Here is a 56,007-nt window from a genome sequence, read left to right as displayed (position 1 = left end):
TATAACTGAAGACAATTTAACTTAAATTCCTATTAAGTACCTCTGAAACAAACAGCCATCAACAGCCCAAGACAATCCATCCCTATATAATGGAAGGTGAAGATAACGAACAATGATCAACCTCATAACTCCTAAAAGGAATACAAAATAGAGAGTTGTGCAAAAACGGACTCCTGGATATACCTGGGGTGAGATCATGTTACTAGAAGGAGTAAGCGCCTCCTGTCGATCGGTCACATCCGCCATGAACCCTATATCTTGTTCAAGTAAACAGAGTAATTCGTAGTCAAAATCAGTGAGCCAAGAACGGCCTAACAATCGGTATGAAACACGTAGGACAACATCTGACCCAATGATTAGGTGGTATGGGCAAACTTGATCATTATAACGACCCAGAATTTGCGAAATGCTTACTTTAAACTAAACCGTAAAAAATCCTGTAACATCAACTTGTTCAAGTTGTCAGTAGTCTGCCTCGATTTAAAAACCGATCATGCGCAGGACAAGTTCTTGCATATCGAATCATTTCTGTATTTTTATCTGTATGGTTACACTGTGATGTCGCGGTGGGTGTGAAAGCGCAAATCTTAATCGCGCGATTCGAGGGGTGACTTGAATCCCTCGATCGAATCACATGACACAGTTGAATCTCTGAGATTGTTCCAGCCAACAGTGGTCCTTATAAAGAAGGGATTTTTGTACTGATAAGTCCTGCTGAGTCTTACACTGAATCCCCTGCTGTTGCAGACTGAACGTTCTATGTACCAATGTTTGTGACATAATGAGTCTGAGTATGATTTGGCACAAATAGTCCTGCCTAGCTTACGAAGTGCGAGGTATTCCTAAGGCAGTATGGCTGGCATCAACCCTTCAACAACTCGGTAATAATACGCAAGTCTGATGTTGCGGCGCCTGACCTGAAGAGGTGGTAGTTCAAGGTCGTGTAGCTGGTTGTGATGCAGCCTGGGTCCTTGGTGGTAGATATTCTCCTGATATGAATCCAGCAGCGCGGTGTTGTATTCGCTCGATGGTATTCTTGTCCTTGATGTAGTAGAGGTCCCATACAACTGAGCCATATCCTAGGATTGGTCTGATGAGCAACGAGTATGCGGTGCGTCTGCTTGGCTCGGGGCAACTGCGCAAGTTCCGACGCGAGAAGCATAAGGTCAAATTGGCTTTCTTGGTGATGTTACCAATATGGTTTCCCCACTTGAGGTCCTCTGAGATTGTAATTCCGAGGTATGGGTTCCCCACCAATTTAATTAAAATCAGATTTCTTAGATCCGCGCCGTATACTCTGCGTTGTGAGCGTATCTTAGGATCTGATTTTAATTAGATTGGGTTCCCCACCTGAGAGGAAGGTCATCAATGTGGCACAAGAGTAGGATGGGGTTGAAGTTGAGAGATATAAAAACCATATGCAGGTAATAATAGAATGTATTGCTACATGAATACTAGTATGGGAAGTTGACGATGGAGAAGTTGAAATCACCCCGTTTGTCATCAAGTTGAGTTGTTAGTTTGCCGTTAGCAACTATTTTCAATAGAATACCTGAGTAACGAAGCAGATGTGGAAGACTCTATGGTGTCTTTTATTTCGAGTTCACTGGGATATATCAAATCGACATATGAATGAAAATTATCAATGTTTATAAATAAAACCTCGTCGATAAATCTAAAAGTTGAGTTGAGGCCACAGCAAGATACTTTTTTTCCCCTCATGTTGAAGCTTTTGAATAATTTCAAATCATGCCATGATATTCTATATTGTGCGTCCAAAAATACCTACTAATTCTCGTGTTGCTATGTATCCATACAAGTTTTTTCAGTTTAAATCAAGACTCGGGTACAGTTATCTGAATCTGCATACATGTATATTCCGAAAATATTTGCCACTTTGCACATCATGTGTCATGTAGTCCTGAGGTATTGAAAGTACGAAACATTTTCTCTGAAAAGGCATCTCGCTTTTTTTTCTTTTCTTTTTACTTTTTTATTATCTCAAAATGAATGGTTATCTTTTAATCACAAGCTCTAATGAAATATCAAACCAAGATGTTACCTGTACTGTAGTCCGACAGCGCGCGAGCTTCCAGGCTAGCAGTTTAGGCTCACGCAAGTCGCATCAACCTATCGGGATCGGGATCCAATATCAAATATGGCGACCTGTAACAAGGCAGCCACAAGAATCCCACAACATCTCAGATATACCTATCTGTCGCATGGACAAAGGGTATTAAGATACTACAAAAGGGCATGTCGAAACTTTGAAGCAAATGCAGGTCATCCGTAAGTCATCGTAAACTGAAGGAGATGGGTGCTGTGTTCGCTTAACCTTAATGTGTATCTGCATGACATTGAACAGGTTGGGAACACTTCCCCTATAGCGAGATATTCTCGCTAAAACGCGATTATCCCTCTCTAGCGAGAATAAATATATCGCGTACAACAGAGAAAAACACCCGCGGAGTACATCTTTTCATGATTCACGTGAAAAGAAGAAAAAGTGCTAAAATGTTTATGAATCAAAACAAAAACACTCACGATGTGTATTGGATTTCAGACTGCTTCCCTCTTACGCAGCAACTTTGATATGCAATTTCATGACTATGTTGTCAATTTCATAGAAACAATTCGTATCATGTTGAGTGCGTGTCGCACTTATTCAGCATTGCACGGGATTTGCCATTATTTTCAATAAAGACGCCAAAACTCCTGTTTATGGTAATGTTTATTTCTCGCTAAAGAGGGATAATCGCGTTTTAGCAAGAACATCTCGCTATAGGGGAAGTGTTCCCAACCTATAGACGTTTAATTCATTTCACATTCCACTTACTGGTAAATGATATTAATATAAGTGCATTCCATTGACCTGATGATAATTATGAAAGAATTTTAGTTAAAATGTCCAATGAATAAATACTCTCCATTTCAAAACAAAATCTCTTGGTTAGACCTTCACCATTTTAATATTGGTGACGCTATTAAGCATAATTATGATGGGGTTTTGGAGTGAATATTGAATGAAACTATCTGACCACCTTACTCAGTGACATGCAGACCACATTTTATACTATCCTAAAGATTGTGTACTTACAGTAATGTCTTGTCATTCGGGTCACCTTTGCAGGGCTCACACTGGACCAAAATTTTGTGTCGCAACCTGGCGCGCGTGCATCGACTCATACACATTTACTGTAGATCTATATTTCATGTATAATATTCAAGAGGCATATACAACATATCATATATCTGATTATTCTTACACAATTTATACAACATAGCTTTGTTTAGCTTTTATCACAAATCACTATAATTATTAGGATATTGTGAAAATCGATTGTATTTCAGCAGATTGCTTTTTAGTCAGTCTGATGACATTGCAGCACAATCATGGTTTTATTTCTAAATATTGTTTTTGGCTATTAAGTTGACTCAATTCTATTTCATACCAGAAAAAAATAGGAGTATTTCATAGCATATAAACTGGCTATATTAAATAAAGACAAGAAATGAGTTTCTAAATGTTTATTAATCATTTTAGTAGTGTAAATGACATATTACTCATTAAATTTGCAGTCTAGAAAAAGTCACTGATGACAAAGTTACTGAAAATTGATTACTGTAATACATAACACATGATCATAGTTTCACATCACATTTTCACTGAATAATCCTGTTTTCATCTTGAAATCCAGAATGACAAAGTGGTCGTTTGGTGAATCTCATCATGTAGAGGAGAAGGGACTTCATGAAGTCTGAAACAAATTTTAAATGGCTTAAGATGATGTGAAGTCAAAAGATGACAGGATAGCAATTTCAGAAGCACCTACTGTTTTGTGTTTCCTCATGGCCATTTTCTAAATAGATCAAACTAAAGAATAATGCAATTTCCCAACATTCCTCTATTTATACACTATACTAACGTCAAATGGATTAGAAAATATAACTGAACATTCTAGTTTACCTTTCTAGATGAAATCGCTTTTGTACTGTGATGAACCGACAAATTAAATTTTAAATATTTTTATTAACACGGAAGTATCTTCCATTGACTAGCTTGTGTGCACAATCACACACTTTTTATTCCATCCAGTACAAAACAGGTAGCTCCCCAGTAATGACTCGGGGTATCTCTATAATTACGATATGTACTGTAGGCAACTGGCACGCGCAAAGTTCATTTCATTCACACCTACCTGCACATAGAGGATCAACCCTTTGTTTTGTGTAAACTGCTAAATAAACAAGACGCCCCTAAGTCTTATTGTTCCCATGCGACAGGGTATCCACATTCTGCACAGGTAAAACAGCCATGAGGCTGTTTGGATGCCAACAGCTGAAATTCAAAATGGCGCACGAATACTAAAATACGAAATGTCCGTGTCGCATTTCCGGAATTTCTGTCGCATATTTTTCTGAAAAATCGCAAAATGCGACAAATGCGATGGGCAGCGCGAGCCCTGCTTTGTTCAGAGCAGAATCATTCAGGTAAATGTATCGTCTACAGAACTTAATTGCATCTGTTAGATCTTGATACACTGTACATGTATAAGCAACCAATACATTTACTTCATTGCTTTTAATATGTATACGGTGTGACCGTTGAGACGAGCGAAGACCCATGACATCTTACAACACGACTTTTGGCATTTCATTTAACGCGGGAAATATAACGCGGTTGAAGTAAACAGTGCATTGTGACATCATCATTAGCTGCGATATTTTTTTCTTTCAAACCAATCAATTATCCACAACAAAACGTACGGAGGTATGGGAAAGCTTCTTTGGAATTTAAAATCATTTGTGGTACTTTCCAAACTATTTATTTGTTTTATCTACGGGGTTGTCAATGAAGTATACTGCAGTGACGACGACATTTTTCCGGAGGCATTATGGGTAGTCCCCATCATTTTTCATCTGATGAAGAGCAAACCATGTGACTCAATTGCATAATCATTGGAGCGAGCTCGTCACTTCGCGATGGGAGCTTTGCTCGCTAATAATATTTTACATGTATAATTAATTGCAAAATACTAAAAGTGAACCATGCTTCAGTGCAGTACTTGTGTTTATTCAGTCTACCTGTACCTTAATACATGTATATCCATTTATTGAATGACAGATAAGATAAGTTTATTCCAATTTTGGACCCAGAGGGCATAACAGTAAGACAGTTTATAAAGAAGGAAATTCAAAAAAGAAAGAAAGTTTACAACATTAACTACAGGTTACATAGACTGCAAACTGCATGTGGATGCAGCATGTTGGGGAAGCAAGTGTACATACATATATGAATTGCTAATCATGTATATATACAAGTAAATGGACAGTATCAGTATTATACCAATATATGAATAATAAACTACAATCATTTTTGTAGTTTTAAAGCATCACTTTTTTTTTCTGAAAGTTTTCACTAAATATTCACTCAATTTGACAATTACTGGTTTGTCTTCATTAATCATTAACCAAGTAAATTTGTCCTTATTTGTTAGATAGATAAAAATTTTGTTGAGCTTGTATATACCATTAAAAAACATATTTCTCTCTTCAACATAGAATGGACAATCAGTAAGGAAATGAAATTCATCTTCTACACAATTAAGGTTACATAATTCACATATTCTTTTGTTTCTTTCTAAAGAAATCTTCTGGCCAGAATTGGTTTTTGTAAATTCATATCTTCCTCATTCAATTCGAAGGTCATGTGCACTAATTCGAAATCTACATAGAGTTTTTCTTAATTCTAGGGATTCTAAAAATATATAACTTTCCATAGTAAAGTTTTCTTTATACGAAAAATATGTTGTGAGTTTTCCTGATTTCTGACCCTCATCACGTCGTTTTGACCATTAAAGTAAAAATTGTTTCCGTACCTGATTCTTCATTTGTTTTTGAAAAATGAGAATTTAAGATTTTTACAATTGGGTACCAAAATGCCCATTTTTCCCTTAAAATAACTAATGTTTTTGTACCAACAATTTATATTATTTGAATTCAGATTGATATTCTCTGTATAAGGACTGTATAACAGGGATGATTCTGGGCAATTCTCAAGTCTATGCTAATATAGTAAAATACTTTCGATTATAGAGCAGAACATAGGATATCTACCCAATTCAGAGATTATTGCAATATTAGTACTTCTTTTACCGGCACCCAGTAGATGTTTACAAAACTTAATATTCAGGTTTTTTACCTCCCAATTTTTAAAGATATCATATAAATCTCTGTCTTTTTCCAGCATGCGTGCTGAAAGTGTTCCCCATATCTCGCAGCCATACAAGGCGATGGGTTTTACCATATGGTCAAAAAGATGCAAAAATGTTTTAATTGGTGGATCGATAGATTTGATGTCTTTATAAAGTTTGAATGAGGCCTTAAGAGCTTTATTGTATAGATCAGATTTTGCTTACTTGAATAAACCACAGGAGGATAATATTACTCCTAGATATTTATATTTGTTAGTACATTCAATACATATGTTACCAAACACAAAGTTTTCTTTAATTAGGTGTCCGCATTTATTAAAAATGACTACTTTTGTCTTATTGGTATTAATTTCTAAGCACCAATCGTTGCAATATTTTTCAAGTAAGTTTAGTTTGTTTTGTAGTCCATTACATTAGCTGACCGTATCTGTATGACAGAATATTGTCCCAATTAAGTTATCATCATAAACTTCTACCTCTTTGGTCAATCACCACTATCGTGTAACTACGCTATGATAATTTTCACTTACCGGTATGTCTATTTATACACACCAGTGTTCGAAATTAACCATAGACCGATAGACCGAGTCTATGTCAAATGACACCGGTTTATGCCAATTGTAATTGGGGTAGACCAAATTGTCTATGCCAATTTTCTAGATTTAAAGCATAAGAGTTATCCCAAAAGTCGACGTCTGATAAACGTTATGAGGAAAGGAGGACATTGTTATGGAAATGGAAAGAAAATATGCTTTCTAAGTATACATTAGAAGTAAATAATAATGTTTTGAATTTGTGTTATTTGTTTTCAATGTTGCGGTCTATGCCAATTCAGTGAGGTCTATGTCATCTTGTTTTGGCAATAGACCTGTGGTCTATACCAAGTTTTGAACCGATTTCGAACACTGTTACACACAGAAAATCATTGGTGTCCAGATTAACAAGAGTCTTCTGTATGCATCTGCTCCTGATAGAGCAATAAGTTTGAATTATATGTAATGTACTTCTAACATGATCAAGCCTTTCAATTTATCAGGAGCAGATGCACCAGTCACATGTCTATAATTATGAATACGACATCCTTAAAACTTGTAAACATTCATTACCAAAATATTATCACTATTAATTATGTATTAGTCGTATAAACACTTACTAGATGAATACAATGTAATAGTGTATATGAACTCTGCGGAACAACTTTCATTATAGTTAAATGTTGATGATTAATATTAGGCCTCTTTCTCTCATATTTCTTTTTCATCCATAGTCTTGATGCAAGGATGTCCAAAGTTGAATTAAGAGCGAAGATCGATGCAAATAAATATGAGGCTGATTATGTTAAAGCTGCCAAAATGTTAGAGGAAGCAGAAGCGGATATACTCACAAAATGGGTATTCCCTGCCAGTAAGTACACATATTCTTACACTTTGTGCTTAAAGGTTAAGTGTAATAAAAATAGATTTGAAAATAAAGTTTATAATTCATTAAAACCCGTTTTGTAAAGTTTATTGATGTGTTTATTTTTTTTTAAAATCCAGGTAAATGCGCAAAATACCTATTCCAAAATCGTTGTTTATAGAAACGAATGAAGGGATTGTCACCCTTTCTTATGACGTCATCTGAGACAATTGTAGTTGTTTACGCTTGTATATCATCGTTTTAATTTCTGTGAGAAATTGCCAGTTTTAGCAACACCGTGGATAGTGACGATGAAATACCGTAGATACAATTGAGTTTAGGGATTCAACCTTTATAATGTTTGTACCTACACCCGTTTCGAAACCATCAGATAGTAATATTTATATGATATATACATTTATATGTTCGACAAATATCTCATTGGAATCTCATTTAGAAATTATTTAACGGGCCAGTCCATAGAAAATTGGGAATAATATTGGAAAAAAATGTTCTATCAAAAGATAACCTTTGTATTTTACACAATCGAGGCTAATCAAAATCAGACTTCATAGATACTAGCCATATACTCTATTGTAGCGATTGTGAGCGTATTTAACTAGATTGACTCTCACGTTTGTATTTTTTTTATTATGGGATTTATTTGTATGAGATTGATCAGATTCAAATTAAAATGTGTTTAGCTAGATATATATTTAACTGAAAAATGCCTTTTTGAAAAAAGAACAACAAAAGACAAAAGAAAAAAACTTATTGTGCACAACGTTATTTGTACCCCCCCCCCCCCCCCCCCCCCCCCCCCCCCCCCCCCGCCCCCTTTTTAAAAAAAAACAAAAAACCATTTACATGTAGATACAATATCATAAAATGTAAATTAGGCCTATTAGTACATGTAATTTCTTCACAACACACGTCAAATGCGAAATTGATATATTACGGCACAAAGTTAACGAATTGTAGCATTTTGAGGTGTGAAATGTTGCCTTAATGATTCATGATATATATGTAGCACATTAGGAATGTAGCATATTAGGAAAAGGAAAAACTTGTACTTGTTTTCATAATGAACTTGAAAAAAAAAAAGCTTTGGAAATTGGACTGACCTCGCAATAAATAAGGTTTTATCAAAATGGGTTTTTAAAATTAAATTCATTTCCATTTTTACTATATTTTATTTTTTCAATATATATATAGTGAAGAAATGAAATGATGACGATGAGTCCCTTATAAATATAGTATGAGTACGACAATATTCGAAAGATATTTCATTTAATAAAAGAAATAAAATCAATTCGAACTAGGTAATGGGTGACATTAATTTTTATGTGCAATCGCAAACCTATTGAATACAATGTCGCATTAAAACATTCAGTGGTGGATGTAGAGAGGGGTGGATTGCGTGCATCCCCCCTTTTTGGGTTGAACTTTTTATATAATTAAAATACATCCCTCCACTTGTTTTGTAGGATGTCCAGTTAATCATCACTTTGCACTTTGTTTGGATGATGCGTCAGGGTTGATGGAAACCTGATCCTCGTTAATTAAAGTGTCACTCACTGATCCTCGTGGCTTGTCACAAATCTCAGTGTCTCTTTTCAGTTTCAGTATCCAAATTCTTCGAAGTTTAGTATCTTTTGGGAAAAGAAATATACTTAATCCCTGTCCCGATTTCACATTGCAGTTCAAAGCAGCGCATTGTACCATAAATACAGGACTTTTCTATGTAAACACTATAAAACCCTATCAATGCAGTGGAAAGTTGTCTCAGATGACGTAATAAGCTACGAGCGATAACTCACGTCACAACACATTTATCGATCGCTTAGGTAAAAGTTTTATAGCGCCGTGTAATTCACGCCAAGTGATTTTTATCAAAATTGCCATGAAAATTAATCCATAAGTGTACGACAAACATTTTTCTGTATAAAACTCAAGTTTTAGGAAAATCACCGTACTTGACCTTTAAATGACTCATCCTATAAGAATTATTTATATACTGCACACATTACATATAATTAGTACATGTACTAAAAATCTGTTATGTAATTCTTCAGTTGTAATTCTAAAGAAGATTATCATACAATTTAAAATATGATAAATGTATAATGCATGAAAAACTATGTCAAGTCTGACATGCTTTTCTTATGTAAATCATAAAAAATGAAATTTTTCAATAATTGATTGCAATTTTATTTCTTGGAATTATTAACAAATTCTTAATATGTAGCATAAACATTTTTGTATTCAGAGATATTCATTTTATACTAACTCAAAAGTCTAAACAAAATCTTGCCTTGTCCTAATTAGTAATTACATGTAGGTGAAAAACATAGTTAGAATGGCAAAATGAAGTGTGCATTAATCTGAAAACCTACTATTTATAAGATACAGTGAAACTGGGTCAATATGTTCAGAAAAATGCTATTTTGAAGAAAACAAATTGCCCCCCCCCCCCCCCCCCCCCCAAGAAAAAACAACCCACCACACAACCAAAAATTGACAGAATAATTTTTGTATGTCTCTGTACATTGTGCACAAAATTGCATGTTCATTATACAGGTATTCAAAGTGTTGATATAAGTCTACTTAAAATCAATAGATTTTAAATATTTTGTGGTTCAATAAATGTGTATCATTATAATTTAAGTTACTGTCAATTTTCCTTTTTCAGAAAATTGGTCTCCTGGTGGAACATGTTATGGAAGATACATTTATTTCCCAGACTATGTAAGTTGTGAATTCTACAATATGGTTCTGGTTAAAGAATTACAAGGATATGTTGCTGATAGTTAGAAGAAAAAAATTGCAAATACAGTAAAACATGGTTACAGCAAAACCGCTTATAACAAATTCACACTTAACAGTGAAGTGACTTTTATTCCCTGTATTTTTTAAACATATTATGAACTTACTGGTTTTACCAAATTAACTTGATAACAAATTGAAATTGTGTTGGTCCTCAGGACTTCGCTATAAGTGTGTTTTACTGTTTTGATGAACTATAATGTACTTTTCAGTTTGTTGACTACTGGCATCCTCTGGAAAAGGCCCAGTACCCAAAATACTTTGCTACTCGGGAAATCCGGAAAATGGAGTATATCATGTGGTGGCAAAAGAAATACGGAACGGGGGCAGGGGAGGAGACTGAAAAAAGAGAACCAGCACATTAGTGGCTGGAATCTGTAGACAACAATTACTCTTAATATTTCAGATTTTCATGGACACTCTTGTTTGTACATAGTTTTTCAAAGCAGACTCCCAGCATGCATTCTGAAGAGAGAACTGACATTAAACCGTGAATTTATAGATTGTTATTTTGCAATACTTTTTGCAAAAGTAAATTGGTCCAGACATGACTATGATTTACTTGTTATTTAAAAATCCATCTCTGAAGGAAATTGGTTGGTTGACTAGTTGTGTTATATGACCATCATCAGAAGAAATCAATAACAGATTACTAAAATGGAATGGAAGGTAAATGCAGTTACACATCTGTAATGAACCTGTTCCACTTCAGTGATCAGAGCCATTTAGGAAAACGTGTCAATCACCCAATAAATATCGCAGCATTTTCATTGATGTTGGATTTCAGTATTTTATACCACTAGTTGAACTGCGACACAGAACTTTATAAATATCTTAGGAATCCACCATTGGTAAGGCTCTGCGATAAGTGGTGCCTTATTATCATCAGTAAAAAGTTTATTGATTATTTATTCAAAAGAACAAATGTGATTCAATGAGGATTTGCTTTACTTTATTCATACATTAAATACTGATTGAAAATAGAATACTGGTATACACTTTATAGTATAGTGGATCTCCTAGCACGACCTCCAATAAGTTTTCCTGATGATTTTAAACTCCATTTTAAGTACCATGTCATATACAGCGCTGATAAACTGGTACATACACTTACATGAAAAGGTTCAGAAAATCCAGTTCTATATGGAGGTGAATTTGATTGGCTTTTTGAGTCACCTGAGTAAACTCAGGTGACCTATTGCAATCGGTTGTCATGCGTTAACAATTGAACATTTTTAACTTCTTGATAACTACCTGTCCAATTCTTTTCAAATTTGGTATGAAGCATCTTTTGGACAAGGGGGACATAAATTGTTAATTTCAGGTCTCTAGCACCCCTGGGGCCTTAGGGGCGGGACCAAAATTGACCAATTTTCAAAAATCTTCTCAACAACCGCACGTGTAAGAAAAACTAAATGCATGGTGATGGAAAGCAGGAAGGCCTCTACCCAAATTGTAAACTTCATGACCCCCAGGGTAGGGGTTCTGACCCCAGGGCGGGGCCAAACTTTGTATTATATAGTGTTTATGTGTAAAACACTTAAATAACATCTTCTTTAGTGTTTTTGATACTATATTGAAACTAAATGAATATTTAGAAAGAGCAGGTAGTCCTTTACCAAAATTGTAAATTAGATGATCCCAGGGGTAGGGATTTTGGTATCAGGGTGGGGCCAAAATGGTCAGTTATTAAATGTGTGAACAATAGACATTTTTAACTTATTGATAACTATCATTCCAATTCTTTTCATATTTGGTATGAAGCATGTTTGGAACAATGGGGACATAAATTGTAAATTTCAGGATTCCTGCACCCCTGGGGCTTTAGGAGCGGGGTAAAAACTGCCCAAAATTGACCAATTTTAAAAAAATCTTCCCCTCTAGAACCGCACACGTGTAAGAAAAACTAAATGCATGGTGATGGAGAGCAGGAAGGCCTCTACCAAAGTTGTAAATTTCATGATCCCCGGGGTGACTTACTTGACTTAATTCCTTCTCTCCTCGTGGAGAATAAGGCCATGAACAAGTCCTCTCCATTTACTTCTATCCTGGGCTGATCTTGCTGCCTCTGTCCATGACCCAAAACCTAGTTCTTTCCTCTCTCTTTCTATTGTTCTTCTCCACGTTTCCTTCGGTCTTCCTCTCTTTCTTTTTCCTTCTGGTGTCCAACTAAGGGCTACATATGGGTGTGTTCTTTTATCCATCCGTAGCACATGTCCAATCCACTGCCATCTGCGTGTTTTTATCAGTGCTGATCTTTGCTACTCCTGCTATCTCTAACTGCTACATTTGATATTTTCATTGACCAGTAGATCTTTAAGATTTTCCTTAGACATTTGTGCTGGAAGGTATCTACAAGTTTTTCATCCCCTTTTGTTATTTTCCAGGTCTCGCTGCCATACAATAACACAGCTATTACATTTATTGCTCCAGATCTTGCGTAGCTTATGGAATGCTACTCTTGCATGGCCAATTTAGCTTAGATACTCAGAACAGGAAATTTTTTCCTAGGTTTCATAGCCCATGGAAGTAGTGATACTTTTTCACTAGTATTCAGGTGACCGATAAGGCCTGTGGGCCTCTTGTTTGAAATTCAAAATGTCCATGCAGTATAGGCTGTAACAATAGTGAGAGTAAGTGAAATTAAACTAAAACTTGATCTATAGGTCTTCAATGTAAAACAAAATACATCTGTACATCTATTCAACCCAATATCTGCAACTATAATGCGTAAAAAAAAAATTGGTTTAGATATGATTTTTAATTCATCGACATACAGCAACACACCAAATATCCACTCAGAAGTTTAAAAGCATAGGAAACATTTGTAAAAATCAGGAGAACAGTAAGTTGTGATGGACAGATGGACACAGAATCGGTATGTTGTAGTCATTTTATGGTGGGGGGTAACAATGTAGATCTATGAACAGATGGACACAGCAACACTATGCTGTAGTCATTTTATGGTGGGGGATAACAATGTTGATCTATGAACAGATGGACACAGCAACACTATGCTGTAGTCATTTTATGGTGGGGGGTAACATTGTAGATCTATGAACAGATGGACACAGCAACACTATGCTGTAGACATTTTATGGTGGGGGATAACAATGTTGATCTATGAACAGATGGACACAGCAACACTATGCTGTAGTCATTTTATGGTGGGGGGTAACATTGTAGATCTATGAACAGATGGACACAGCAACACTATGCTGTAGACATTTTATGGTGGGGGATAACAATGTTGATCTATGAACAGATGGACACAGAATCAGTATCCAGTGTGAACTATACCCATCCATACACATAATGTTGGTATTATAATGTAACAGAGGAAGAGAAGATGCAACAGACCAGAAAATTCAGGTCCTGAACCTGATGCTTTGCAATCCGAGCTATCCAGCCACTCACAGTCCAATCTGAGCTATCCAGCCACTCACAGTCCAATCCGAGCTATCCAGCCACTCACAGTCCAATCCAAGCTATTCAGCCACTCACAGTCCAATCCGAGCTATCCAACCACTCACAGTCCAATCCGAGCTATCCAGCCACTCACAGTCCAATCCAAGCTATCCAGCCACTCACAGTCCAATCCAGCTGAAGAACGAGATATTGAGATGCCTCTAGTTGGTAGTCAAGAAAACGTGTAGAAGAGCTACATATCGAGTTTAATGTAGTTCCACCCTCCTGTGACGTCATAAGATTTTGCAATTCAATGATTTAATAAGATTTATGCTTTTTGTTGGAGTCTTTTTCTATAGCTATTATAAAAAATATTGTTAGCCATAAAATATTTCCAATTCTAAGTTGTATATGAAAACTCAATCATGTGTTTCAAAATATTGAATCCAAGGGCAATAACTCTGTTTTCTTTAAATTATTTATCAAGTCCATTATGTGATAGATTTTCTATATTTTTCGCAAAAATTTTGTATATTTTTAAAGAAACAGTTTCATGAAATTGTTATGAGTACTATTATACATGTATTGTTATAACCAGTTTTTGTGCAATCCTCTAACGTCACTTGAAAACGGGTGTATGTGTGCTAATTGATAAAATCTTTTATTTATACCACAACAAACTTATTTTATCATTTGTATTTGTTACTAAGATGTATCATTTGAAGAATCATCGGTCAAATATCAGATTGAACCCAAAATTCTAGAGGGGTGGAATTACCTAAATATTGATTGGCATACTTAATAAGAATTTTGGCTCTTCACAATTTGAATTTCATGAGACTTTATTCTGAATTTTCCCCCTTTATGGCTACAGAAATGTATTTATTGTAGTTATAGTTACCCGTGTGTATATCGAACACGTGTTTTGTTTATATATTTACCGGAAACCAAATTTCATTGGTTTCTATTTAAGTTTCTGTTACCTGTTATACAGGTATTTAAATTAAAAAAGCACGGCTTCTCGTGATTTTGCAAGTAAGGAATTGGTCCCATTCGAAGGCTCTCTTCCTGTGCGTTTTGACATGGCACCCACTCACAAAGCATTTATAACTTGTTTTATTACTGATCTTATTTTCTCATTGTAGAGAACAGAAGATGTATTTTTTCTAAGAAGATGTTATTATATATAATATTTGATTTTTGATGTCAATAAACTGCACTCTTGAGAGCGCTGCTATACCTACACACTGTGTTTATTTATAGTATAAATTATATATGTTCGGTTGAGTGTAACAAATTAGAACATACATGCAAGTTCACTTTTGGTCATTATCCGCAAGAAATGAGTTAAAGATTTCATTCCTATTGACATACCACAGACAATTGTTTCTGTAAATAAGTTACGACGTCTGTATACTACCACTAATAATGTTATTAGTAAACAGAGGCAAGAACTTATTTACAGAAACAAGTGCCTGTTTGACATATCTTAAGTAGAGTTACGACCCTTTGACTTTGAAATATAACTTCACATCTCTGGATTTGTATTAACATGGACATATGAAGTACTCACAGGAAGGCTATGGAATTTCTGAACTGTAAATGATGAAACTCTACTTCTGTTCCAAATGAGATGATTTTACTAGATGGGGCATATTGCTTTGTTCGTCAATAGACAAACTGTCCAATTATATTTAATGTTCAACGATCATTAAATTTCACAGGCAGATTTGTCAAGATTAGGTTATGCTAGAGAGCCCCATGACCATTAGGTCATCTCCTAGCCTTGTCCAACATGCCTATGCAGATTGATATTGTTGGTGAAAGGCTCATTATCAGAAAACTATTGCTGCATGCATACTAGAAAGCCTTGGGACCTTCACCCTTTGACCTGAAAGGGGTTGGCAACTACTCTTGATCAAATATGAAGTTTGCTGAAGACTCAATTTTCTCAACTGATTGGTTGGAAAATTGTATGGATGGCATAAAATCCCATTAACTTTTTACACACATATCAACAGGAATCGTCTCGGAAATGACCAACCCACCAAAGAAGTTTGCAGCGACTAATTTTCGCAATGGAGATGCATGTAATTTTAAATTAGAGAAACAGTAAAGACTGCAGCAAGAAATGTTTGTGATGACGAGGTTCTTGTAAACTTTGCAAAATTTCTCAAATGCTAATAGAAGTTGGTTTACAGTAATAGGCCCCTCTTCAAAGGGGGTATACTGGATGAAATTGGGTTCAATGTCACAACAGACTTTGGCATGATAAAAACCCTCACTGATGCAGCTCCAATTGCCCTACCTAAGTCTGAATGTGTGGCACTTCACCTATAGCTGGCGACATCTCTAAACGAGAGAATAATTCTCAAGGGGACGTAACACAAACAACCCACATCATATATTGTATCGAAATTTAAGCCTGGTCTCCAGACCTGGAAGATTTGATATTACGTGTAACAACAACAACATTTTTTTCTACATAAATGGTTTAATGAATTTCATTCCATATTAATGCTGTTCAACACCAGCAAACAAAATTTTAAAAAAATACACACAAGTTCCTAAAAAAATATTTGTGACTTGAAACTCCATACAAATGGTGAGGCTATCAAAATCCTTTATCCAGTCTTAAAACGATCACGCAATAGCAGAATTAAAATAGAAGAAGAGAGACAGTTTTCGAGGATTTGATTTGAAACATTGCTTTGAGACTACTCTTATATCCATGTCCTACAACACTAACAGGAGACTCTAATGAATACTAGAGTTATTGACCCTACACCAAACTAAAACAATTCTTCAATATTGTCATCTTGTATCAAATAAATATGGAAGTTAGACGATTTAATGCAATGAATCTTGCATGAGCAGAATAGTTGGAATGATAGAAAACTAACATTATGAACAAAGGAATGCATGGTTTTCAAAAAAAAGGAGATTGAAAGTGGTCACCGTAAACATCCATTTATACAAAATAATGTACAAAATTCAACATAAAAAGAAATCGTAACAATAAATAAATATTCTGACTAAAACAACAGATCTGCCAAGAGACTAGGTGTTTTCTTTGCACTCGTACTTTTAAGACTCACAAAAACGCGCAGAAACACTTGCAGTGGGGGTGGGGTGCCATCTTATATACCTCCTAAAAAAAAGGTGGATTGTCAACAATCAAACTAGACAAAATAATTCCTCTCAGAGCAATCATATAAAAACAGGAAGTAATATATACACATATTACGATATTGGAATGTATATAAATATATGTACAATTCAATGTGCCTTTGGTCCTCTTCTTTGGGAATTCACATCCATACAATTGGTGTACCTTTCTTCCCTATGGACAAATCATTCCAATTTTCTCCTACATTGTATGAAATAAAAATGAACACAGTGCAAAATCAACAAAATAATAGTTTGGAATGTTTCACATATCGTATCCCTGAAACATGGTTCCTGTAAAACAAATGGAAAACATGACTAAGTGGTGCTTGGATACTATCCCAGTGATTCCACTGGTTAACATTTGAATTCACAAAGACTCTGACAAACACACAAGTAAAAATTTTATCATAAAATCCCATCAGTTTATATTCTTAGTTTCACACGCAGGGGGTTCTCATCTTTCTGAATACTGTACTATAAAATCATACACACTCTGTATTTTACAAGCATGATAGCATCCAATTTTGGCAAAATGCGAGTTCAATGCTAGAATTTCATTCTACTGAGAGACATTCATTCATTAGCAGTTTTCATGTAAATTAATCATTAATCCAACAATTAAAAATCCAAGTTGTATACACTGTACAACTGCAGCACACTCTACACATTCTCTATTTCCACACCGATCTTCAAACGCCCAATAATTTGGCGGCGTTGTCAGCAGAATCCAGCATCTGGTCAATGGATCCCACATCGACCCCCAGCAAGTTGTGGAGGATGTCGGCACTGTTGTCCTTGCTATCGGACTCCATGGTGATGGTGGTGGTTTTGGTTCGCTGTGGCGTTGCGGAGGAAGTAACCGTGATGAATTGGGGGCGATTCTCCTGCTGATACAGAACGAACATATCAGAATACAACGCAAATTCAAATTCATAACGTATTCGTTTCTTAGAACAGAAAGAACATGTTTACTTACGACGACTTTCGGAGATTCGGTCATGACAGTCACAGGAATGACTGGAATAGCAGTGGGCATTCTGGGTAATATTGGTCGATGGTGCGTAACCAGTTTGCTCACGCCTGGTTCATCATGATTGTTGTTGTTATCTTCATCGTCACTTGGGCTCAGTGAACCGGAGTCCAGGTGCTTCTTGCGATGTCGCATCATGCTGTGCTTCAGGGTGAAACGCTTGTGGCAGATATCACACTCAAACGGCCTCTCTCCTACAATAAATTACGACATTAAATTCATTGGTAAAGAAGCAATGTTTGCTTGTTACTTCAAATACATTTTCTTCATGAGAGTTTAAAACTATTGGTTGGTCAATATTTACCTGTGTGGGACCTCATGTGGCGCCGGAGATCCTGCAAGGACCAGAAACGCTTGGGACAGAGTGAGCAGTAGACTTTACGCTGCATGTAGTCAGCAGATACCACCTCCATTTTCGGGTCGTCTGCATTCTGGCCCGGGATCTCTAGAACTGCCCCCTGGTCCACTTTGTTACAATTATTCTCCACCACCTTGTCCATATGTTTAGCAAACTTGTCGACATTATCCACCTTGTTCTTCTCCTTCAGGATCTTCCAGTCGGACGAGTGGGCACTCTCCTGATGGTCCAGGCACGACTTGCGCGTCTCGAACGAAGCATCACACAGGTAGCACTTAAAAGGGAGATCAATATTGTGCTCCTTCAAGTGACGCACTAACAGCTTACGAGAGACGAACTTCTCGCTGCACTTCCAGCAGCTGGTGATCTTGTCCACATTGTAGTTGTCTCTCTCCGGATTGATCTGGCGTTCTCCGGATCCTGTAAATTCTACGACAGGTGTCGGTTTGGGGGAAGACTCCTCTATGGAGTTGTCAATGCTCAGCGGAATGATGTCATCATCGTCGTCATCATCATCTGATTTCAGATCGTCAGGAACTATAAATGTGGTGATGGCAGTTGGAGTGTCAGAAACCTGTGGAGATAAGATAGCAATGTTAGTTTTTGCAATCACACAAGTCCTAGAAATTTTTCAGTCAGCAACACCATATCTGTATCATTGGTTGTATTAAAATGTTCAATTTTAAACTTAAGTATCGCGTGCAAGATTTTTTAGTAAAATGAAACAAAATCATAGAATTACACTTAAGAGGAAAAACAATAACAAGACTTTCTGTGAAATGAAACAAAATCATAAGATTACACTTGAGAGGAAAAACGGTGGGAAGATTTTTTGTGAGATCTGTACCTTTAGACAGGACTGCTCATCCTGACTATTGAGCTGATTGTCCAGGTTGTAACTCTCAATACTGTACATGCCTCGCTCGTGGGGGGGAATTGTGGTGCTGAGGCCCTTAGTGACTGCTCGGTCCAAGTCGGCCAAGGTGTCAGGTAAATCACAGCCAACGTGTCTTTCTTTGTAATGCTTCAACAAGTTACCTATAATCCCCAAAAGATGCTATCAAATACCGATGGAAAGTAGTCCAAATGTACTACAAGTTTTCTCAAAATTTCATGAAATAATTTAGAATCCTTATTCTACACAATAAATATTGTATAAATTCACAAATAGCCTCCCGTGAAATTAAGAATCTCTTTTATCTATTGATCACTAACTAAATATTGTATAAATTCACAAATAGCCTCCTGTGAAATTAAGAATCTCTTTTATTTATTGATCACTAACTTATGCCATCTGATTATTGCACTACAATTTCATGTTCTCAAAAACTGATGCTGAACACTGATTACACAAAATCAAGTACTTGTGTAATGTACGGAAAGTACAACAGAGATGGTGAAGATTTTGGATTTTGAAATATGTGTACCTTGAGTTGAGAATGAGCTGAACACACAGAGGTGACACTTGTAGGGACGATCCATGGTTTGTCGAGACAGAGGGTCCATCATGTTAACTCCATGTTTCCTGATGAGGTGACGTTCACGGTTAGACTTGGTGGAGAATGTGACTGGACAGCGAGGACATTTAAATGGCTTCTGTCCAGTGTGGGTCAAGAGGTGACGGGTCAGAGAACTGACCCAGGGAAAGGTCCTGGTGCAGTAAGGACACTGCAGCTTGTGCGGAGAATCAGCATAAGAGTTTCTCTTCTTCTTTACCAGTAGTTTGTCTGCAGGTTCCATTACGGTCTTTGGTATCTTTGGTGTATTAATGAACTATCAAGAAAAAAAAAGCATTCGTTTAAAATAATGCAACAGGATATATAACCAGACATATCATAATTTCTTATTCTGTATAGAAATGATTTAATTTACAGGGTGGACAAAATATTGACACCACAGTGTATAAAACTGACACTACAGCACAGGAATGAAATTCTGATTACCATTTTAGCAAACTGCTCTGGGCTTTCAGCGATCTCGGGCATGTCCTGATCGCTTTGCATGCTGGAGTTGTCCCCCTTGTTCCTAGGACTAAGAACAGGAGGTTCCTCAAGATCTTTACTTTTTCCTTCTTCATCCATAGAATAATCCATGGAGTCCTCGCCAGACTTGCCAGAAAGGTTAGAGCTATCAATGGGGAATGATCTAAATGGTTGAATGGCAGCATCCAAAATTCTTTTGACTGAGGCAAGATCCGAGGCGGAATCTAAACCTGTGAGAGAAAGAATCTCCAATAATAGGGGCATAAAAAAAGACATTGAAAAAAAAAAACAAAAAAAAACCTCCAGTATTCATCTACAGAATTTATGTTCAGTGGTACACTATTCTATGATTTCTTAGCAGTATTACTTTTAACAAGAATTAATATAATGCATCGTGAGAAATAAGACTTCAAAATATCGTTTGTCTTCAACAGCTGGCATCAAACATTCAGTAATTAAAAGTCATAAAGAAATAAAAGCAATGAATGAATCTAAATCCACTAAATTTTAACCATTCAAAATTCCAACTAAAGAATTATGTTGGAACAACAACAACGAAAAAAAAAAAGAATAAAAAGAAAAGAAAGATTATTTTTAAAATAAGCACACCATTCAGTTCCATATATTAAACACTACTCAAAATCATGTAACTCTCAACATAGGAAAACTGAAATGCACTTATAAAAAGTAAAAAAACATGACCAACACTATGGATATACTTACACATCCTAATATGAGAACACTTTCAGAAGCAAAAAGATTTTTGTTAGTAAAGAAAGCCATTTTTTTCTAGTCAACGTATCATTTTGGTTTATGAAAATTTCAAATTCTACGTGTACAAAATATGATATATTCCCGGTGATGATTCCTACCATGATTAAGTTTGGAGTCAGGTTTGGTAATCCTATCCTTTAGACTCCTAGCATTGTTGACAGTCTTGGGAAGCCGCATCAGGATTTTTACCCTGTTCTCACTGCCCTGACTTGCAGAGAGTTTGGATGCTGGCAGTTCCGGTGACGTAACATCCTTCAGGGCCTGCTGCTCCATTCTCTCCAGTAAATGGCGGTGGTCCTGCAACAAGTGGCGCTCCAACATTTTCTGACTGGAGATTCCCAGGGGACAGAACTGGCACTGGTACACATTGGTGTCATATACAACAGAGCGGGAATTCTGGAAAACGTCAGATTCACTTAGAATTTGAATTGGCCATTTCTATTCAATTTTTCATTGTATCGTTAATTCGTTTAACACTCCCATTAATCTCAGAGATTAATAGGAAATGAAGGTTCTAATCTATGGTTTGCATTGATATAGGAAAACTCATTTATTCATCAATATTTACATTACCATTTTTTTTGCCTTTGAAATCTTTACAAATTATAATGATACACAAAATGAGAAACAAAATATTGTCAAAGTTACTCATGAGGATCTCTGAACTCACAGATGAACATACCGGTGAGGGAGATTCAGAGCCGTCCCTTCCTTTCACTGACAAATCTATCGGTAACTCGTCCACTTTGGGTTTGATATCGGGCATTGATGTTGAACTCTTGTTTACGCTGAAATCAAGAGGCAAGTCTTCTGTGTCCATTGGTTCCTGCTTGATTGTCATAGCTTCAGGTTTCCCACCTGTTACAGGTGACTGAGTACGGCTCTCTGTTGCCAGGAGAGACTTGGTGGAGGAGTGTGCAGCTGGTGGAATTCCACCATAAGAGTCCATTGTGTCGGCCATCTGACTGTCATCAGACAACCCCTCCCCAAATGATTTCTCTCCATCTTCCAGGAGCGAGGGTTCATTGACATGGATGAACTGCTCGATCTGGTACTGCGACACCTCAGGATGCTGCTTCTGAAGATGTCTGACACAGTTAGCCTTGGTGGAGAAGCCAATGTCGCAGCGCATACATAGGAATGGTTTCTGCGGACAGCTGCTGTGCGATCGCAGGTGGTGCTTCAGGGCACGGAAAAACTTGAAGTCTTCTCCGCAGTATTTACACACGGTGTCAGGGGACTGGAAATTCTCCGCTGTGCTGGAGGACTCCGCTACATACTTATTGTATCCTATGGCAGAATCCACTTCCTCTTTCATATACTTGCCATGCTTCTTTCTGTAAAATAAGTAAATAAATGCAGGGTTTTTTTATGATTCAGAATGAAATTACAAATCAAACATCAACTTCTATACATAAACAGTTACTGAAAACCAATTTTTATTCACTTGCAAGAAATTTTCATGAGAAACTCATCATCGCAAATATTTCTCACTATGAACCAATCCTATATTGTCTCTCATATTTGATCTTATCATGAAAATTAGTCACTGAGAACCAGTTCATCACTGGAGAATAACAAAATAATGTCATGGAGAATAACAGTTGGTTTACAGTACCAACTTCTGCTTTTGTCAAAATGTTTTTCGAAGTTTTGTAAATCCTTACTTGACATGCCTCTCACAGTTTGCCTTAGTGGTGAAGGCAAAATCACAGATCCTGCACTGGAATGGCCGCTCTCCATTGTGAGTTCGGAGATGACGAATTAGCGTGCTCTTATCAGCACTGGAGTAATTACATAGGTTACATTTATATGGAGACAGACCAAGATGAGTGCGAGTGTGACCTGCAAACAAAAATAAAAATATTCCCAATAACCATCAATTTGTTTTACAAACAATTATTCATTAAATGTCAGCAATTAATTTTCAATTTCAGTTTATCTTGGCACAAGGTTTGCTTGGTTAATCTTAATTTATCAAAACTCATTTTTTTAAAAATTGGTTGATCATACTTGGAGGAGATTGTCTCCCTTTAACCATGATGCACAGGTAAGACATAGCTATCACAGTTACTACTGAGATTAACGGACTCAACTAAATACACGAAAGGACCACACAAAACTCAAATGAAAATGAATATTATTAAACTCGCATAACTAAAAAAAAAAAATCATTTTAAAGTCATGCTTTGCATCAGTTTAAAATATCTTAAAAACAAACAACAAATATATATAAGTCAGAGGAAACCAAGAAATAAAACTTTTTAAGCTTTTTTTTTTTTAAAGAAACACATCCCATGCCTTATTGCCATCTGTTCAGTTCTGGTTAATTTTTTTTTTTACTTTAAATAGACAATTTAATCCTAATAATCTAAAAAAAAAACCCAAACTAAATCTGTTTTTAACAACAGTTTAAACACATCAAGACGAGATTTCATTAAGATACAAATTAGCATGATTTTTCTCTCTTTTTTATTCTTTAATTACACAGTAATTATCTTGTTAATTATCATTTGTCACTTCCATTCAAAGCGCATAACTAAAAAATTAAAACTGGCCATAAATAAGTTATTCTAATGCTTCTGTGTAGTTTTCTTTGCCTATCAAAGCCTTTTTTAATATTAAAACCGTAATTAACATTTATGTATTTGAGATCATGCATTATGCAAATAGGACTTGCAGGAAATAAAATGAATACATATACACAACAATTGAACATTGGTACAATATGAACAAGTTGATACAGTAACCTGGTATCGCTTTAATTGCTGAACAAAATCAGCGCTATCAAAAAGAAAGTAAGGCCGTATTACATCAATATTAAAAAAATCACAAAGAATCAAATATTGCTGAATTTTGAAGAAAACTGAAAAAATATCAGCCACATAAAAATTCAGAATTTCTAATGGGTCTTTTTATTAATAATGTATTTGCTATGCAAATTATTTAATTGAATGTCAGCTATTCTCTTGAATCTTCAAATTAACACGTTCCCTGTCCTCAGTGATTGAGGCGCTGTCAATGAACCAATAATTTAGCATAACAAGGGACAACACACCATCATCAATTCTGCCGATTCTTTTGAACATGTGTGACGTACAAGTGCAGTTTAGAGAGCCTCAAATAAATCACTTTCTCACCAAGAAAATAACCAAGGAACCCAGCAAAATTGGTTAACCAATCAATCTATACACTTTTTTAAACAATTATATGAGAAAGATATATATTTTGAACATAAAATATATAATAATTACATCTTGAATTCAAACTCTGAAATAATATCACTAATAACAGAGTTGTCTTACCTTTCATGGTTCTATAATTTGTGAACACAAGATCGCAGTATTTGCATTGGAATACACCATTCTTGTTAGGGTACTTGTCCGACATTTCTCCAGAGGAGCCACTCTCACTGCTGGGAGGTGGAGTAGGAAGAGGACTGGACAGGTTCTGTCCCCCCATCATAGTGGACAGCATGGATGGACTGGTCATGGCTGCCAGAGTGGTCAGCTGGCTCAGAGACACAGCACTGTTGGATTTAGATACACCCAGGGGAAATAGAGAGGGCATAAAGGCCTTCAGCTGTGATGCACTAAGACCAGACATTTGTTCCATGCCTTGGAAAATCTGAGGCATGGCCATGGCTGCCTGGACAAATTTCTGGGCTTCGATGTAAGCCTTAGCCTGCTCTTCGGGAGACAGTTGGGCAAATTTGGCGGCAATAAGGGAATTAACAGGAGCAATATCAGAAGAGAAAACTTGGCCAAGCCTCGCAAAATAGTCGTTGTTTTCTTTCTTATCCATACTTGAATTTGATTCTAATTTCAATTCCTTTTCTCTTTTCTGCAGAAGTTCAGCTTCACTGACAGTGGTCAGACCAAAAGATGCAAGGAAATCGTGTTTTCCAATTTTATCAGGTTTTGGTGATTTCAGGACTTTTTCGGACTTGGTCTTTTGCATAACATCATTGAAAGCTTTGTCAGAGAGATGTTTGACCATGTGAAGGTGAAGTTCATTGGTATCCAGAAAGTCACATTCACACAGTGGGCATTGTGAGGTTTTTTCTGGGCTGTGTGTGTACTCATGTAGAAGAAGAGAAGCCCGGGATGGGAAGGCTTTAGCACACTCGCTACAATGATAATTGTGGTAAATACTGCTGGATAATCTCACGTTTTCTTCACAGTAAGACTTAGCAACCAAAGGAAACTTTTTGACAGAGAAGTCCATAAAGCCAAGATCATAAAATCCAACAACTGCTGGTGGAGAGGTCTTCACTTCTAGCTTGTTTTCAGTATCTTCCAGAGGTTTCTCCTTACTGTGCACCATCAATTTGTGCATGTTCAGCCCCCGTGGGGTGGGAAACGACATGTGACATATTCCACATTTCATAGAATACTCCGGATGGGTGTCAAGGTGGGTCTCTAATCCATATTTACACAGGAAACCCTTGTTACAGACTGGGCAATGAAGCTGGTCTCCTTCCTTTTCCTCTCCGTTTCCAGACTGAAAAATAAATTTAAAAACCTTTTTATTACTTTAATAAAACCACAAAAATAATTAAATCAAATCAAAATCATAATTAAAATACTTCACCCACACTTTTAAAAATTAGAAATTGCTACAAAATTTTAAATATCTTTTCACAAATAATTGATTATTAAAATCATGATGAGTCTCTGCTTCACCTGTTTGAGTCCAGCAATGACGAGACAATGTTTATGAATACACTGAAACTCTTGAGATATTAGCACACGTTAAGCTTGATGACAGGTGCTAAGTGATAAGCGGGTTGTCAAGTTAACTCTAATTAATCATGCAGAAAATTAAGCTATTTTGTCTATACTGATACATATTTTCTAATATGATAAATATATTCCCAAGCCATTTTATATGTTAATATAATCATGCAAATATTTTTAGCAGTATAATCGAGACAGATCACAAGATATCACAAAAGCTGTCCGTTTTCTCTACCTCCGAGGGACCTTTCCTGTCATGGTGGGCGGAGTTGGTGAAGGTTTTGATTTCCGTGCGGGAGTCCTTTGGTTTTTTGGTAATACTGGTTGGAACTGATGCTTGTGTGACTAGGATTGGGGTTTTTTCGATAACAACCTGATTGGATGACACAGGTGCTACGCTGATTTTCTTTGCAGGACTGGACAACTGGGGAGAATACTCTATGAAGTTGTATGCTCTCTTCTGACCGGCCGAAACTGGTTCACTCGGAGTCAAAACTTGTGTCACTGGTTTGGCCTCCAGTATGGATAATTTTGGCATATTGTTGAGAAGTTCAGCAGACAGCAGAGAGGTCCCTGGGGGGATGACCAGTGATGTTGCAGGGGTGCTGGTGTTTGGCATCACGGGTCGAGATTTCCAGGTGGGAGTCTTGGGCTTTGGACGGATGGGTTTAATTCCTGACGATCCACTGAGATCATTTTCTTTGGCATGAATGCGTGAATGGCGATGCATATTTCCATTCGTTGTAAATGACATTTTACAGATTTTACACTTAAATGGTCTTTCTCCTGAAAAAGAGTTTCCATAAAAAGAATTGAGACAACAGAACATTTTGACAAGTCCATAAAACTAAAGGTTAACTAACAAGGTTTTTTTAATGTGTGAAAGCCACATAAAATGAATACAAATTGACCACATGAAATATCATAATTTTCTTTTTTCTTTTCATTTTCTTTCTCTTCATTTGAATTTTTCATAGTTATGTGTAATCATTTGATGTTAGCAGGAGACGTTGGTTACCTGAATGTACGAGCATGTGCCGATCGAGTGAACTCTGAGAACTAAGCACTTTTCCACAGATGGTGCAGGTATTGGCCTGCGATGAGTTGTTGTGGGTGTTGTGCGACCTGATGTGTACAGTTAACTCGTGAGACGAGGCAACAATGGTTTTACATATAGGACAGGCGTACTTTGCATCCTCACCCTCTGCATTAGTAATGGGTAAAATCTGTGGGAGGAAAAGGTTTTCTACTTAACCACTACACAATGAAAATCAACCCACATTTCTCCAATACTTCACATGCACTACATGAACATGCTAAATATTTATTAATTTACTTATTCCATTTTGTCATTTAATTAACAGTGAACATATATGATAACCTGCACCTAAATTAGGACATCAAATCTACTTCTCTATATTATCATCATTAAAGGTAAGTATAAGATTCTTATTCTAAAATAAGAAATTTATTCCTCATCAAGATTATCAAGGATAAAGATTATTTATAATCCATCTTAATCCACTGGATGTTTGCATTATCAGACTCTGATTCAAGTCAGAATTCTTTAATCTTGATAATCTCCTTAATAAAAGAATAATCATCAAATTACATACAAGAATTCCCATTGAATGTTGAAAAAAAAAACCTGTATTAGCATCAACTTGAGGTATCAGAAGGGATTAAAAGAAAAATAGGTAAAGATAAGTACTGTAATTATGTATATTTTACAAGTAACAAAAGATTTCCGGCAGCTGAAATGGAAAGCTTTTTAACACTGAAAAAGCAATATCTTGGGTACACAATGAAAGTTCAGAAACATGAAGAAAGACTGCACCAAAGAAAGAAACTTAAATATTCATTAAGCAAATATTTAAGGCTTAATTCACTGTCATTTATCTACAAATTTTTTTTTTTTTTTTTTACATGAAACACTAAGGAGTAATAATTTTCAAGTTAATAATAAAAGACATGATTTCACTTCATTTCTTTGGTGCACTGGAATTAATAAGAGTAAAGAAAGAAAAATGCACATACATCATATACATACATACTCACAAAAACAAAATTATCAACAAAAGATTTTCTTCACAATTATATTCATACAGCATGTCAGCAGAAGACAACCAAGAAATATACAAATATTTTTCAAGAGTTGAATATCAAAATAAAGAGATGTTATTATTTTGTAACATAGATTATATGCACATGCCATGAAACCATTGCACCTTCACCAGAGTGTGTAAACTAATCATGCAAGGCATGCTGGGAGATTGTAGCTTGAGGGAATTCTGGGACTGATGTTGCTATAGGTACTAGTCATGAATAACCAGTATTGCTGCAGGTGACAATATAACTGCCATGTAATACCTTAGAATCTGACTCCTCACACTCTACATTTACATCAGGCTCTTTTTCTGCTTGATTAGACGGGGTCTGAAATTTGATCGTCTCATTTATAAACATGTGTTTTACTAGCCCTATCTTACATAATTTCTCTTTTTTTTTGGGCTGATAAGTAAAATTCATACAAAACTAGCACATCATAAAAATATCTTTATCAAAATTATCTTTTCAAATTTTTGGGTTTATCATTGAATAAATTTTGAAGCATGAAATTTTTTTTTGTGACAACCCTCCCCCTCCCAAAAGGTATGTTAATAAAATTTTGGGGAAAATCTCCTTCATTTTTCTTGCATGACAGCCTTTCTTGTCATTTTGGAAAGACTTCTTGAAAGAAAAGATCCACTCAAAGTATAAAGTACAGATATGTTAAAAGGAAGTTCACCCACAAAATGCAGAGGAAATTGTTACACAGATACAGCACACAGAAACTTTAAGAATAAGAATTCTTCACATTGGGAAAAAACATTTTCATTAAATCTAATAAAATCACTCTCCAAATATAAAAATAACACAGAAGCTAGAAATATATATTGTCTTTTTTACCTTTTTTCCTCGGCGATGAACTTTGGATGCAGATATATTTGAGCTGAGTCCACCTGGACTAAGTTGATCAGAGAGACTAGAAATGGAGGGAGTTCGAGAAGACTGGTTTGACACAGGGTTGGGTTCCCCACTATCGATGAACAACTGGTCTTGTTCTGAGGAACAATTACTCAGTTGATCCTGGTTGTTTAAGGATGGTGAAGTGAACACAAAGCCAGTGGGATTGAAGTTTGTTCCGTCCTCTGTATTTTTCAGTAATGTGGTGGCACTCCCGGCTAACACTGTCTGTGATGTATAGCTGCTGGCTTCTGATGGTGACTCCTGAATATTATTACTGGTTATCAAATCATCTTGATCATCAATGTCTTCTGTTTGCCTGGAGGTGTCCACGACTAGCGGAGCATAATCGTCGTAATCGAGATCCTAAAGAAACAATCAAAGAAATGTTGTAATCACAGGTTTATGAGATGGGTTGGCTAATATAGTCCGTCCTGTTCCTGCAAATGGTCAATCACAAGTTTTCACTGATCGATAAACTAAAGGGGATAAAAAAAATCTCTGTGAGCTGAAGAGACCACTGAAGACAAAAGGTGGAGTGATTCACTCTCCATTCATCATACTTTGGTAGAGATGAAACAATGCATTTTGTCAGACCGAGCAGAACATGGTCCCTGGTAACAGAAAATGCTGTGCCCCGCAGGCAGAGTGATGTTACTGCCAAAGATTATTGAGAGACAAAGTATGTAGGTACAGTTATATCAGGCTACAATGCCCCCGAGACAATAGCAATTAACGACAATTATGAGCTTGGTGTAAACAAATGACACTGCATTCGGAGAGTGAAGAAACTGATTAGCAGGAAATAAACGTGGTACCGTCACACCTGAATGTTGTGGTCAGGTAACATGGCTATTTTTTTTATACTGTTGACATAATTTTTTCAGGACCCAACAAGAATATTTGTTGGTTTATTCTGGGATGACATCATGGTCTGATGCCGGATTTTGACTGCATTCACTCCTAATTTGACAATTACATCAGCAAAAAACAAATCCCCTATACAAGGTCTACTCCCTGTTTAATTGGATTTCTAATCTATCAAAAAATTACTGAACAGTATCAATGAAACTTTGTCTTAATAGAAGAAATGATATTGATTCTGAACATTTACAGTAAAATGATCATTTGTTAATTTACATCTTTTGACCCAGTAACATTAAGTTTGTTTATTTTGTTCTCAAATCTTATAAACAGCTGCAATAAATATGTAAATATTTCTAAACACCTGAGGTAGAGGATAAAATTGATTTCAATTTCAAAATAAATCTTGTGAAATAATCTTTTAATATTGAATATATTTTTTATGCATACAAATTTTGGCATAAATTGTTTATAAATAACGTTATCAATATCATACAATTAATCCCCTACAAATGAAGTTATTAATTTTCCATGGAATTAAGTTGATATTGCTGGAATTTCACAAATATGCTAAATTTATTATCATACAACTAAAAAATTATCATAATTGTAATTATTATTCAAACTTGTTACCCTGATTTTTCTCTTCCTCCTCACAATTCGGAATGTAAAAATGTACTTATTCTAATATGAACGATAGATGTCAAAGCCGTTTTTGACAGCAAACCTTTACAAGCATCAGATTGTTTTATTCATGAGCGTGTTAACACGTGGAACCCTCCATCCCATCACCAAACTGTGCAGCCATAAAATAAATCATTAAAAATTAATGAAAAATTCAACAGAAAATAAGTCTCAAGTACACGGACCTCCTAGAAAAGCAAATTAATTGATGACTCGCAAAAAATTATCTAACTCCCTCCATCCCATAGTATGTAAGACCTATATTTATGATACATATAATTCTAAGTCGATAATTTATCTAATTCCACATTAACACAACAGAATGGTAAGACCAACGTTTCAAATATTTTATTAATGACCATAAATCAGACATCATATTGAACTCTCTCCCTAAACTTGATCGAACTTAAGGAAAGAAAGAAACATTATAATTCATGGAATTTGTAATTTTTTGACAAAATGTTAATATTGGTACAACAGATCTGCTTACTATCTAAGTCAATGTATGAGTAACCTTCACAATCTAAGCATTGATTGGTTTTAAGTTCACAAAATTTTTCCTGACGTCAAAGATGTCTAAGAATCACAAAGGTCCTTTTTAATTGATTTTTTTTGCCCCCAGAGATAGAGAGCCCTGGCCGAAAATAAGGACATTTGACATCTCAATTTTTATTTCACAAGATACAGAAAAAGACTTCTTCCTCCAATGGTTACACGTGGTAAACATTTTCATATTTCTTGTGTTTTATGAGTTGACAGTTGCCAAACTGCCTAGGACAATGTCCCTTAAGATTCCCTTGAACATGATGTGTGTAAGATTTATTATAGGAATTTTAATGAAAATCTTCAGATTGTTAATTCAGAGAAAATCCATAATTTTGGCTCCTATTAAAAGTGACCATAAAGAAATCTGTCAGACTCTTTTTTCTAAAATAGATTTGATTTATGATATCATCTTGCATTGAAGACAGACTTCTCCCCCACAAAAATATTACAACTGAACATTTTATCTGGAGTCATCTAACTGCAATTGAGAAATCATCTAGATAATATTTTAATACATTGAATCAGAGAGCCGTGTACCCATATCCCCTTACAATCCATGACAAATTACAATCAGTTCCTGCTAATTATGAAGGGGTGGCCTTGGCTCGGAGTTAGTTTCCAAATGAAAGAAATATTAGTTTCAAGCTCTTCACTAAGTATCATAAGTATCTTCTGTAAATTACCCGGGTATTGAAAACAGCAATTAGAATGCCCCTTATCTCATGAAGGCCCAAACAAAAATATCTACATGCAATTATCATAATGACGGCAATTTCTTCTGAAGCTTTGTGAAATGGAGAGAGAAAAAATCCAAATGGAGTGAGAATGCAAACTAAAGACGCGAAGTTATAGAGTCTGGTTAATGCCTGATACTTCTATTTACATAGTTTAAAGCAATTGTGACGTAGTCACCATTCATCACACAGTTTATCTGAAATGCTGAATAAGAGTCAAATTATCCCTGATTTTCAATATCCTTCACGAAAATTGATGCCGATCTCAGCCCATAGATATGTATAGAAATGGCTGAATCAATATCAGGGTTTGCTATTTACCCAGTAACAAACGAGAGTTCGACCATGAGAGGAGAGTTATGAATGTTTGTCAATTTGAGTAGCACGCACCAAGCTCCTCTCAAGTTTTCAATTCAATGACACATGTAACCCTAGAAAAATAAACGCTTTGAAAATTTCGAAAAAATGAAAATGGGATGGGAGTACACAATCCCCGTGTCTTTAATTCATTCTTTATCAATGCTTCCACGGTAAACCGTATACAGCAGCGTTTTGTGTGCCAGAAACATCTAACGGGACCACATCATTAATTACGACAGCCATTCAAAAAAGCGTCGTCATAAAAAATAAATTTCATAACGACAATTTTTTCTCTGAGGTGCATCCTACAGGGGGATGGGAACAATGTACAGGTTGTCATTTTAATTGTATCAAGAAACACTGATATCAATAAGCAATCAGTCAGCTCCTGTAGTCGATGCCAGCAGACAATGAGGATTAAAATATGCCCAGAAATATCTCCGCTAGCCTCCTAACCTTTACATCAATACAACATACTTAAGGTATAGAATTCATATTCGCTACATGTTATTTGATAAAATATCGCCCTATTCAGGAGTCAATAAAGATGATGTTTAATGTGATAAAAAGCTGCTTCAGAACAAGCATTGCAGCCAGACCAAGATCACCTGAAGGAATCTGCATGGTTCAGCAGATCAGGCTATTCGTGCAATTATCCTCATTATGTGCTGCCGATTACCAGTTCAATTAAACGGTGATTCATAAGTAGTCGTTATCTCTCTATCGTCTCTTCCAATCTGAATCTTTAACTCAACTTGAATTCAATATCGGGATATCATCTCTTAACATCGATTACGGGTGCATCAACGTTTATGTATCAATTTAAATGTGCTTTTGTGCCTTAGGAGACAAAAAAAAAAACCTGTTCTAGTGTTGGATAAGAAAATTGGCATAGACTGCTGGTACTCAACAGTACTTTGTCTCTATATATTTTGTCCTGTTAAAAGATGCTCTGTGCGACAACCAAAGAATTTATTTCTTTATTAATATTCTCACATCCTTAACTCCACAATGAATGTCATTAAAGATTAAGAATAAGCATGGCGTGATTATTTTATAGGGAAGAATTCCCTTTTGATATATTGATTGGTTTTTTAAATATTTTTCACAGAAAATATTTCTTCCTTATCTTTAACTTCCTACACATCAATTTTCTTTCTGGAAACATCAACTATAAACTGTTTCCTTCTTGGCAGCCAAGTGAGAAGTTCCAAACAGTCAGGTAACCCAGTACAAAGTCTTCAATAGACCATTTCTTCCATATCAGCTAAGTCCTAACCTGCTAATGCTGCCTGCTATCAGCCAACCCCAAACCTACTAAAGCTGTCCACTAACAGCTAAGCCCCAATCTGCTGAACCTGCCCGCTATCAGCTAACCCCAAATCTGCTGAACCTGCCCGCTATCAGCCAACCCCAAATCTGCTGAAACTGCCCACTACCAGCTAACTCCCAATCTGCTAAACCTGCCCACTATCAGCTAATTTCCAATATGCTAAACCTGCCCGCTATCAGCTAATTTCCAATCTGCTGCCTGTTTGCTATCTGTTGCGACTTGGGTACATTTCTGCTACTGAGTTGCCACCTGCAATTCAACAGTTGAAAAGGCAGCATTTACCTGATCAGAATCCTGCTCATTCAGCTCCTCGTCACTAGGCACCATTGTGTAGCATGGTTCCTTGGCAACCTTTGCAGCATGGTTTTCTTCTTGGTCTACAAAATAAATAAGGTGTTCACTAAGCCAAGGTCAATTACTGATGCCTGACATTCATTTTTTAAAAGGATAAGAGAAGACCCCCATCTCAAGTCTAGATGGGGCTTCAAAATCGTTTAACCATCAAAAGCTGTATAAATCACCAATTCAAGAGTATTTCATCAAAGGAGAAATAAATTCTGCAATAAAACTACTTATTACAAGAAAGCTATATTTATTTTGTTAGGAGTGCTACTGCTTGTAGGTACATTCACACAGAACACTTTGATCTTGGTTTCTGAATCCAAATGTTCTCTATAAAGCTTCCAGCGGATTCTGACCATTGTAAGCAGGTGAATTACCCTAGTCTGCTTCACATCTCAAGACTGTTCCCTGGTCTGTTTTCTCTTTATACACTGTGCAAATAACTTGTAAAACTTTATTTGTATAAGACTATTCACTTAAAACATCACATTTCTTTCCCCTTTAACATCATCCAGAATGCCTTACAAAAGATTAAAGCCTGTCAGAAGACAAGGAAATGAGAAAATACTTCAGATCTGATATCGACAACCACTGGAGAGTTTCCATTCAATTTAAAAACACTACGATTTCTTTTATTTCCAGAAACTTACAAAATGACACTCAAAATAATTTTCATCCCTCTTCTTACTATGAACAAATAAATGAAGGAAATTCAACAGAAGCCACAGAAGAAAATATTTTGGTTAAGACATGAATACTGTTGTCAAGGAGTAGCTATGGAAAAACAAAACAAAGGACCCTACATCCATTTATACACTACATCAAATATATATACAGGCCATTGCCACATAAAAAGAAATGTCTCCAGTTTTATTGATAGTTCTACCTGCTACCTTTGTATCAAAGGATTTTTGACTATCTTTTTTCTTTAAAAAAGAAATGGATCTGGCAAGGTTTTTGGTATATAATTTGACGAATTAAATTGCCTAATAGTACCATGTGGTTTAAAGATGCTAAAAGGAAGTCTACTGTGAAACAAGCTTTTAAGTGCCGGATGTTACAGTCCTACAAAGTGAAGAAAATCCTCATCTAGGTTACTACACAAAACGGCCATAATCTGTGACAACTGACATCTTTTCCTCCCTCTAATTTTCACTTCTTATTTAAAACAAAAGTGGAACTGTCACTGCCCTTTCATTCTAAGAAATTTTTTTCTTTCCCTTTTGGATTTTATTTTTTACATGCTTTGTCACCAATTGAAAAACCTCATGAATTTTATCAGCATGATCCACATCAGAATGCATTAAGACAAAGCTTAATAACACAGGACGAAAGTCGGGGACAAGAAACAAGAGATGTACCGCTAAGATCTAATGACAACGATCTGTATGTACCATTCCAGACATCTGACTCATGAGCTGACAAGGCTTCTTTAATTGCTGATGTGGAAATACATGCCATTACGATTGATAAATCTTAAGCAATCATACATCCATTACACAGGGGGAAAAAAACTCTTAAAAAAAGAGAAGTAAAAATGACATCCATCATCAAATACCACGGCAACAATCTGAAAAAGTTCATGTTCAAACTTGGAGAGTTTTGTAATTCTTGGCAGCTGGTGATTGATTCAGAATAAATTAACTACTGTACTAATAAACAAGTTGATATTAAGAAAAAAAAAATTTCCACTTTAAGTACTGAAGTCAATATATAAGAAAGTACCCAGCCTTATCCCATAAAACTGCGTCATCTAGAAAAGGTATTCAAAAGCAATGATTCAGAATTCTGTGAAAAAAAAAATCTCCTGTATAAATAGAATTCGCCAAACTTTAAATTCTGAAATCCCTCATCCAGGGATGGAATGTTTAATGTTCAATATTGACATATCCATGCATCCTCTTTGGTGCGGATTGTGTGCGACTACTTTTGATTTACTACACCCAATTGAAACTGATAAGAATCCTCGGAGCACATTACATCTATTCATTTCTACCCCGTTTACAAACTTTTCCAGCTCCGCCAAGTCTTAAACAATATCGTGTTTAGATTAAGCCTCTACATAAGTACTCAATATTTTGCCTACGATTTCTATGGCATTTAAGTGCTAATAGATTCTTCAACTTTTAAACATCTTTATCCTTTCGGGAAAAATGTGAATAGGTATATGATTAAATATTTATTCTGGGTATTTGATGGCCTGAGTTAACACAGATGGACAGTTGCATTCAAGTCCCGTTTTTTGGGCTCCTGGTCCATGTTTCTTGCCTGGTTACTCATGGCTACAACACACCCCACAGCTACAGGATTAATTATGGACATAATCCCCTTATAAGGATGTAATGCCTTAATCTGTGACTAACTAAAGAGTTTCTACATGACTATTCCCATCAAGAAAAAACAGGGTATTTGTGAACTTAAAACAGTCACACTTCCCATCCCCCATACTATATAAAGTCTATAATATCATATTGCCTTTAAATGAAGTTTTAGCCATTGCGTTATGGTTTTCTAAAACAGGTGGGTGGGTGATACTTAAATCTAATTTCAGCATGCATTAATTTTGATATGTTGTTTACTTCTTTGCAAATATTTTCATGAAGCCATCATTAAATATTTTTGATGGCTAATCTATCATGGAGCTGTCAGAAACTAGAGGGAGCCACTGTGCTGGTCAATGCTCCTGATGGGTGTCCATCACATCCCCCCATTGACAGGGGCAGTCATATGTGACATGCAATTTGTGTAGGAGCTTCTCACTAGCATTCAGCCACGAACCAAAGCCATTATCAGCTAGTAATGACAAAATATAAAGCCATGTCCCCGGGGCCTACATAAGCATTGACCTTTGCTGCAGAGGTCATCCCTCACAGAGTTAAGATTACACAACATCTTTTGTCCAAGTTTTTTCCTCTTCTCCATTGCAGGTAACTACAGCTTGAACCAATCAACCTGTCAGCGTTACAAGGACAATTTTTACAGCCATCTTCCGTTGCCATTAACGTACAGAAATAACAGATACAAGGGTCCCTTTCTCAGAACATCCCTCAATGCAGGCTTGTACATATTCTATCATCATCTTGTTTTCTACTTCATGATACAACTTTTGTTATTGATACATACGCGAAACATTTATGGCCGCATATCATTTCCTTTACAGAGAAAGGTATAACATGAATTATGTCCATATATAGTTCACCTAATATAAAGTGGCTTGGAAATGGGAGTCACAAATAGACAAGTTACCATCTACACCAAAGCATCGAGTTGCCTGCCAACAAACACCTTACACGCAGTATCAAATGTAGGACCCCATTTACGTGGAACAATGGATTAACCAGTAATGCATCAACTCCGATGATGCTTATCTGCATCCTTTCATCGTTATCTCACCTGAGACTTCAGGTATCTAAACTTCCTACTGGTTTTGCACTTACACAGATAAGCTACCCCCCAAAAACACAATTGCTCCGATATTTTCAAGTGACACCATCAAGTCCAAAAATTAAGGACACGATAGTAAGATTTTCTGCAGAACGCAGAAATTAATTTATCTCGAGCATCATTCAGCATTGACACTTGTACACTCTTAAGGGTTACAGGATTGCATCGAGCCCATTTGAATATTGCAGTACAGTATTATTTCCTGATCATTCAAATGCCATCAAAAAATTCAGATTAGGAGAAACATCAAACGACTAATGTTAAGACAAGGAATTTTTTTCATTTTCTATTACACATCATGTATCTTATATCAATTTGCTGGTAATTAGATTCATCAGGATTCCATATTTTATTTATAGGACCATCTTGTGCACGGTCCGGGATGGCACTAAGTTCCTGCTGATTTTTTTGTTGTTAATTCAGATCTTGACACATAGATGCTGTAATGTGTAATTAAAATCAATCTTTAATCGTACACAGCTTAATCAAAGCCTGCAATGAATTAAAACTGCATTATTATAACTCAATTGTAGAGTACCTTGTATGCAAATTTGAAGAATTATTCAGTTTGTAATAAAAATTTGGCGAACTTGTGTATCTTTATATGGACATGATAGCGGAAGCGCCAGGGCAGTAGTGATGACCAGCCTGTTGGACAGGTCTGGTACTGATCCACTGGTCAACCACCATAAAGAGGCCTGAGACCAGTCTCTCTCTGTCAAAACATTGATGTATAACCCCTACTCTGCGGCCATTATCACGATACATCATTTGATCATTAATACAAAAAGATTGCCGTGTCCGACTGTCGTCATATTCATCATCAGCGCGAATAGCTAATAAAGATACTTTTCATGTTCCATTAATGACCGGAACATCCCAAACCAAAGGAAACAGAGAAGAAGCATGTCTGCTAATTGTTTATGTCTTTCCAGATTTCTATCTGTACGCATTTCAATAAAAAGAAACATAATAAAAAAAATCCTACATTTTTCCCCACTCAAGAATTGCAAGAGTTCTAGATTTTTAGTAAATTATTTATGTTTTATTAACAAGAAGTGTCATTAGGACTCTTCAATTAAACAAGTTAAAAAAATTATAAATGTAAATTGATTGGTTAATTGAAGTACAAAACACTTGTAGCACAATTAGATATTCTTGTCATATCATGCACAGGCCACAGGTAACATAAGATGAACGAGAGATGAAGAAAGAGAGAGAAAACAAACATAAGGTTGCCCCAGTGTTGATATTGCTGATGATTGATGGACTAAGGGCTTGATTTTTCAGCTTCCGATAAATGTTCTCTCTGTTGTAGGACTAACATACCTCGTTCCCAAAGTAATGTGTGAAAACACCCTGCAGTGTCGTCAACACATGTCAACCTTGGTATGGTGGAAAATATTTCACACCAGAAAACAATCAGTCTTATCATTCCCAAATCATCAACACTTTATCAACTCAACTTTCTAAAATAATAGATTCAGTACTTTATGAATAATTTCAAAAGTTCATGAATTTATCATGATGTGTTTAATATCAATCTACGGAGCGACACCCTTTTCTGTACACATTTATGACACACACAATCTGCATTCAAATTTACATACGAAAAAATGTAAAATTTTGATTGATCGACACATCTTAAAGATTATTTCAATTTGCATCACTTGAATATTTAAATTTAAAGCTACCAAATTTGGAAAAGTACAAACTAATTTTCATTCTCATCAACCCATAATCCTTCATTAAAAAAAAAGCTCTTTACAAACATCCAAATGGAAAACATTTTTCATTAAAATTTGTGTCATAAATTTCGTGGATTGAAAAGGTGCGAAATTTCTTCGTGTTCCCAGTGACACCTGTAGAGTCCTAAATTTGCGCCCTGAGGCAGGCAACCAAAACTTCAGCCTCCTAACTAAGGTTTTATTTAGCTCTGATGTGGAACTTGCTATAAAATGATATTAAGATGACAGAAAGGAAAGGGCTTCCCAGGTATTGAGCTGTCAACATCTGATATACCACCGACAACTTTGCCGCACTGTTGATAGCCCCTGCTTACATTTTCTCCGCATTCAGCATCATGATTCAGTCAGCTGTAGACAAATAGTTATTTATGGGAACGTTGTAAATTTTTTTATTTTTTGCATGCAAGACACATCCACGTCAAGTAAGACATAATTAACCAAGTATCAGGTCGTGAAAGGAAAAAAACAATTCTCTGTTCATTTAATCTCCAAGTACTAGGAGGGCTGAAATTGATGTAGTGAAATCCCGGTCTGACAGAAACAAGCATCCACGTACCTGGGAAAACAGGTAACAAACTTACATCACTCAAAGGGAGAAACAAGCATTCCTGTCACCCTGATCAATCCGTCTATTGATTTATCGATGGCAGGGGGCTTACTCATCAAATCTAGGGGATAAATCTGTTTAAATTGGACCAACATATGAAGATGAATTTCTCCGTTTCTAACCCAACACCGAAATGTTCCGCAGTGAGAATCAATTTCAGAAGCCCTAACCGGAGCCTTAGACCGAGATACTGGTATCTCCTTCTCTCATGTCAGACTTAACAGAGATGTCCACTATCGACCGCCGTCACTAAATTTCATCAGGTTTGCTGCAGGTGTGCCTTATTAATAGAAGGGAATTTATCTTTCTACATTTTTAACTCAGAAATTGTCAATACTTCATTCCATCACTGGTATCTCAAACAATCTGACAATCATTGAACTGTCCTCTCACTGAATTATCCCAGACACATCTAAGTAAGCAAACCTCCATCAATCAAAACCAACAGTTTTATAGTTGAATAATATAATGCACTCACAAGATGGAGATAGCATTACAAATCAGTTTTTATCTCTACAAAAGAATACGTAATGCTAATCCCAAACGCCATGAAATTCATATCAAAAGATGAAGAAAGCTAATTGTCATGAAAAAAAGTAGTTCCAGTGTTCAAAATAATTGAAATAAAAATTAAGAAACTGATTTCATAAGATTTCACATCACATTAAAACTTAGATTACATTAAAATTATGTATCCCAGATTTTATACACAATGAAAATAATACTTGGTATGTCAAATTGAAGTGTAGTTGTGTTGAATTGCTGTAATCAATTCTTCTCAGCAGACGTTTATAATTTACAGCAATGAAAAAGCAACCCTTTAAGGTTCCCAAAAGCTATTGAAAACTAACAAAACTGAAATATAATTATGATTTCAGTGGCAGAAGACCAGGGCTCGTTACACGCCATCAGATTAACACAGACTAGGATCGTGAATACCTCGGCCTTCCAGAACCTCGATAAAAATCTGGGGACTTGCTGAAGCACGACTAGCAGTCCAATCTCCTCTTACTCAGATACAGAATACAAAGACCCTATTGCAAAAATCACAGAAGATTTTTAAAAAGTCCTATTCCATTCAATACCATCAATTCATCACAGAAAAAAAATTATTTCATTAAATAATGTCTAGATTTCAAAACCCTATAATTTTCATCCATCTCTCAGAATCTTTTGCTTGTTGTAATCTGATCGTCACAAGTTCTGAGGTATATAGATGAGAGAATTTATTGAGTGAGAGGTTACAGGGTCACATGATCTGCTTTGTTCCACAATCTCCGGTTGTGATGGCGACAGGACAGTGTTAATGTGGTGATGGTTTTCCTTTCCTGATGACGAGATACCTTGCTGAACATTCTTGTGGATTTTTTCCTTCTTAGTCACCATTTCAAAAGATATGATCAATGACCAAACGTAAAATATGAATTCAAGCCATTATTTGTCAAAAAGACATATCTCTATTGTGTATGATTATATAATGTGCAGGTGTTGTACACAAAAAAAATTCATCTTCAGAAAAAAAATATAAAGCAAATTCTACAACTGTATCATTTTTCTTTGCTGAAATAATTAAATTCTTCCCCATCTTTTCTACCTCACAGAATCACAGTACAAGAGTACACAATTCATAAGTCATTACGCAAATCTTTTTTTCCTTAGTGTATTGTAAATGTTGTGACTAAAACTCTTATCTCATTGTGTCTAACTGTATCATTGCCATCATCAATGTCCAAAAACTTCCGTTTTACTGAGAAAATTATTTCTTCACAAGCTCTTCACAATTACAAGTACAAGAAGAGCATTTGTCCCTATCTATATTCTTGATAAAATGGGAAAAATTATTACCACTGATAATTATTTAAAATACCCTACAGAAATGAATGACTTCAATGCAAAGATTTTACACCTTCAAACACAGAGGGTATCAAATATATCTAGAGGGAAATTTCTTTTAATTCTGTGATTCAAACTTTATTGAGAAATAAACCTAAGGGTCAGCTCTGACACCTTGTAATGATTACTTGGCTTTATATTTAATTAAAATCCTCCTTTTGACTTCAAAGTAGACTGCTTTCTCTGCTTCTGTTGGCATTGGGTGTGGGATAAAACCTATTGAGAAGGAGATGAAGAGCTCAAAGCAAAATCATAGAAAAGCAATTCGTAATCGTAGATAAACAGAGGAACAGTGAACGAAACAAAAAGAAATGGGGTCAGCCCAGCCTCTTTATCAGGAACTGATGTGGGTTGTGTGTTTATCTGGGAAGGACCTGTATCTGGGAGAACGCCATGTTGTTATCTTCCGAGTCCTGCCGCGTTTACAGGTGCAGATTCCCAGAGTGTCACAAAACTAAAAATTCATACCAAAAAAAAAAAAAAGAAAGATGGAGGTACAGAGATGCTGGGGAATTTCCCACCTCCTTTATCCTCATCTGTGTTGATTCAGAGACAGATTACTCAACACATTCTTCAAGGGATAATATTGTTTTCCTAAGGCAAACAATTTACAATAGGGGCTAAGGAATGGGCACAATGAATTACAAGGAGTTTGAGTGATGAAAGCCTAATTCCCACCATAAAAGATTACATAAAAGCAACTGATAAAACCTGAGTCAGGGGTGTTAATTATGGTTTGGTCTGGGCCAACAGGTAGATAGTGAACAATAGCACATAGATGTCCAACCACAGGACCAAATCACAGGTACAAATATTGACCACCTGATAGGTACCTGGGACAGAGGCCAAGCAGGGGGGCACACCATTATACTATTTAGCACCTAAATCCCACAAATATACAGCCCCAGGCATAGCATTCAATATTACATATTCCAATGAGTGAAAAGCAATTTGTGTGTCAGATGAATAAGCTGGTACAACATTCTCTGGTGATGCAGACTTGGTAATCTACACCATTTCTTTTTCATGACTTTCCATGACAATCACTTCGTTTCTGATCAAACTACACACTGGTACAGAATCTAATTAGAATAACTGTGGATAAATGATAAAGCAAACCATGAATTCATTCATCAAAAATCATTGTATAATTAAAACTGCACTCAGGCTCACCCATCTGATTGTTTTTATTATCTATAATATTTAATATTGAAAATGATGACAGGCATGTCCCGATCCGTTATCCGATTACATCCACTGTATGCAAATTAAACCATAAACTGTCTTAAATTATTTATAATGAAGGAAGTTCTCTTTATATGATTAAAATGTTAAGTTTTGTAACAATTGCAGTACAAAAACTCATTATTTTTAGTTACCACACACAGCTGTATAATACCCCCAGACTCTATGTTTTTCTTCAGTTTCACAATGAAAACTCAGATTCTGACACCAATTTGTGACTGGTTTAACAAGTGCAAACCCATCAGCAACTATTCACTTCAATCTCTATCACTCTAGTTCTGTAGGATAAAGATCTGCTCAGTGGACCTGGGCAGAAAAGGTGTCCTCAATTCACCAGCCAAGCATCAGATAGCTACAGCCCCAAGAAATTGATGAAGAGCAGCAATTCCTCAAGCAGACCGCCCTCTTGTCCCGAGTCAGTGTTCCTATTCACACGGTACCTATTGATCAATTCACCAGAACCAAAAACTCAAGGAGAAAGAGAAAAAAAAACTGCCGCAGGACTAATTACAAAGGAAAAGCAATTTCAATGTGGATACCTTACCCTTTACGATTTGTCAAAAGATGAAAAGTTCATAGATAAGACACAAAAGCATTTTTTTTCCTCCCATTTCTTTTTGTTTGGAAAACAAGTTTTGACAAAAGAGAATTTTGTCACTTGGTGTCGGAGCCCATTTTCCAGCTTCCCCTAAACACGGGTGAAGATGGTTTTAACGCACGTAACTGTTGGCTTTTGTTTGCTACTGGTAACTGTTTTTTAACCTGGGTGGTCGGTTAGTCACCTCTGTACCCAGTAAATTGCTAATTAACAGCCCATAGGAAGGTATCCGGGGTGGATGATTGGTGTGGAGCTGTTTTGAGTTCAGAAGCATCCACTCGTCAGCCACTTATACCATGTGGCAGTTAGCTGTGTGCTACATTTCACCTCAAACAGGATGTAGATTAAACATCAATAAATTATTTCTTGAATGATGCAGTATTTCAATTTGAAGGCATAAAGCTTTTTCAGGTTGCCAGGAAAATTGTCAAATAATGCTCAGTAGAGCAAAGAGACTCTAATATCTAATTTGTTTGGGTAACCCAAGTTCCATTTCAAAAAATTTTTAATACAACTTTAATGAAGTTGTGTAAATGGAATTTTTTTTTCGTTCAGTCTCAACCTCTAAATTACACAGCCCTTCATGTTAAATATGAACATTGTCATTTTTAAAACTGCAGATTGAAGTGCATTAGTAAAACCAATGAATTAAAACAAAACTCTGATAAGAATGTCCTTAAATGCAGACAGCAATATGCAACCAGACACCACAACAGACAAAGAAAGTCCAAGTCATCCATAAAAAAAAAAGTGCTAAGTCTATTTTGACAACCATCATAGTATTATCAGCTTATCACACCCAAAACAATGCAATATAGAATCCCTTACAACAGTGACTGGCTCCTTTGGTGCAGTGCCACTAATTTGTATAGAACTGAAGCTTTACAACACTTTCTGTTTCAATGATGACAAAAAGCCAACCTCTATCCAAGGATAATTCAATCTTTCTACACAATTAATAAACAATTGACTGAGAAAAGACTATTGTTGAGAATGGCGATATCTACATCCATTGTTCCAGCCTTGCCCTTTAAACCATATTGTGCAAATTCTAATACCATAGAAGAAGATTTCAAAAGAAAGGAAACTTTACAAGTCTTTCAATAAAATTACATGATGAGTTACACAAACGAACATAAAAGGTTTTCATATCTCATTTCTCCAATACTTTCTGCAGCTCATATTTTCTTTGTTTGGCTTGGATGATCATCTTTGTTGATAGGTAACACAAGATTTGGATGTCACCCATACCAGACTTCAGAGCCAACAGTTCAAATAAAACTGATGTTGCATGAAAAACACTTTCCGATAATATTTTAAGAGGAATGCTTTTGTCTGTGAACTTTAATCAGCAATACCTTTTTTCACCATTCTTGCAATCTGGCATTTTATCAGAACCAAATTAGGTTTTGCCGTTTGTTCCATATCTAGCCAGACTTTTAAACTATGTATGTTAAGAAAACATGCATTTTAGTACTATTCACTTGTTCATTCTACAATTAAAAAAGAGAAGAAAATTACTTACATAAATAGCGCCCTGTTAGTCTATTAGAAGTATTCTTATTTACACACCCCCCTTTAACGATACCCTCCCACGGCCATGATGGAGGTGGAAGTAAAATGAAACAATGGAAATGAAAAATAGGTGCTAACTTAAATAAAATGGTGAAATAACCTATGACATGTCTTTAACGGGTGTTCATTTTTGCAGCATAACTGATGAATGTCGTCTTGGGAATGTGTAGAAGGATGATAAAAATGTTGATGAAGCTGTGATCTTGAGCGAATGCACCTTACCGCCAGTGTCTACACCGGAAATTTAGCATCGTATGTAAAACAAAAATGTAGTCGTGGACGTTCAGTTTCCCGGAATTCGTACAACTCTAGAAACAGTATATAATAGAATTGTTTGCAAACCAGCTTTATCTTCCTCAATATATCACCCCTAATTTTTCCTCAATTTTGCAAAATGTGACAAAGAATATCTCTGAGCTAAAGTTGTTTGTGTGTGTAGTTTTCTTTGCTTGTGTAAACGTGTTCGTCCCAAGACAATTGTTTTATTGTAAAAACACGATCCTTAAATACTGCCGTGTTTGGAAAACATTTTAGCCCATCAATATTATAGAGTCAGACTTCTGTGTACGGATTAGGTATTTATTGATCTGGCGATGTGACGTTATCAAAATGCAGTGGCGGGTTACGGCAGCGAATTCCGTTACTACCGCGGGGTAGTGGCAGAACAAATAATGCCCGCAGCACGAGAGATTGGAAATGTCGCGAGAAGTTTTCATCTTTTTGTACAAAACTGTGAACTTAGAAAAATGGAGTCTTTGTACTGTTCAAATAAAACCCACTCTATCGAATTTTATTGCATTGTCACTCTTTTTCTTGGCGAAATTGCTACAAACAGACGCTCTCGCCCAAACACGCTCGCTCTCCTGCATCCGATCGCAGAACTTTTAAGTAAACCAAACAGCACAATTTCCAGTCATAACTAGTTAACAAAATACCAGTACCAATAACTTTTTCTGAATCAAAATGCGTCGTAGCCACGGTTACAAATGACAAAGGAAAGTTACCTTTGACAGCCAAAAATTTAAACATCGCTCTTACTTTTCCATTCTCTGTTACAATTACACTTTGAACAATTGATGAGTATATATACTTAGCTAAGAGGAAAGTTTTGCCAAGCATATAGGGATTGCTTTGCTTGCGATTATGTGAAGACGTTATCAATTTAAAGTTTCTATACTGCTAAACTAGACGCTATATCAATATCCACGACTTCGATTTCAAAGACATCCAAAGGTTTTAAATCAACGATGCAAAATTAGAATAAATGATAAAGATAAAAAGATATCGTAGAAACGGGACCAAATTTCGAGATGTCGTTAAAAACGGAAAATTGAATGTGCATGTAGCCGTTTCTTTTGGAAACTGACCAGAGTTGAATAATGACGAACCCACAATACAATGCATCTATCTGCCTGTTTTGAGCTGCACCTAGGGCTTTTAATTAGTACTTCTCCAGATACAAATACTAAGGTGCTTTAAACGTTATCCGTAATTCACCATTTCATGTTTGTTCAGGCATTTGATAATGTAAATTGCTAACTTCAATTTGGAGAACAGTAGCCGATTTAATATTGGAGGCTTTTGTATTCAGGCACGGGTATCAAGAAGGATTACCTAAATACCACAGACAAAAAAGTTACATGTATTAGGCCAGGCTGGCGATTTGTACATGCTTCAGAGCTATATCGAAAAGTACCCGGTCAAATTAAAGGCCTCCTCTCCAAATTCTATGACTTCTTATCCAAACATCTTTTTGTAAGCAAATCTTAAGACGGTCAAGTCATTTTCAAAATATTTGTCATAAGAACTATTCAGAGGACCAAATGATGTAAAGGATGAAAAAAGGACTTCACCTCCGGCAAGAAAAACAAAAATTATCACAGCGGTCCATACACGCTTGGGAACCGAAAGTTGATGTATTAAATGTCAAAATTTCCAAAACGTTTATGACTTTTCATGATGGCTTTTCTCATTGATATTTATTCATGACTGTCTTTTAAGGTGTTACATTATCTTATCACTGCGACAGTTGTATAAAATATTCAAAAGACCAGTGTAGCCTGTGCTAGGGATGATGCGGTAAGATAAGAGGTCGGTGGCGCGAACTGGCTTCTGAGAAAGCGCCATCTGTAGACCTCGTGAGATGCCTTACAGACGACAAGATTCCTTATCAACTAGAACCATACAACGCAGCGCAGGGGAAAAAACCATCTCCAATTTTAGACGAAGCCTTTCAAATTCGAGTGCTCATCTATCTTTGAAAGATAAATGAATAAAAATGTACAAATTAAATAGCCCATTTCGATATGTACGCATGCCCTTGGTATTTGAATGATCCAAGATGCTGCAAGTTGTGGGGGGTTCATGAGAATGGTCATGTTTAATTGCCTGGTCCAATGACACCAGTAAGCAAACAGATCGGAGATGTTCTGAATCTAGCTTAATCCATTAAGCACACAGACAGACCAGCACAGCATACACAAACCAGTGTCAACATTATTCTATGTTTAACAAGCGCTTCTTGGATGGGTACTAGATCGTGATGAAACCCATGTCAAACATTTAATTTCAAGTAGAAACTACAATATATCTGAAGCAATAAAAGAACGTTCAGGGAAGTTGGTACAAAAAATAAACAGTATTTTCTTATATGTAACCCACTTTTATTGCCACCAATCCGCTGCGGTTTCTTTCTACCGGAAAAATCTATAAACTTAAAACTCCGTTTGAACATCCTTATAAAACCATAAATTGACAAAAGTACCCAAGTTTAATCTTCTCTCAATACCCGCCATTAGCGGCGATAAAGCCTGATAACATCGCCATGGAGAGCGCGAGTGATGTTGCGGGTTCGTGCAGACGACTATCGGGGCTGACAGAAACTGGAGGTACCCGTTTGATAAACATTGTACCCCCTCTTCATTCAATGTATTGTTGCGGCGTTATCTTGCCTCCTTCAGTCGGCTTTTACAACGAATACGTGTCGGATCACCCTCCATAAATCTTTCTAGAAGAGTAAACACTAGTCGGTTCATCAACTTGAGATGCTGGTGTGTCTTAGTAGTCTTGTAACGTCCGTGTACGCCTATATACTTACCGACCTTAACAATATTTAGGTCGTAAGTTAAAATTACGAAACACTACCCATTTTTGAAAATAAGATAATCTAAATTTTGAAATATATATTTTTTTAAAATTAAAAATTTAAAAGGTATTTCAATATTACCTATACGTTTTCGTATTCATATAGATTTAATATATTTGTTTTAAATTTTAATAACAAACACAGTAAGCACTCTTCAATATTCTATCCGTGATGCCTTTTTATAAAGGTCGTTCATGGGATTTATAATATAATTTTCATGTCTTCATTTTCCGCCTCAAATTCTTCGTATAAAGTGACTGACATTCCAGCACTGATGTGCACGATGTCCCTCATCCACTTGATGAAACCAGGGACCCGCCATAAAAATGTCATCACTCGTCTTTGTCCCTCCATGCAGGTTACTAGGTAACGGGATTTACCTCGCAGGTAAATATACTTACAGAAAGCCGAAAGATTTCCAATCTGTTAATTGTCCTATTGTTGGGGGGTAAAAAGATGTTTGTTTGGTCATCTGATTGTCACCACAGTTGGGTAATTATAGCTAATTACAAACCAATTTTCACCTGAGTATTAATTGCCTGACAGACGCTGGCAGCGGTGTCACGGGACAGAAGCTGTTGATATACCTATGGTGATGAATATTCATAGTGGCATCTTTTATTTTTTTTGAACTGTACATGACAACTTTTGATCAATGAAGCCACTGAAATCCATCTCCATTTTGAGATTTGAACTATCACGTGTAACGCAAACTATGAAATCGAGTTCACAAATGATTTTTTTTTTTTACCTTAAACAGGTAAAATGCATGATGTTGGGAAAAGAATATTTTGGCTTGATAATTAAAATGTTGTAGTGTTTGGGAGACAACCTATGGCGGTCCCCTAGCATCACCTGTTAATTAGACAATGAATCTGAAGTTATGTCATCTCAGCCGGCAATATGACAGTGGCTGATTACCAAGAAAAAGGACAAACTTGTAGGGGATACTAATGTATTCTGAGCTGCACAGGTAAAATGATGAGACTTCTAATGGGATGCAGAATAAGAAATGAGTCACGTTCTTTCTGTTCCGCTCCGTGCCTTTAGAAAATTCCGAAATGGGAGCTTGGCGCGGTAAAAGGTGATGCGGCTTCATTTAATGCGGGCATTCAAGCAGGTGAGACGAACGGCATATTCAAAATACGTACAAGAATATCTTATGGCTCCCATATAAACATGTATAATGGTCACGGAAGTCAGGATTTCAACAACAATATACCATACAAGATGTATTAATAGAGAATGAAAAAATCAACATGTTATTTTTGTTTCTGTTTATAAATACCTGTGCAACCCTTTAATTAATTTAGAAGTTAAAACGGTGGTAAGTATAGGTCAATTGATAACAATGACGTTAGCTAGACAGTTCTAAACAATCTAACAATGTTAGATACCAACAGATAAAATCCCCAGCTTCCCAGCCGTGTTGTTTTTCTCAACACACCTGTACACAGGTGAACGAAAGGTGTAACACCATACAACCGTACAACTGCTGCCAAACTTATCAAACTTCTACAGAAAGTACATTATGAATGGAAGAAGGATTATAAATAAGTTGTAAACAACTCGGACCTACCTTTCAGTGACCGTGGGTTGGCTTGCTTCCTCCGTGTCATTGTGATGCGACTTCATTCAGTCGCGATGTTCGAATGACCAGGATGCCGATAGATGGGGCATGCGTGCTGCTTCTCTTGGGGCTCCGCGCGGGGTTTTTTCTCTCCGGTGCTAAATAAACAATATTGCCTAATGAGGTTTAAATGACAAGACCCAATGAAGCATAAGATTGCCTCCATTGTTACAAATGAATATTTTTTCATACAGTTTAAGACATAAAAAAAATCTGCACGGCGTTATCGGTTTTAAAGTTAAAATTTTGCATTCAAAAAGGTATCCCCTATCTTGCATGAGAAGTGATCATCTTCTATCTGTGTCACTAAATTATCAGATAGATAAGGAATCAGTCAAACTTGCGGGTCTGGGAAGAATGATCGAAAGAAATAAAGATGCTATTATTGAAAACTAAATCCATTATACAGGCTTTCCACCATTTATAAAGTTTTGTCAAGGAACTTTATTCAGAAGCATAAAATTAAACTACTGAAATTTACCTTTCTTGTGAATTCCGATACTCAAACAAAATTGTGTTTATTTTTCAGAACGGGAAGAAAAAGGATTCAAAAATTCAATAAAAGGGATAATTCAGGCGGAAATCTCGAGATAACAGACGCACAGACATGACCTTACAACACAGATATTGGAAATCAAATAGTTTAACGGTCTTTAGGCTTTTTGTTTTACTTTTCATTTGATATATTGAAGCACCTTTATGTGGCCCCAAAACGTCATGCATCAAAAGCATCCCGAAGTCTTTCTGAACCTGTTTCGTCCTGTAGATAGTGAATCGTTTTCAGCTACGGTACGGGTAGATTAGTGATACTAATTTTCTAAATACATAGAGGTACACTACCACACTGAAAGAAACTGAAATCCGACGGGTAATGATTGAGATCGATAATTTTCTACCTGTGAGGAAATACCTGGTGACATCATGGATTTGGAACCGTTTCAATTGCCATCTCTGATCGCATTAAGTCTTTTATTGTACCCGTTTAACGGAACATCTACACATTATAATGTTTATAAAAACACACTATTTATTGGATGGAATTAGTTCAGAAATACAATTTGCTGATTTTGTTCCCACCTTGCACCCGTCATATCGCTGTAATTTATCCATGCGCACCTTTTATTGATTAAATTTCTCTACCTCTTCATCTAGTAGGAAGTTTGGCATTCGATATTACATACTCAATAAAAGATAACAGTCTTTAAAGATGTTTAATTTACAACATATATAAATAATGGAACGTGATGAAACTTGACAAAACCCCGGGTAGCTCTCGATTCTGAAGCTAGCCCCTGACAGCTTAGGATCAGTCCTTGTAAGAAGACCCATTCCAAGACGTATTGATTTTCGTGATGTTTAAAAAGCGAGTAATTGGCTGCTCTTTATAGTTCTCAATCAACAGTACCATCAATTTTCAGAGATCCAAGGCCGGAGATAAAAAAGTATTACGACGGGAGCAATATCACCCAAATCATTGGTCGGGTGGAATCCGCACGCCACCGACACAATAGGATTTCTAAAGGCCGCATTGCACATCGACCAGTCATCGCTGCAGTGGAACCTAAAAATAAGCCAGGCTCTTTTGAAGAAGAAAAAATTAAAATCCCAAGCAAAAGCAATTTTGAGTGAAAAGGTCCTTCAGAAATTCTTTTGATTTTATCAATAGCACAGAGGTATAGATGTAAAACTGTACATCATTACTCATAAAGACGGGGTTCAATTTCAATGCTGATAAAAATGTAAAATTTCACGAACAGAAATACTAGATATTGATGCAAAAAACCAGGCATAATTTGTTAATTGATATCAATTATATATCGTAATTACTGGTATTTGATATCAGGACCAGATATTCAAGTCCAAAGAATATGATTTGTATTAATGACTAATAACTATACTTTTCTATTTCAAAAAACCTCTTTGTATGTAAGATGAAAAGATGAACATAATCATTCTGATGAACTTATTAGCATGATGTTCAAAAGATGAATATACTCATTCTTAAGAACTGATTAGCATAATGTTCAAATGATGGACATATTTATTCTTATGAACTGATTAGCGTGATGTTCAAATGATGGACATATTTATTCTTAAGAACTGATTAGCATAATGTTCAAATGATGGACATATTTATTCTTATGAACTGTTTAGTAGAATGTTCAAATAATGGACATATTTATTCTTATGAACTGATTAGCATGCGGTTCAAATGATGAACATACTCGTTCTCAAGAACTCATTAGCATGCTGTTCAAGACATGAACAGAACTGATCTGTATGAAGTTCAATGTAATGAGCTGAACATTCCTCTATCGGGAGAATGAAGAGTTCACTTTTGAAAACATTCAAGTTAAATCTAACACTATTTCTTTTTTCAGAAACACGTTCTACGTTATATGAAATCTTCACAACATTATTGATGAGCTTATTAACAAAATAGCGTTATCACTTTGTTTCTTCGTCAAATGACTGTCAAGAGACGGCGGTGCATTGGGCGGTTGCTAGCCGAACCTGTGAGATGGAGTTTCACGGTATGAAGAGGGTCTTAATTTGATGTTGTAAATCCGATATGAAACTTTAAGTGATTCGTGTTCCGTTTGAAAAGCAAACACAATCTTCGATTTCTTGTCAACCTCCCTCCTTGCTAGTCTCAGGAATCCCTCGGTCACGTGGTACACCTGCAACAGGTAACCAGGGGTCCGTCTAATCGACGGGAGTCCTCAAATTTCAACATCTCTAATTGTTTATCAAATTAAAATTCTGAATATTCTTTGAATTATACATTGTTATCTGTTGAAACAGATCATAAGATTTCTCTGCATTCCGTCACGTGATAACGATACGCGCAGGTCTTGAGCAAGAGAAACATGACGACTCAATGATGCTGAAAAAATAGTTGGATTCTGCATTTAAGCGCTTAATTGATGGCTTCTCGGGTATTTTCGTTTTTTACCATAAGTAAAAAGTAGACATCAAATAGACAATGAAAGCAATCATATACTTACTGTTACAAGAGGCCCAGGGGCCACATCGCTCACCTGAGTCACCTTGGCCCATATTTAAAGATTTTCCCATTATATATTCGCATGTAAAACTTTGATCCCTATTGTGGCCCCAACCTACCCCGGGAGTCATGGTTTTCAGGAAGTTAGCTCCTGAGCTTTAGAGCACATATGTGCAGGATGCTACAATTAATATTTACTAGTTCAATACTGATCCCATTGGTGCAAACATATTACACTTCTATTACCGAACCCTATCCAGTTGAAATCTTTTGTGTCAATTCAAATTTTGAAAGGGTTTGACAGGGATTCTATTTTGTGGCGAAAGAATTCATTTATCAAAAAGTTCTAAATCTGCATATTACAGTTTCTGTTTCATCCAATGTATCGTCTATTTTTATACTCCTATACGTGTATTTCAGTTTTATGATTTATGATACAAGTAGGTGAGACTTGGAACTAGTTCAATGTTGAAATTAAACTTGGTTGATATATTTTTCCAAACAGAACACCGAATCTTAAAAAGGTTTTAATTAATTTACTCGAAATTTTGAATATTAATTCATTATTTTCCTCAATAATTCAAAAATTTGATCGCCAACCCCCACCTTTTTAAGTTCCATTTTAAATTGTAAGACCAGACCTTGAAAATTATATAAAATTTTAGAAATAGACATTACTCCTAATATGTCCTTTTAAACTTTTAATTTTGGTATCGTGAAGTTTTTCGTATATCAAGTGCAAAAAGGTCATTATTTATTTCCCTTACTAGTGTTATTTTTTTATCTGTAGTGTTAGAAGACATGATTATGTATCTATTTTATGTAATGAATGATTTGTATTGCTTATGTTGTGTTGACACCAACAGATAACTTACATTTAATTAAATAAATTTTAAGTGAAAAAAGGTCGTATTTAGAACACTGTAGCTCAATAACAAGCGTTGCGACCCCAGTTTATCTTTTTAATTTCCTAATTCTCCTTCAATGTAGAAATCAAAAATACACTTCTCAAAAAATTGTCATTACTTCAAATCGCAGGTGCGAACCTCTCTAACAAACGTGAGTGTGCATTATGTCAGGAAGCTTTCATGTAAATTTCATCTCTTCTGGCCCAGTGGTTCTTGAGAAGATTTTTAAATGACCCCATCCTATTTTTGCATTTTTGTGATTATCTCCCCCTTTGAAGGGGCATGGCCCTTCATTTGAACAAACTTGAAAGCCCTTCACACAAGGTCGTTTTTTTTTGTTTTTTTTTTATTAAGTTTGGTTGAAATTGGCCCAGTGGTTCTGGAGAAGTCGAAAATTTGAAAAATTTACAGACAGACAGACGACGGACAACAGGTGATCAAAAAAGCTCACTTGCGCCTTCAGTTCATTCTTGGATTACTCGAAGACACCTCAAAATTAAGTTTGAGGTTTCTTCTATTTGAGCAGTCAAAATTTGAGTAAAATCTCAGACTTGTGTCCAAGTTTCGACTTTTAAAAGTTCTTTTCGAGAAATCCAGGCCAAGTGAGCTAAAAAGCAGACGTTGAACACACATATGTGTACGCGAGCACACACACACACAATGCGTCAGACTCTTCCTATCATACCCGACGCAATGTCGATGTCCAATCGCAACTTCTCGGGCCTTTCTGGCTAGGAAAACCAACATGCTCTTCAGTGCTTGCTGGAAAGTCCGGGGAATTTACTATCCGACCAACTCCATCCAGACATGTAATTTTCAAAAAGCAGAATCGTTATCTTTAAAAAGCATTTAATATCCCTTTGTACGTTTGTAAGATTTAAAAATAAGTTTATTTCTATCTAATGTAGGTGGTAAGTCTTTTTTCTACAAGGAAAAATATCCATTTATGATCAATATACGCTGTAATATCAATATAATCCATATAAATAGTTTTGATATGTATTCATATGACGTATGGTGAATTTATACATGCATGTACACTAGAATATCCTTTTTTGATAAAGCTATTTATATGTGAAGGGCCTAAAGATTTCAAAGTACATCAGTTTGCTATTTGAAATCCGGTTTAGGTTTCTGATTGATTGACATCGTGACCTTCTATCGTACTTCTTCAACTATAACAGCACTGGTTTGCTAAATAGTAGGAGCAGTGGAAACAATGTTTGACCATGACGTTGAAGTAGTAACGGTGTCCCAACAACAGAAACTTTCATTTTCAGCTACTTTACTACGTCATTTTGAAAACGTTCTGATCTGACGTTGATCCAATGACGAAGAGACGTCATTAACTCGCTGGAGTACAGACCATGGTAGTTAATATGTAGAGTGCGCTTGATTTACTTACTCCGCCTGCACCATAAATCAAAAGGAATGGTGTACACTTCCGGTGTGCATCAGTGTACAATTTTGATCGGCCGGTCGCATGCATTTTTGCGGTGGGTGGTTTAGGACAGATGGAAGAGATAATTTTTTGTAACAATTCGTTCCCATACACTTAATAAAATTACATCCCAGGATGTGGTGTAGACTCCGACACGAGGGAAAATGTACTGGCAATTAAGACTTGTCAATTTTGGGGATTTTTAATTTTTTTTTATTCATTTAGTTTTTTATTGGGAGGGGAGGGGGTGTCTCAAGATATAGGGTATATAACTGTATATTTAGAACCACGTGCAACAATTAGATTTGTGTTTTTTGACATTATGGAATGTAGATAAAATATATAAAGAGTCAGATTTGATGATCCGTTAAGAGCCTCTTGCAATTTTTTGGTCACATCTCGGACCCATAGTTAAAATGTTGAGGGTACACTGAGAAAGAGGTAGAGCACAGACTAAAGGTAGAGAATGATCAATCTAATTAAAATCAGCTCACCATCGATGCAAAAATAAATCAGAAATATATTTTTTGTCCCTTTCATGATTGTCTCCTGTATGGTTGGCTCAATGAGTCAAAGAATAAAGCTGGAAAACGATAGAAGTGTGTAGCCAGCACCCTGTAGACGGTGCGTTCAAATTCCACAGTAATCTGAATTTTTTTTCTTAATGTTTGCACAAAAACTGCAATTTTTATCAAATGAAGTACTGTTCTGAATTGTCGAATACACGTATCCTATATTTTACATTCATGACATTTTTGATAGGTGTGTCAGTGGTGGATCTGAAGGGGAATGGGAGTTGCAACCCCCTTTAGTTGAAAATCTTTAACAAAAAAAGGTCATTTTGTGTCATTTGTCCTTCAACCCACTCAACCTCCACTCTTTTGGGCGGAAAAGGTACAAACTAGGGTCGCACCCCCCCCCCCCCTTTGAAATTTCTTTTGGATCCGCACATGTGTGTTATGTATGGCTTTCTTAACACAAAATAACGGCAAATGT

General features: G+C 36.0%; 2 protein-coding genes and 1 long non-coding RNA gene across 12 annotated transcripts; 1 reads left to right on the top strand and 2 right to left on the bottom strand.

The window, feature by feature from the left end:
* Window positions 1-2,112: 2,112 nt before the first annotated feature.
* LOC125661004 (NADH dehydrogenase [ubiquinone] 1 beta subcomplex subunit 9-like) lies at window positions 2,113-10,990 on the top strand. The gene is made up of 4 exons (XM_048892838.2): window positions 2,113-2,289; window positions 7,483-7,619; window positions 10,306-10,361; window positions 10,652-10,990. Exons 1-4 carry the CDS (start codon window positions 2,159-2,161, stop codon window positions 10,802-10,804), a joined length of 477 nt encoding a protein of 158 aa, XP_048748795.1. The 5' UTR covers window positions 2,113-2,158; the 3' UTR covers window positions 10,805-10,990.
* Window positions 3,515-4,345, bottom strand: LOC130051221 (uncharacterized). Its single transcript, XR_008799636.1, has 2 exons — window positions 4,200-4,345; window positions 3,515-3,758 (listed from the first exon to the last, which is right to left on the bottom strand). It is a non-coding gene; the product is annotated as an uncharacterized LOC130051221 (long non-coding RNA).
* Window positions 10,991-16,321: 5,331 nt separating the features above from the next.
* LOC125660924 (ras-responsive element-binding protein 1-like) lies at window positions 16,322-49,748 on the bottom strand. Of its 10 annotated transcripts, none has more exons than XR_007364554.2 (17): window positions 49,605-49,748; window positions 33,711-33,805; window positions 28,851-29,273; window positions 28,272-28,337; window positions 26,920-27,127; window positions 26,137-26,687; window positions 24,468-25,665; window positions 22,830-23,007; window positions 21,833-22,499; window positions 21,261-21,558; window positions 20,350-20,618; window positions 19,834-20,179; window positions 19,254-19,444; window positions 18,353-18,980; window positions 17,995-18,242; window positions 17,124-17,905; window positions 16,322-16,998 (listed from the first exon to the last, which is right to left on the bottom strand). XR_007364554.2 is itself a non-coding variant. In XM_048892742.2 (16 exons), the coding sequence occupies exons 1-16, from the start codon at window positions 49,642-49,644 to the stop codon at window positions 17,708-17,710; spliced, it is 5,604 nt and encodes a 1,867-aa protein (XP_048748699.2). In that variant the 5' UTR covers window positions 49,645-49,748; the 3' UTR covers window positions 16,322-17,707. The 10 variants fall into 10 exon arrangements, 7 of the variants coding, with proteins under 7 accessions (XP_048748699.2, XP_048748712.2, XP_048748722.2 ...); XR_008799634.1 differs by having other exon boundaries at window positions 17,124-17,902; XR_008799635.1 differs by having other exon boundaries at window positions 21,845-22,499.
* Between the last annotated feature and the right edge of the window lie 6,259 nt (window positions 49,749-56,007).

The sequence above is a fragment of the Ostrea edulis genome, chromosome 1 (assembly GCF_947568905.1).
Source record: "Ostrea edulis chromosome 1, xbOstEdul1.1, whole genome shotgun sequence".
Lineage (NCBI taxonomy): Eukaryota > Metazoa > Mollusca > Bivalvia > Ostreida > Ostreidae > Ostrea > Ostrea edulis.
This window is presented reverse-complemented; position numbering and strand designations above follow the sequence as displayed.

Excerpts from the sequence above, each read along its gene's own strand:
- LOC125661004 (XM_048892838.2), top strand. The coding sequence starts at position 2,159 with ATGGCGACCTGTAACAAGGCAGCCACAAGAATCCCACAACATCTCAGA. Across the intron at positions 2,290-7,482 it reads GAAGCAAATGCAGGTCATCC|TCTTGATGCAAGGATGTCCA; the intron begins GTAAGTCATCGT and ends TTTCATCCATAG. Across the intron at positions 10,362-10,651 it reads ACATTTATTTCCCAGACTAT|TTTGTTGACTACTGGCATCC; the intron begins GTAAGTTGTGAA and ends TGTACTTTTCAG.
- LOC125660924 (XM_048892742.2), bottom strand. The coding sequence starts at position 49,644 with ATGACACGGAGGAAGCAAGCCAACCCACGGTCACTGAAAG. Across the intron at positions 28,338-28,850 it reads TTCATCGCCGAGGAAAAAAG|ACCCCGTCTAATCAAGCAGA; the intron begins GTAAAAAAGACA and ends ATCAAATTTCAG. Across the intron at positions 20,619-21,260 it reads TGACTCCAAACTTAATCATG|GTTTAGATTCCGCCTCGGAT; the intron begins GTAGGAATCATC and ends TTTCTCTCACAG.